At 40.8% G+C, this 72089-nt stretch overlaps 2 protein-coding genes across 8 annotated transcripts in view; both read right to left on the bottom strand.

Annotated features, from left to right (window-relative positions):
- Positions 1-15219, bottom strand: part of adck1 (aarF domain containing kinase 1) — a 72425-nt gene extending 57206 nt beyond the window's left edge. For all 6 annotated transcript variants that reach the window (XR_015097132.1, XR_015097131.1, XM_086095312.1 and 3 more), the window contains exons 1-3: positions 15113-15219; positions 14204-14337; positions 11658-11741 (exon numbers count right to left, since the gene is read on the bottom strand). Coding sequence is in view for 4 of the 6 variants with exons in the window: in XM_086095312.1 (XP_085951438.1) it covers positions 11658-11741; positions 14204-14329 (210 nt within the window). In the remaining 2 variants the exon portion in view is untranslated. The remainder of the gene's footprint in view (positions 1-11657; positions 11742-14203; positions 14338-15112) is intronic.
- A 25101-nt stretch (positions 15220-40320) lies between these two features.
- Positions 40321-70032, bottom strand: gpr68 (G protein-coupled receptor 68). 2 transcript variants are annotated; one of them, XM_086094333.1, is made up of 7 exons: positions 69975-70032; positions 59355-59619; positions 51492-51641; positions 47992-48125; positions 44104-44326; positions 42397-42577; positions 40321-42311 (listed from the first exon to the last, which is right to left on the bottom strand). In XM_086094333.1, exons 2-7 carry the CDS (start codon positions 59439-59441, stop codon positions 41941-41943), a joined length of 1146 nt encoding a protein of 381 aa, XP_085950459.1. In that variant the 5' UTR covers positions 59442-59619; positions 69975-70032; the 3' UTR covers positions 40321-41940. The 2 variants fall into 2 exon arrangements, with proteins under 2 accessions (XP_085950459.1, XP_085950458.1); XM_086094332.1 differs by lacking the exons at positions 51492-51641; positions 69975-70032 and having other exon boundaries at positions 59355-59562.
- Positions 70033-72089: the final 2057 nt, after the last annotated feature.

Genomic DNA, 72089 nt, shown 5'->3' with positions numbered 1-72089 from the left:
ACACCAGGATTTAACGACTGGGATTAGTGGACTATGAACAAGGCCCATTTATTATTAGGATGCCCATGATTAGCTCGTTATTCGCTTCAGTGAGGCTCGTCGAGCGGCCAAGCACAAAAAAAGAGATTTTTGGGGGGGGGGGGGGGGTCATGGCTAGTATTTGTTGGCATGTTTCGCATCCGCATGTCTAAATCCTATAGCAATGCAAAAATATTAGATTAACTAAAATGCGGGTTTCATCGATGGTTAAAAAAAGTGTAGATATGAACCCTAATAATTAAAATAATACTAATAATGTAACTGTGACATTCTAATGGAATACTATGTACATGTGTGTATATCTCTCGTGCTTGTGTGGGTTATCTCCAGGTCGACATTAACGGTGGCCAATGGGCTCATGATTGAGCCACCAATGTCGGACCACCTGAAGTTCACTAATGGTGGCCCGTTCAATTTCTAGGGCCAACTTATTAATAAGCCAATTTGGCAATTTTACTTACCTTCACACTTTTTATTTACAGCAGCTGCAGTCTATGTTTAATTGCCTACATTTGTCATGAAGAGCAATCGAATACATGCATCAGCAATTATGATATCTGACATGTATCAATTGATTGGGTCAATCAATTGCCAAGTTATGCAAGACTGATACCACTATCTTTCACAATTTATTGCATTGCAACTGTGTTAAAGGATGTCCTAGATGTCATTATTTTACACAGAACCCTTAAGTCACGGTTTGTTAAAAAAATAAAAAGTAACACACAAAACTAACAAAACTGCAATATAAATGTGAGCGCTAAATATGACAACCAATTACTGCTAACAAACACGTGACAAGGATGACCCAAGATAACTTCATTAATTAAACACATTCCACCACGCAGTGCATTCTGGGACCCACAGATATGCAAAATAGGTCGATATGACACGTCCGTAACCGTGAAAGCTTGTATGGCTTCTGCGCTCCATGTACACGGTTGACTGGAAGTAAAAATAAAATAAATAAATGATCAGATGTGTGTTCTGTATTGATAGCAAACACTTTGGTGTTGAGAAAAAGGTAAGTGAAATTAAAATCAGTTCAGATACAAGCATGTCATTCTTAATTATTTCAAATCTCTCCTCAAAACCTACATGCAGTGTATTGTATACGGCAGGTGAAACGTGCATACTTTTAACCGCACAATAAGCTTGTGTTCACTGTGGCGATTTCTGTGCCGTTTGCATAGCATCCAGCTTCTTACATTCCAAACAAGGCAGAGCCGCAAAACGTTTTATGCGCCTGCAACGGACATTGGATTTGATGACATGTACTATTCTCAGCAATCAGTCCTAGGTGCTATTTATATTTATTAGTTTTATTAACAGCTCCCCAATCAGCACACAATGCTATCGTTTCAATCGATATCCACACTAGATGTCTCAAGGCGGAGTCAGCAGCGTCGTCATTCATGGTCAGCAATCTTATGACAGGGGGCTGCTCTAGTGTGCTGTGCTGTAGCTCTGGTGCGCTGTGCTGTAGTCGGCGGTAAGGTGGATGATTTACCCACTTAAATACTTGCAACTCGCTGAATTCTTGACGGATTTACAAACGGATTGTTTTTTGTTTTTACAAGTGTTATTACCAGGCTATGATTCAAGGCTGAATTTTTATCACAGATTTTTTTTTTTAACATGGCATAGTTGTTTGTGTCATCTCTGGTGTCATATCTAACAACAAGATTGAAAATCGGTTGAGAATTTGAGATAGTTAAACAATTTACAGTTATTTCAAAGTCCGTGCTCCACTGACTAATGTTATGAGGGATCGAGCAGCCCTGTCCCAAGATGGTTGCCCTGTGACAACATTACTTTGCCTTGGATGATCAATCACAGCGCACATGTGCCAACTAGCATTTGTATGTATGTATAAAAGTATCCATTCAACATTCTTCTCCATGGCTTTCTTCTTCTACTGTCTCGGTTGCACGTCATTATGTCGGTACATCCCAGTGTGCCACCCAGTTTTCAGATTGAGACACCACAGCTTGTGTTGAAACTCTAGTTAAATTGGAGATACTGCACTCCTAAATGTTACACTTTTGTATTGAATTTAATTATTTGCACTTGCCTTAAAAGAGCTTGTACAACCTCATATTTTGAATGGGAATTTTTATGGCCACTTGATATTTTATTTCATTTTATTTACGTATGTAGTTTTTAAAATTAATTTTATTGTGTGTTCTACAGGGTGTCCACATAGTGTGGACACAGAGGTAAAATACAAATAGCCCGGCAAATTGTATAAATAAATGTGATGAAATCAACACACGAGTTATCTTTTATTATGAATAACTTTTATTACTTATCATTATAGTTTTAGTTTTGCCATTGGCATTGTGCTTGCGATGATGAAGTGACGAGTTTTGTTGATTGCTCCATTGTCTTGTCATCATCCCCTTTCAGGAGACCTCCAAAACGGTATGTTTGTTCAATCATTTACATCTTCAAAGAAAGAAAGCCATTTTCAGCACTCAAGATTGGTGAATAATTTGTCAAAAATAAATATTAAAAAAGTATATATAAAATAAAAAAATAAAAAATAAAAAGAGTGGACCTACTAATTGTATACATTTTTGGAAAACACTAAATAGACCAAATTCTTACGTGAGGTATCGGTCCAACGCCAGCGATATACAGGGTCCGTGCTGGCATGGCCACCACAATTTGGCTCATGGTGGCCCGATAAGGTTTAATGTAAACCCTTCATATGTGAGTAGAGCATTTACATGATCAGTTAAGCTGTTATAAATATTTTGTGTTTGCATAATTGTTGCATTATAATTACACACAATTTGTGTAAGTGAACAGTAACAACATGACATCTTCCTAACGCAGTCTCCAGGATCATTAACTCCCGTTTGTATCACTCCTTCATACTTCTCTCCTTTTACTCTTGTTCTCCATGGTAAGTGTCCTAATGGCCAGAAAAATGTATGTGGTTTGCTTTCAAGTATTAAATGATTATGAACTACTTTAACTTATTACAGTCTTTTTAATCTATGTAGGGGTACTTTATATGACCAAATTTGACGTTTTTTTCTTCATCAGGTACGCCACGTGTCTGTTAATGTTTGCTGTAATATATAAAGAAACGTGCACTCTTTTACTGCTGTTCTCCTTGGTAGAAAGGCACTTTATAAGACCACATTTGACCAGTGGATACATTTTTTTGTCCAAACATCAAGTGGAAGTATTCAAATTAAACAGAGTCCCAACTAAAAATAAATCCTGGTGTGCATTCCTTCCTCAAATACAATGCATCAGAGTCAAACACCATCCTTTAATTTGCACATCCATGACACACCCAAAAATAAGTATTGCCATGTGCTGCTTTTGTTGCTGCCAGAATTCAGCATTTCAATAATGGATTTCCCTGCCTCAGACTGGTTTGGCTGTTAAACTGCAGCACATGACTGTCACCATTTACCAAGCACCTTTATATTTACATTTCCCCTCAAAGAAGCAAATAAGTTTATTTTATCTATGCTAAGTACCCTCTTGTGTCTGGTCGGAGAACTACAGTACTGAGCCTCTCAGAAATTGGTAAATGCTGGCATCTGCTGGTTGGAGTGTACCACATACACAGTGACTGAGCACAATCAAGCACAGTAGTATTATGCTTCTGCTCATTAGTCCAAGTTATTGGTAATTACCATAGGTTTAGTTCATGCCTTTTCTTACTATTGTCCCACCATTACAACATAATCTTTTCTTGGCAGGCACTAAACATTTATATGGTGACATCTCTGACAACTTCCTGGGGAAACAGTAGTAAATGTTAAACTTTATGTGATCACAACAAATGTTCCCTCTAATTTTTCCATCCATCGGCACATTCACACAAATTCAATAAGCATTACTTGGACTACAGTGAGCAACATCAAACATGCACACGTGTAGCCAAACCTGTATCACACCTGTCCAAAACCTAAAACCAAGATATTAACAAGTTACATGATGTTGGTATGTTACAACAAAATTCTAACCACTTATACATCATTATTACATGCCACATTTATGTGGTGAATTGGTCCAAACTGACTTATCCAGAAATCAACGTAAATGAGAAATCTGTAATAATTTTTAACACATTTACGCTCAGTCATTTTCACTGAAGCAATCCCTTTCGCTCCCGGCTGTTTTACTGCATTTTGACTGATTTTGCAAGGCCCACAGAATATTGTGTTCTATTAGGGTGATCGTATTCCCATTTCCAAAAAGAAGAGGACACATGCCCCGGCCTTGAAATTGTGGTACCAGTCGCAGTTACACAGTGTACTTCACCTCCTATTAGTCACGCAATGCCAACCGGACATTTTCATGAATTTAAAAAAACCCTGGACGCCCGAACAGGATATAAAAAAATGGTCTGTCTTCCTAAATGTACTCCCAAAAGAGGACGTTTGGTCACCCTAGTTCTATTGCTAAAAAAAAACAAAAAAAACATGGAACCTACCAAAAGAAAGATTAGAGTCTCTTCTTCTAGTCTGAAAACTATTGGCCAGAGGCTTGCAGAAGTACCCATTATGAACAGTTAAGATGTTAATCTGCTAATTATAATATGTTTGAGTCACAAATGGTCAGATAAAAAGGCACTTGTAAAGATATTTTTGGCCAAATGGCGACATAGAGCAGCTTCAATATTAAAAGTCTTTGGAGGTAAAACTTTAGTAGTCTAACTTAAGATGTCAGATCATTGCAACAGATTTAAAAAGCAGGACAAAATGGCCTATAACACATAACTCACATTTTGTGTTAAAAACACCAAGAAAACAAAGGGGCAAAAATATGCATGGTAGATTGAATGAGAGTGTGAATAGTGGTTCATCTATGTGTGCCTTGCGATTGGCTGCGACCAGTTCAGGGTGTAACCCGCCTACCGCCTGAATATGGCTCGGAAATGCTCCAGCATGCCCGCAACGTTCGCGCGTATACGTGTTGCGGAAAATGGATGGATGGGTGGAGTACACTGGGAGTGGAGGGCTCTGACTATGTTTGCCTTGGACCTCCAAATTGCTCGCTACATCCCTGGGATGAATCAGCCAAAATGTGCTCATTCTCCGCTCCTGCATTGATGGCGAAGGCAGCTCGGAGCTGCAAGAACTCATGTGAATCACACAATACATTGATCTTCGATACGTCATATATATCATATATATATTTGTCAACTATTTTTGTTTGTTTTCAACATTTTCAACAACCATGATTGTTTTTTTAAATGTTCAGATAATTAAGTGGGATGTTTTTTTAAATGTTCAGATAAGTGGTAAGAGCGTAATGAGTTTGTGTATACATGACTTTTCACCATGAGCATAGTAAACAAGCCACAAATTAACGCAGACTCAGCCCTCTACAGGGATAATGTTACATTAGTAAGGTACATTAACATTAATATCACTGAAAAGTGTATAGTACCCAAGACTAAGTAAAATTAACCTAGCGGGAATCTTCAGAGGAAAGCATGATCTGAGTGACAATGATTACATGACTCGATGCGCATTTTAGTCTGAAATGCTCCCACTCTTTCACCATTTTTTGTCTTTAAAAAATATATATATATACACAAGATCCAAAAATGTCATCAATGGAAACAAATATCTAGGTCTAGATACCCAAACCCCTAACCAAGTTAACACTAAAATATACCTACTTTACTAAACAATTATATTGTGGAAACACTGACACTTTTTATGAAACTAGAAAAGCGAATTCAGAGTTCTGTCTTAATTTTTTCACCAGTGACGGACATGCAAAGGTGTGAGACGTGACAAACCTAAGGATGGACACACACAACAAAGGTTTGAGCAATCATAAAGTGTCTGCAAAAGAAAGGTAGGACCACCAAGGAAATCACTGAGAACATTTGCTGAAAAAAGGACTGTTGAGTTCAAGCAAGGCAGGGTTGGCACAGAAACTGACCCACTGTCAAGTTGTCCAAAATCTCAACCACTGATGAACAAGCTGATGCCATTCACCGAATGGTCTTGAATGACAGATGTCTTCCTGTCCAGCATCAGTTCTGGTTCAGTCCACAGTGTTTTAAATGAGACCTTTAAGTGATGACCAAGCTGGCTGCAAGAATGTTGACGGCATAGTAGAAACTCACATTTCCAAAAACTTCTGACTCATTTTCCAGGCGGATCCTGAGAACTTCCGTTGCTGATTGGTAACTCAAGACGAAACATGGGTTCATCACTTTGAACCTGAGTCAAAACTTCAAAGCAAGCAGTGAAAACACTTCGATTCTCCACCCCCAAAGAACTTCAAGCAGACAGTGTCTGTTGGCAAGGTTATGACTTCTGTGTTTTAGGATTCTGAAGACGTGATCATGAAAGACTACCTGGAAAAGGGAAAAAACTATTACTTGACAGTGCTACGCTACCTGAAGCAGCCAGTTGTAGATTTGAATTTCTACCCCACCCACCTTACTTGCCAGACTTGGCTGTATCTGACTTCTACCCGTTTCCTTAACGTACTTGTCATTTTGGAAACAATGATGAGGTTATGTGGAGTTTTTAGGGGATCAGGACACCACCTTCTTGTGTGATCGGATAGCATTGCTTCAGCATCATTGGGGATTACACAGAAAAATACTGAAAAACTGTCTCCTTCCTGTGAGTCCTTCAGGGTGAGGGTTAGAACTTTTTGATCAACCCTCGTATTTTATTTAAAATAGCACCAATGTATGTATGTATCAGCTGATGCTGTGAAGATTGTACCAAAAGAGAAGTAACACTAATCACCATCCCCACGGCCTTTAATATATTTTCCCACCATGCCTTTATATCACTATTTTATTCAGTACAATTTCAACATATGTGAACATCCCAGATGAAGATGACTTATCTGTATTCAGTCTTGGGAGGCAGTGAAAATATGCATGATGCTGTGCAAATGAACAGAGTGAATCGGCATTTTGTTCTCCCTTTTATCTCAGTCATGAAAAAAAAAATTTTTTTTTAAATGGCCGCTTCCCCTCAACTGCCTGTGCGCTCATGCTCGCTGTTTTCTCATGCAGCTGAGGAACCAAAGGGTTCATTAGACATCAGTATCTATTTGTCCTCACTGCCGCCGAGTCACCCTCTCACCCACCCGCTCAAAATAGGCATATGCTTTGAAGAAAAAGTGGATCGTGTCTCTCTTCATAAAGATTGAGATATGCCCGTGTGTGTGTGTCCCACGTGGCTAATAACGTTCATGTGACAAAGAGAGAGAGAGAGAGAGAGAGAGAGAGAGAGAGAAAGAGAGAGCTACGTCGGGTGTATGCGCGCACTCTGCACATATTCCCCCTCCCGACACATTTAATCGTGCATATTTTCTAAAAGATTGAGTCAACATTGACCTGTCAGTAAACTGTTTAAAAAAAAAAAAAAAAAAAAAAAGAACCTTCCAAAGGGCACTTTTTTTGCGAAAGAGCAGAGGGGCAAGGGTGTCAGCACCACTAGGGGGTCTGCCTCTGCACGCCAGTGTCTGTATGCATAAATTAGTTCTGGTTTCCTGGAATGTATGTGGCGCTCGCTCACAGGCCAAAAGAATAACAATTTTAGACCATCTCTTAAAATTAAAAACAGATATTTGTCTCCTACAAGAAACATACCTACAAAAATCTGAAGATTTTTTTTTTATTGACAGAAATTTCAGCCAGGTGTACTCTGCCTCTTATAACAGTAGACAAAGAGGAGTCTGTATACTCATAAATAAGAATTTTGTCTTTATACTCATACATAATAATTTATTCTTTACTTACTTTATATTGGAGAATACTTTGACACAGTCTTAAATCCATTAATAGATCGTTCTAATAATACGACACGTACAAGGCAATTAAAATCTGCCAAAATAATAGAGGAATATATGAACGATTTTGGCCTCATCGACAGCTGGAGACTTAAAAACCCGACTAAAAAGGAATTTACCTTCTTTTCCGCGGGGCACCAATAATTTTTCAAGAATTGATTTTTTTCCTTACAAATAATTCTATTGCTGATAAAATTGGTACAAAAATACATCATATTATTATTAGCAACCATGCACTAGTCTCCCTCACCCTACAAGATGATTACACCTTTAAACCTCCCCCGACATACCGTTTTTAACTCACTGCTAAATGATAGAGTTGGACAAAATTATAAGAAGAGAGTGGGGCAGACTTTCTGGAAATAAATTACTCAAACTTATCTCCATCTCTTTTCTGGGAAGCTGGAAAAGTGGTAATTAGAGGTAAAATTATATATATATATATCTATATTCATCTTATAAAAAGAAACTGGATCAAAAATTTGAAAAAGGCCTGGAAGATAAAATTAAACAACTGACAGATGAATACGCAATAAACCCAAATAACCAAATATGGACTGAATTACAAAAATAGTTACACGATATGTTTTATTTATTTATTTTTTCTCTCTTTTTTTTTAAGAGCTCAGTATTGTTCATTCGGTAATGTCATCATCATTGCTCTTTTTTTTTTTTTTATATATATATACATACATATATATATATATATATATATATATATATATATATTACACGATATGTTATCCAAAAAGACAATTGACAACAATTGAGATACAACAACTTTGAATATAATAACAAATCAGGTAAATTTCTTGCAAACCAACTTCAACGCAATCGGGAAAAATCTCTTATAACGGCTATTAAAAGGGACAACTGGTGAGTGCACACAATCACCAGAAGAAATTAATAATATTTTTCATAACTATTATCGCAACCTATACTCAGAAACTAACAAGCGTAACCCTGAGCATATTGAGGCATTCCTCAGTAACTGAAATATGCCTGAGTTATCTACTGAACATAAACATATTTTAGATGCGCGACTGACTATAAATGAGCTGTACAGTGCTCTAGATAGTATGCCTAATGGCAGAGCACCTGGCCCAGATGGTTATCTGGCCATATTTTTTTCGAGCACTTTTGGTTAATGCTTGCTCCATTATTCTTAAGAGTAGTAACAGAAATTAAAACTAATGGTTACATACGTCCACACATGAATACAGCAGCAATTAAACTTTTATTAAAGCCAGAAAAAGACCCCACCCTTCCATCAAATTACCGTCAAATATCACAAATTAATACTGACATTAAAATTCGCGCTAAAGTCTTCGCATCTAGCCTAGAAACAGTCATCTCGACAATTATGCATCGCAATCAAACAGGCTTTATTAAAGGTTGTCATTCTACTAACAATACTCGGAGGCTCTTTAACTTAACGGGGAGGTCCCCGGGATTTGGGGGTCGGCGTTCGGGGGGCTGGTGTGCCTTGGGGTTGGGTCAGGAATGGGGGGGGGGGGGGGTTTAATGAATGCCAGATCCCCCACACCAGCATCTACCGAAATTCAAACACAATATGCTTATTCCTCTAGTCGCTGAATCGGTGGAGACTGATGTCTGTGGATCTCACTCTGCTTCATCTATCCTTCCTTCCTTTCTTCAGTCTTTCCTTTTATCTCTTGAGGTCTCTCTAATTTGATGGAATTTAGATGTTTCTGGGAATGGTGAAAGATTCTGGTTTATAACCCTGTGGGTAGTAGGTGGTGTCTGGTCGGTATGGATTAAACTTTTCTTTATTTTCTTTGATCCTTCCTCGGGTCTCCTGACAACTTCACGACTCTAGCGGGATTCTAAAGTCTTCGGTTTAGGTGAAGGGTATGGGATTTTTAATAGGTTTCAGGTGAGTTGATGAGCACAAACTTTCACGCATGCGCACAAACACACACAAACGAGAGCAATGATGATGACATATTCAAATCAGTAAGATTACCTAATGAACAACACTGAGCTCTCTCTAAAAATAAAAATAAAAATGTTAAAACAAAGTTAGCGATTGTTTAGGCAGTGGTTATTTTGCCATATCCGGCAACTCTCTTGCGAGCGTTATTTTGCCATGAATGTCTCTGATTTGCCGTGAATGCTTATAGACATTTACAAGCAGTTATCAATAAGCACTGAATATGAATAACACCACTGCGCGGTCGCAACGTGCAAGCTGTCTCGTCGAGACCACTTAGCGGCCTGTTACCATCACAAAGTCACATCAACTAGGTGGCGAGTTGCTAGTCGTGGCAAAATAACCACCGCGGATTGTATCTTGGCAAAACAATACGGGAATAATAGAAATAAAAGGGGGAGAACCATCGGCAGCCAGGTAGATTTTTAGGATTTTCGCCACCCATATCTCCGTAATGCCAAGTCCTACCAGAGACATAAACTGGGCCCGACGAGAGCTTTCCAACGGTGTTCGTGTCGTCTGTCCACGACTTTCTATTCAGGAGATAAAGGGCCAACAAATGCCCAGATTTTACCCGAGGTACGCTCCAGCAGCCCTGGGATGCTCGGCCAGTGCTTTATTATCCAACCACCGTCTGCCTTATCATATCTGACCTCTTGTAACCAAACAACCTCCACACGACAAATGTAGCTCCCACTTTAGACACTATATTCCAAATAAAACTGTTAAACTTACATATTTCACATTTGCAGTCGTGTCACACACCACTGGGACCGATCCATTATGTTTGCAAATCCAGCTTTGAACAGGCTTTTCATTAAGAAAATTAAGAAAAATTGAGCAGCCAGCTTCTCGAACTTCTGTGGGTGTGACAAGCCGTGTCTTATTGACGTCACCATGTCACAGAAATTGAATCTGCCCTTTTGAAGCACACAATTTAGAAAGGAGGAGAAAGCTAAAGAAGTCGTGGACTGACTTTTTTCATACCTGGTTGGATTGTAGACAGGCCGGGGATGCATATTATTGATAGAAAACCCCTCTAAAGTGCATTTTGACTGTGTGGGAGCATTTCCGCGGACACGTTGCTTATATACAGGAAATGTTTGAGGACTGGCAGGCATGATAAGAACCCAAAAGACTCAACTGAAAGATGACGTCTTGGTGCTTTCGCTTTAAGAAACTCCCACCTAAGGTGATTCAAATGGCAGACAGCGCCGAGCGAGTTACGCCACAATTTGTGAATGGATTGTGCATGCTTGGGCTAACGTGTCTGCTTGCACTGTTGTTTAAACTCAAAAAGCTTTTTTTATTTTTTATTTTATCATTTGAAGATGCCAGAATTTGCACATAATTTTATATATTTGTCTGTCTGATGACATAGTTTTTAAAAATAAATCAGACTTTATGTTTAAGCAGTTACTCAGTACTTGAGTATTATTTTCAGCGAATACTTTTGTACTTATATTTGAGTGATTTTTTTTATGACTCCTATTATTTTGAAGTAATGCTACTCTTACTCGAGTACAATTTTTGGCTTCTCTACCCACCTCTGAGGGGGATAAACCGGCTGTTGAATTGAGCCTTCACCCACTTTCAAGCTAGTGGGTTGACTTTCCCGAAGGTAAGCGGATAGCTGATCACAATATAGCTCAATGGACCAGCATTGCTCGTCCTCGGTGAGTTTTTGTTGGCCATTCAAGCAAATGACATACCACTCAATGTGTTCAACGTGTTGGAGATTGTATTCAATGAAGGACTAACTAGTTTTCACCCCCCAAAAAATACATCATTCATCACCTCTCACATTTGTATGCTTACGTTAGTTAACTTGACTCTTTTCATGTTCACACTTCATTCCTACCTTGGATTTAAGGGCCCAATATTCCTTTGTGCCATACTCCACATTATTGAAAGCAGTCAGATAGTCATAGCTGATGACAGCTGTCTACAGAAGAAAAACAAAATAAAAACATGTAAAGAACTGAGCATCAAATACAATTTTAATAGAACTACAGTAGGATAAATACAAACATGAAACACATTGTAATTTGTCATCTGCTACAAAGTGTACAGCGCTATTTATTTTTTCAGAAAAGAAAGAGTACGTTTTCAAACTTTAGTAGGGAAAAAAGTTTACTGTATTTTTGCACTAATACAGGTAACTTCCTGTTTCGCTCTACACCTCATTGTGTGTATGCGTGCGGCAAGCAACGTGACAAACAGGAGCAGGAAGAAGTAGCGCAAATGAATATTGATGGCATATGTAAACAAACACGCATGTAAATTTATCAAGTCTGGAAAATAACTATTGTGTCCATTTCTTTTTTTCTCTCCTTTGACTCGCGAGTCGCGACTACGCACAGTGCTGCGTTTATGAACTTGGACATAGCAAGACTCAACAAAACATGACAGCTTTGCCACAAGCCCTCAACGGCAACACATTACAATAAAGCACAAAATAGTTCGTTATAATATGCAGTACAGTTGCAGTTCATCATAATCTTTAAGGATTTCTTTCTCTTTTTTTCCAATTCAGGTGCATACCACATTTTGTTTGTGTAGATCAATTTACTGCTTTTAAAATACACATAATAGTGAAGCAAAAAAAAGCATATTGGATAAATGTTAAATAAAACAAAATAAAAAAACAATACAAGTATTTATTTTAGTTATGTTTAGCACAGTGTATTTTCAAAATTTTACTCATCTGATTTCACTACCTTCTAGACCTACATTACAAAAGGGCTTAGTACCCAAGAAGAGTGAAATATTATAGTTTCTAGGGGTGTGAATTGCCTAGTACCTGGCGATTCGATTCGTATCACGATTCATGGGTCACGATTCGATTCGATAACGATTAATCCCGATAAGAATCTAAAATTTGATTATTGCGATTTTTTTATTTTTTTACTCAAATTTAGAAAACACTAATCAGTAAACTGTGTATGTACACTTTAAGATTTGTATTAAAATGTATTTATTTATCTGAAAATTCAGGCTTATAATTGAGCCACTGCATTTAACAAATAGGTTGCAGTCTGTTTCATGTTTGAACAGCACCAAAATAAAAATATTAAGGCTTAATGATCCATTAATATAACATTCTTCCATGCTTAATGTGTGAATCCTAACCCTAAGTAAGACGTTTTGTTGAATATTCCCATATAAAATTGATGTTTAAAAATCGATTTGGCCACATATCAAATCAATTCGAGAATTGTGTGCTGTAATATTGGGATATATTGCCGAATCGATTTTTTCTAACACCCCTAATAGTTTCATATTATTAATACTACTCTGCATAGTTTGTGGTTCAATTTTAAAATACACTAAAGATTTACAGCGAAAGAAATTCTAAAGCCACAGTATCACCATCAATTTATAAACATGTCAGAAATTATGGTACAAGCTGCAAAATGTAATCAAAGTTCAATGTACTATAATCTTAATTGTCTTCATTACATACTTTTAAAGAATTCAAAATGTAAACTAATGATGGTTTTAAAAAGAGCAGCCGCTTGTTGGGGCAATATGCTACTATTTACATCGTCAGTGTCCTGTGAAAAACATGTCCATTTTTTACATTTTTACATTTATGAGATGAAACTAAATGCAGACATTTGAGGGGCAATCACAGAAGAGTTCAACTTTTCTGATTTTTTTAATCGTAATTTATTTTATTTTTTTATTTAAAATAATGGACATAAAGCGACATGATGTTCCGATTAGTCGACTAATTGCAACTACTGTTGGTGATTAGTCGATGAGCAAAATAATCGATCCAATTAGTTTTTGTCACTTTAAAGGTTCTTAATAACGTGGATGTAATTTGATACTGACATCTTTAGGCTTCTGTTCATGTGACAAAAAAACATACCGGCACATGTCAACCATGGCAACACCCCGCCTGTGCTAGGGCATCTTATGTTATACAAAGCAAAGTTGAGAATATATTATATAGTTTGGGTTTATGGATTGGATCTGACTGGTTCTATAATAAAAACAATCCAGTCATTTTGGCCTCGATACCAATTCTGTGGATCGGATCGGACCATCCCTAACAAAAATACAGTACAGTTCACATATATTGTATTTTAGAACAACACTTACTAACCATAATGTATGAGATAGTGAAGCTTGCAGTAAAAAAAAATCGCAAGTGGCGGGTACGTCGCCAGGTCCAAGTATTCTTGACGTGCTGACTGACGAGCTCTGGTTTACAGCGTTCTTGAATTATATTTCCGAAGTCAGTAAACCCTTAAATGTCTGTAGACCACATTTCAGGCTAAGTAAGTATCAAGTTTAAACAACGTGCCAACTTGATTACAATATGAATACAATTAAAACGTTTTCACTGAGCAGTTGCGATTAATCACGTGTTTCCAAAATACAAATGCAGTATCTTACAGTGGCAGCAGCTCGTCCAAAGCGGATAAAACTCAGGTCATTGAAATCAAGTCGTCTATTGTAGAGGTAAAATCCAGAAGATGCAAACACTGCCAGAGTAGGGACTTTGAGCAACCGGAGAGCCATTAGTGGTACTGTGTAAGAATGACAAAAAGAATATGTTTTACATTATGACTATAATAGAAACCATATGTTTCATTTTACATCGGGGCTATAATGTTCCCAGATTTCAGTATAACATCCTGATAGTACCCCCAAAATAAATAAATAAACGTTACATTTACCGAAAGCATTGCAACAAGTTTTCTTTTCAATACAACAAAACATCAACCCTTACAATTACATTACTTTTTTTTTCTTTTTACCACTTATGGAATACCATAGCTCAGGCTCATGACAGGTTTAGGCAAAACATAATTCTGATATCCTGTGTGCTCCAGTGTGCTCCAGATCTTTACGGAGGGAACAGTCTGGTGCTTGCAGAATAGAATGAAAATTTCATATTTCATTAGCATTCAAATAATACTAATAACTAGGCCGATATTTACCAAATAGATTATTTATCGAAAATGAATTATTTTTAAATTACAGCGACTAATGTCAATACCTTCAAACCTTTATCATAATGCATGCCCATGTATCCCTTTACGGGCACTGACATGCAAAGAAGAGCCCATTTAGTTGATTGAGAATTACGACAGATTCACCTCAAATTGGAGTTTGTGTTCTGAGTTTACTCACTTGGAGTACGTAATTCACTGGTTGTTATTTAAGAACAGCAGAACGTGTGCTAGGGTTATGCAACGACTGGCTGAATTTTGTCATAAAACACAATAGGAGACCAACAACCGAGATTCTGCAAGAGCTATTCAACCCCAAAAACTGTCAGTAAAACCAATAAACTTTTACCTTCACGATGTCTCCACGAGTTGACTCTCTTCCACTTGCCGGCCGGTTTTGTTTTTGACCTCCTCGCCAGCTTCCGACATGCGTGCGCAAAGAACGCTGGTTATTGTAGTTCTTCTTTATCTTTTCTTCTTCTTTTACTTCTTTCGGTAGTTTTTGAGCCATTTCCGCCATCATCTGGTTGCAAATTGTCAATTGGGATTTTACCAACTTTAATAATAACGGGGAAATAAAATATATATATAATAAAAATGGGTTCGGAAATAAATAAATAAATGAATAAATAACAATATTACAAAAAGCACACACATACTTACAGTCATTATAACATTAAGGTAAATTCAGTATCAAGAAGTGAACGCAGTTCAAGGCCTTTCTTCAAAACAACCTACAGTATCGCGGCATGCTTTAAATTGTAACGAATCAAGCTCACAATCGCCGTATTGGCTATACAGTACACGTATAAATTGCCATCTAGCGGCTACTTTAAACCACAACCGTAATCTCAAAGCAGTTCTCGTTTGAGAATTCAATACCTGCCTCAAACCACCCATCCATTCATGATTTGAACCGCTTCCTCACGGGGGTCGCGGGCGTGCTGGAGCCTATCCCAGTCGTCTTTGGGCAGTCGGCAGGGTACAACCTGAACTGGATAAACACTCGTTCACACTCACAATCACATCTAGGGACAATTCAGAGTGTTCAATTCACATTAAAATAGTCCATAGGGATAAAATATCACTTGTCAATAGATCTAAACTGTACTTTTATATGGGTTACAAACGTGATACAATTTTTAACTTAAGTCTAGTATGACGAGTCTTTTCAAAAATGGATTTTCTCTGCTGAACCTGTCATTTGAGGGGCAATCACAGAAGAGTTCAACTTTTCTGATCAATCATACAAAATGTATATTGCAACAAATCTTGAAATATACAAGTTAGTCGTTACAACATAAAATAATAAAAGGCACACGCCATATTTTATGCCAATGTGTTGAATTAATTGATCAATTAAGAGTTCCTGTCTCTCCTGAACAATTGCCCACGAGGAATTATTTTTCTTGCTATGATTAACAAAGAAACTTCTAATATGAATTGTATCCACGGACGTTGGACTCCGTCCATATACGTCGTCCGTGCTTGTAACCCTCATTGCTTTAAACTTTATTCTTGTATCACCTGCAGTACCAATTTTTGTCCAACAGGGAGCAGCAATAAATAACATACTTAAAAGGATTGGGGCAGTACGTGGAAAAAAGGTTGGCAGGATTCTCACTTTTATCTCAGAATTCCAACTTTTTCCTTCTATGATTAACAAAGAAACTTCTAATATGACTTTTATCCACGCGACGTTGGACTCCGTCCATATACGTCTGCGCTTGTAACACTCATTGCTTTTAATTTTATTCTTGTACCGCCTGCAGTAGCAATTTTTGTCGAACAGAAAGCAGCTATAAATAACATACGGAAAAGGATTAGGGCAGTCCAGGGGCTGGGAGTTAGCTGGATTCTCACTTATCTCAGAATTCCAATTTAAGTCTTTATTAAATTGTTACTTTAAAGTGACAATTCTGACTTTAATCTCATTTAAACATTTTTTTTTACTTAAATGGTGTTGCAAATGACGCTGTTTAAACTAACGGCGTTAGGTAACGTAACGTTTTCCTCTCTCTCTATAAACGGAGTTATGGATCTACACTTAATTCCCTTTAAAATGATCTATAATACATGGACGTAGCTATAAAAAAAATGGACAAAGTTACAGCAATTTTAATGTTAGCAGGTTGAAATGCCTAGTTTTGAGAAAAACGGGTTCAAAGTTTTGGTGTAAGCTACTTGCATCTTTCAATTGTCCATAGCAACTAGCACCTTAGGAAAAATATATTAACCAGAAATTTTCAGGAACTGTTATAATATCAGTGGAAAGTCAATTCTAATCGCAGGTAAGGCCATCGTCAGAGATTTGAACCCTTTATAACTTTAGGAAGTTTGACCTCTCAACAGATTACATCAGTCGCAACTTTGAAGATCACATTAAGCTTACAAGTGCGGTATCAGACAAACTTTGGTTATTTTATTGTTGCTCCTTGTGGTATTTTCTTGCTTAAATTAGGTCATGTTACCACAGAGGAAAATTGGATTTAATAATTTTATGTGAAATAAAATATTATTTGGCATTTGGTGTGGCATGTGAGCTGTGACAAGTTTATGGATGTCTCAAATGCATTTGGTTACATAAAGAAAATGAAAATGTTTTGATGGTTCAACAGTTTTGTTTTTTCTCAACGTAATACATAGGAACACAAGTCACTCCAAATATCGCTGCGTGCATTTTGGGGCGGGCCGCGGGGAGACTCACTTTGGATTCCAAAGCGATCACAGCTTCCAAAGTTTGAAAGGACCATTGCGTTCATTTTTCATTTTCAAATTTTATATTTTATTGATCATATTTGATTGTAATTTCATCCCACTTAAAAGAGCATAAAATGAACATTTGTGGTGATATTCTGCGACTTGATGCAAACGATTCATTCGTGATGTGTTGAAGTGGTCTTTCGACATCGAGGAGTGATCAAAACATTTCATTATGTAGTAAATTTACAATACATTAATAGATTGGCTGACATTATCACATACAGAGCATTTCACAACTTTTACACTTATCTAAGTCGCTGTCGCGTCACTTTGGGGAGCAGGTGCAGCAGGGCAGGCTGCTCCTAGCTGTCGAGTCTCTCCCTGTCTCCCTGGTGAAATGTGGATAGTTCATTTACATTAAAGTAGAAATAGACTCGTCAAAGAAAGAGATTCCGAAATTGAAGATGATCTGTCTGATTACAAACCTTTACCACGGTGTTGTGTACCGATGGCGGTGCGCTTCTACTATACAACAAGGTAGGATGCTGTGTTATGTCATGCGTCTTCTGTTTACTTTCGTGCCCAATGGTCACATTATGGTGTATTTAGACTTTTATTGGTTGTTATGCCCATTTATATCAATCATTTGTGGAGTGACGTTCGAGGCGAGGAATTCAGGGTTATTCGAGGAAGGGTTCCGAGACACGTTGCATGCTAAAGTCGGCTAATAAACATGTTGGCTAACGACGCACTTGTCCTAATAATTGTATGAAATAATTTTCTACTACAATAACTACTACTACTACTACAATTTTAACTTTTGGGCTGCTGGGAAATGAAAATAGAGACCTCAAGGAGCCTATTTTTGGAGACATCTCAAAATCGACATTTTTGAACTCCTGCTCTATTATACTCAAATACGCGAGTTGTTACTTAGCGACATCTGGACCATTTTGCCAAAGTGCGTCACAATTATTTTCCTCATATTTGAAACGCCGTTATCGTTATTGTACATTAAATGTGTTACGTTACAATTGATTTATTCGTTTTTTAGGCTCGAAATAGCTCAAGTTTATGTTGTGAAGATTGATATTAAAGATTAAAGACCTCTGTAATTCTGTCATGTAAAAAATAAATAAATAAATTAAAATATATAGTTTTTTAAAAAAGTCCTTTCATGAAAATGTCATTTGCACACAGTTAGATGCACTGTTGTCGCACCTTGTCACAATAAAGGTGTCTTGACAGCTGGAATGTGTTTTACTTTTATTTTGTATGTACTTCCCATTCCAAAAATTGTGTGGGAAGTCAGTGTGTAAACCAAATCTGATAAAAGTTATGCAAAGGAGAAAAGGACTGTAATAGTAAAATATAAACATATCCTAACAATAATTTCTTGGGGAAGGGTACTCTTTTTGACACAACAACATACACATTGACAGTATGCATGTTAATGGTGTAAAGCAGCCACCGGCCCCACATGTTACAGTGAGTATAAAAATGGATCTGGGATTTGTCCACTTTTCATTTAAATGAAACACACAGAATGTAAAGCATATTGACAGACATTAACTGAATACAGAATGTTTGTTTTCTGACTTTATATTGCTTGTCTTTCCCTGCTCTCTGTGTACCACCAATCATCCAATCATCTCCAGCCAACAAAAGGGTAGCGAACCAAGCAAGCAAAGTCGTTTTAGCTAACGAGACAAACTGATACATTGATCCAACTTAGGCTTCATCATTCTCTAAGAACACAGCTAACACTCTTATCTGAACCTGGCTTGTTTGCTGAAAAACGCACACACACACACACACACACACGCACACACACACACAGGTTTGTTTTACTATCTTTGTGGGGCATCTCATTGACATAATGCATTTCAGTCGACTCTCAAAAAGAGGTCTGAACTTATGGGGACCAACAAAATGGTCCCACAACTCTGTGAAATCCCTGTTGTCCCCACTATGTAACAAAAACAAGACCACACACACACATATATATAGAGAGAGAGAGAGAGATTTTTTTTCCCGCACCATGCTGAGTACAAGAAAATGATGAAGAACATAAAACAAGCAACATGCAGAATGGGCTGAAGTGTGTTTCACAGTTTGGTTATTTGTGGTCCACATAATAGCACATAACAGAATGGATGGAGGGCTTAATGGCCCCTAGTGTGTTTTTGCTGATCAGAGGAAGTGGACTTGGTGAGCACTGAGATACGTCCTTCATCTACTGTGTTTATAACTATTCACAACTCATACTCAATGTATCATTGTGGGCTTGTTGCTTAAAAAACAAAAACATGTATAGTAGTAGTTGATCAGTCTGTCGCTGAGTGTGGTTGAGTAGTGTGTCCAACAAATGACACCCACATGATTCAAAAGTCAGTTTTTAACTTTTCTCAACATACATTTAGAAAAGGGCAAATGCTGAATTGTGATTGATATTGAAAATATATGTGGTTTACTGTACTATATGTACTTGTAGCATTCCGTGACTCATAAGAAAATGCAGAAAATGGTTGGCAAGACAAAACCCAAAGATCATGAGAAATGTAATTCGTTGCTATCTTTATTTTCTATATTTGATTTATTAACATAAAATTTGAAAATCTCATGTGGGATGTGAATGGTTGAGGGATGGTGGCCCCAAATGCAGGGAAGTAAGGCAGTGAGACAGGAATCAAGTGCAAGTCCAGGACTTGGCTGTGGCTATGGCTTGGCTAGACTAAGGCTCCAAAGCTGGCTTCGTTCCTCAAACAAATCTCGTACACACAGAAGCATTTCAAGACCTGCGTGTGTCCAAAAGAATACGCTGACAACGTTTAACGGCTGTAATGTATATGCCAAATCTGGAGTGGCGCTGTAGCACAGCCACAGGGAGTTAACGGAAAGTGTAGAAGTAGAATCAGCGAAGAAGACAGACACAGGAGGAGTGATAATGGCGGGTGATTCAAGTACAACACCACTTGTTGAACGTGGGAATAAAGAAGCAAAATATTTTGCTGCAAAAGCATAAGCAAGCAAAGGAGGCTGCGCAAAACGACTACGACACGGTTATCCGCCATTGTTGTCGACAGACTGACGGTTCGCGCGCAGTCACACGAGAATTGGCGCATACGTCATCAATCTGTGACAATGCATCGTCATCGAGCGGCGACCATTACGTCATCGCTGGAGGAGTATCCTGCATATGGTGTCCAGACGGACGCTTACGAGGTGGTTTCAAAAGTGATTGGTTTCAAGCTCCGAAAACCGCGCCGTCATGTGGACGAACGGCTTAAACGGTAAGAAACTTGTGAGGATACATTGAAACTGGCTTTTCGGTGGACGGGGCCTAAATACACCAACACTAATGAGACACACCTGGGGAGGGGAAGACACACAGGTGGACGTGGTTAGACATAAGAAGACAAGGGAAGAAACCAGGAACACAAGACAAAAAACACCAACCACAGACAAAAACAACAAGAACACCCATAACAAACAAAAACCCAAACCCCACATAACCAAAACGTGACAGAAAATTATAACATTCTCATGTCTGTTTTGAAACTGAACATAGCTTAAGTTCATCCATTCATATACTGTTTGTCTTCATTACTCGCAGTGAACTGGATCTGTCATGATCTTTTTTCCGAGCCGAAACAAAAACCTTCAGAAAGAAACTACGTTCTAAAAATTATCTAAATAAAAAGCAGTGAACTGAATAATAATCCAGATCCAATATACTAAATTCTGCATTCATGAAAGCCCCAAAACAGAAATCGCATACAACACACACTGATCCTTCTGACTGGCTGCTCTTCTCTTTTCAGCTTTGACCCTGTCATGACCCAAATTTAATGAGACTTCCTGCAGAATGACAACAATATCTTCCAAGAGTAATACACACATGCACACCCCCACACACACTCCAATACTGATAACCCGTCCGTCCGGAGGCGAGATGCACCCTCACACACATTATAAGCATCATCACTGTTCAGCCCTTCATCTGTCTATTTACAAACACACACATTGGCAATTCTCCAGAGGAAGGATTCAGTTACACAAATAAATACAAGCAAAGAGGACATTCATTTTCCAAATTCACCTGCTCACTGTTTAATTAATCTTTCTAAAATAATAAACAATGACTTACTTTCAGCCAACTAAAACGCTGCAGAAATGTCCTCTCTTCAAACTGAACTGTGCTAAAGCATGGGAGTAATGAGTTATTATTGCTCACAAGAGTGAAAAGTCAAGAACGTGTTTAAGAAGGCTAATCAGGTCTGTGAACCTAACCTGATTCTCCATGATGATTTTTTTATATCCATATTTTCCTAAAACAGTTCCAATTTGGCCATGCATGGTGTTGAAACGTCTCGGCAGCGAACGGCCATCATGTGCATTACGTTGTAGCACCGCAGCAGCCCATATGCAACAAAGTCGTTGGTCAATAGTGCATGGCCCAGTGCTAAGAGCAGTGTGAAAAACTGTATTCATATTTGTCAAGAAGATAAGTCATAACGTCACACTTACGTATTGTTGTAACTTGGAGTCCATAACAATTTAACAATTTCATGAATATTTTATACTTCACATTATTGATTTTTTGACAAATACATGCTTTACATTTATTTAAAATTAATATTAATATCAAAGAATCTGATTTCTTCAAATTTAGTTTTTACCTATTGAATCTAAAAAGTTATTGTTCACTGTCGATGTAGTCACAGTCTGGTGTATGTGCCAAACATACCTTTTGAAATGACGCATTGTTAACAAATCAAAAGTTAACCATCATTTTCAAACATAGAATTACATTTGATATAATAAACAAACGATAGCAGAAGGTTGAAATAGCCACATGAAGCTCTGGAGCCGCAGGTTGCACACCCCTGTTAGTCTGGAAAATGGTCAATTTTAGGGCTGGGACGAAATATCGTTTGTCAATACATCTCGATACTGTCTGTCCCGATCCGCAGTATCGATCCATTAAGTGAGTATCGATACTTTTGGATACCTTATATTCAGGCTTGGGGAGTAACGGAATACATGTACCGCCGTTACGTAACCAGATTGCAAAAAAAATGTAACTGTATTCCATTACAGTTACAGGAAAAAACATGTTATCAGATTACAGGTACATTTATTAAAAATGGGGATTACTTCGAGGGATTACAATTACAATGAGAGAGAGAGAGTGCGAAAGAGGGCGAGAGAGACAGACAGCGAGAGATAGAGAGAGAGAGAGAGAGAGAGAGAGAGAGAGAGAGAGTAGGATAGAGCGAGAGCGAGCGCGTGCACGCCCGCACGGGACAGTTGCTACTTGTCGGGGAGGTGGGAACGAACAAACTGAATAGTAGTGTCCTCGTCACGCGGGCCGTTTGAAAAAGCTTCACAGACGGGAGGAGGAAATGACAACCATTATTCACTGGAACTTACTCGGAGCGAAAGTTTGAGCTGAGTGTCCAGCGGCATGTAACGCGCTGTAGCTTCTTGCTAGCTAGCCCGCTAGCCTACAACCATAATGTGAGTTACACCTTCCAAACAAATTTTCCTCCCACCAATTCACTATTTAAACATCATACACAACATATACACGGCTAAACTTGTGACTGGGACAAAAGTTCATTTTGCAGTTGATGTCACACATCGTCATCCTCATTGGGTGACTATCCATCCATCCATCTATCTATCTATCTATCTATCTATCAATCAATCAATCGAACTTTCGAGGTGTGGTTGCTTTCACTGACAGTTCGAAAAACAGCATATTGCCATCAATCAATCAATCAATAGCCTACATGCTTTTTAATTGCACAATGATTTTTGCTATTTTTAGGCTGCCCGGGTCTGTAATACCCCAGTAAATAGCAGGGGCACATTATATAGAATATATATTGTGGTGATATTTATTTTTATTTTATCTTCATGAGTTTACTCAATATTGGAGTAATCCAAAAGTAATCCAGTTACATTATTTTAATATTATGGTACTTGGATTATGTTACTAACAACATTTTTTAGCAGGTAACTTGTAACTCTAATGGATTACATTTTAAAAGTAACCCTCCCAACCCTGCTTATATTGCCGTGCAGCGCCTGCACCACCGGCTGCTTACAAGGAGCCTGTCATATTTTAATCTACCAAGCCGATAGATGGCAGCACTGCATCACTGCAGCTTAGAGGCAACTCAATAAAATACATGAACTAAAGTGTAGCCTACTATATGCCTAGGGCTGCAGCAACCAAACGCAAACGCCACCGCAGCCGATGCAGCAATCGCGGAGCAAACCTCTGTCTTTCTGCCAGAAAAATTTAAGGCCACAAGTGTATAGAAGTGCAGGCTTGCAGCTCAACGTCGTTCGTGTGGCTGGCGCTTGCCGCGGCCGCTTCGACAGCGTCAACTGTTGGCTAGAGCGCTCCACAAAAGCACTCAAACGAAGTGCGCGCTGTCGAAAAGTTGGACTTTTGAAATAATTCAGCACGCCAGTCAGAATAGTTTGTCCAATGTCTGGACATTGGAGCACCGGAACAGGGGAGCTCTTGCTTGGTGTGGACCATCTGGGGAGAAGCGGTTCGGAAAATGGATGAATGACTATGAGACGTGTTTAAAAAGTAAGTCCCAACTTTTATAGATTAAATGTAATATATAAAAAAACGGCCAACAATTCAGTTTAAGAAAAGCTTCTCGGAAAGCATTAATTAAGTTCATTCATATCTTGAGGATTTATTATAGAAAAAAACATAAGGGCTGCGCTTTTCCGTATTTTTTCCTCTTTTAAATCAGATATGGAGAAGCTAATCATTTGATGTTTGGTCAAAGTGGGCATAAGGTGGAGATGGCCACAGTAATGTTGATCCGGATTATGAGACGTGTTTTGTAAATTCTTAGCAGATAATAACAGTATGTGCAATAATTTTGAGTGAAAAACTTTTGTGTGATCCCCACTTTTACTGATATTATTTATGGATTTACCAAAACACTTGGTTGATATTGAATGATAATAATAATAATAATTCGTGATAATATCGTATCGTGATGTTTGGATATCGTTACATCCCTACTAGTCAGCAATATTAACTCAGCTCAATGAGCTCATTGGCAGAATCTTATATGGGTCACCATGGGTTGGATTGTGGCGTTCCTCAACGCTCAGTTTTAGATCCAACTAATTTTGATTTGTATAGGCTGGCACGTGGCGGGTTCATCAGAAGGCAGAAGATTTTTTCCGTTATGTAGTTTTCACAACTATAATGATGAGTCACACCCTTCAAACCCCAAAACGCATAAATAAGATTTTTAAAACTTAATGCTTTGTAATAGTAGACAACTAGTTCAACCCCAACTGGTGTGCAAACATGCTGGCAAATCTTTGAAGTACTGTAATATTTGGCAAATTCAGCAAATCCTGCTACAGACCACACAGAGCCTTTAAAGAGAATGTCATCTAGGCCGACCGTAATAATCCATCCATCTATCCATGGACGCTATGCACAAAGCGCTGTGAAGTATTTCCGGGAAAATATCATATTGCACCACCTTTTCCGGTATTGGCCATCGGCATTTGTTTTCCTTCAGAGAACCATCGACCAGTTGTCAGCGTTTTAGAGTACTTTTTCTTAATTTTTTTACGAGTGTGGTTGCATGTATTTGTCAAGGCATTGAAGAAGAGGAGAGACGACGGTACACCGAGCGATCACTGTTGTGTGCCCACATAGACAGGTTATAATTCTGCCTTGTTTTTTTCCTCTTATGCTAACCACCGGAGACAGTTTGTTGTAACTTGTTAACATTCGCAGGGATAACTCTGTAGTTGTCGACCACACAAGGGCGCCGTTTGTTAACAGTAGAACCAGAGCTTTATAGAAGCTTAAACTTTGACGTGTTGTTACTCTGTTTACAAAATTATTATTAATTAGGGACCACAATAATTTGTATATATTTTTATCCATGCCCTGTGATTGGCTGGCAACCAATTGAGGGTGTACCCCGCCTACTGCCCGAAGCCAGCTGGGATAGGCTCCAGCACCCCTGCGACCCTAGTGAGGAATAGACGGTTAAGAAAATGGATGGATTTGTTATCCAATAACGTATCATTCTAATCAAAAATAAAAATAAAAAAGGAAAATGAACAAGTAATAAACAGTTAGCTGGCAGCTCCCATCTGAAAGATCCAACACCTCAACCTTACTGTATGACTGATAGGGGGCACTGTATAGACTCCGGTAGTCCTGGGAGAGGAGATACAATACATAATTTACATTTACATAAAAAAATTAATAAACAAAATAGCTTTAGTAGCTACTCAAACGGCTTGTATTTATGTGTAATAATAATTTTAAGCAATGACATCATTACGGCTCTGGGTGGACTAATTAGTAGTTTTAAAATTCTGATTGACATAGTTGTGGTGTTGTCTTGCATGTCTCACTACTCAACTATGTGGCAGTAGTATACACCGTATATGGATGTGCGGAGGCTGAAGAGAAGAAGAGAATAAAGTGTGGAAGCTAACTACGATGAGAGTGCCTCCCGTTCTTCTGTGCCTGCTTGCATTACTACACAACATATTAGCGACGAAGGGAAATGGCTCTACTTGCTATTTTGCCACCTCCTGCATTTTTACACAGCTTGGGTGTGCCTACTGTCCATTTTGATAGTGAATGAGGATGTTCGACAACTATGTGCTAGCCCTAGCTGATGACATTGAGGAGAACAGGAAGCGCGCGCAGCTAATCTATTCAATCGGCGCGGAGGCTCAACATATTTTCTATACGCTGCCAGTGGCTAGTGATTCATATGCGGATGCTGTGAGAGCATTGAAAGCGTACTTTGTGCCGAAGTTGAACGTTGTGGTGGAGAGGAATACATTTCATCAGAGAGCTCAGAAGACTGGTGAGTCTGCCGCGGAGTTTGCTGCTACTCTGCGTGAACTCGTTGCTACATACAAGTTTGGCGCCCTTGCTGAAGATATGATGAAAGATCAGATTGTTGAAAAGACGTGCAATTCCAGGATAAGAGAACGTCTGCTGCTGGAGGACAATTTGACTTTTGAGAAAGTCATTGCAATTGCGTGCCAGATCAAACAGGCAGTTTTTGGAGCTAAAGCTATGACTACACACCATGCGGCTGCAGAAATTGGCTTGGTGCGTGGATCTACGTCCAGAGGTGCGTAACACAAACGTCACTCAAATGCTTCATCCTCTGCTTCCTGCCCTGCTGCTGGTAAGACTTGCTACCGGTGTGGCTCCTCAAACCACATTGCTAACGACGTAAAGTGCCCTGCTAAATCAGCTGTTTGAAGACAATGCAACAAGAATGGACAGAGTCTGTAAAAGCAAGACCTTGTCACGAGAGATGGGGGAGGTGTCCACTAATGCCACTGAGAGTGTTGACACTGTTACAGTACTACAAATTGATGAAGTGCGATAAGATGATGTGCTGTGTCTCCCTGGAGGCGTCTGACGGCCCCACAATTACTGCTGATCTGATCCTTCCTGAGCAAATATACAGAAATCACTTCAGTCATGTGACACTCTCCAAGCCAAAAAAGAGACTTGTCACTTACACACGGAAACCTTTACGGGTACTTGGTTGCATGGAGCTGAAGGTGACCTACGAGACAAACAGTCATGTGGTGCCAGTGGCAACGGCCATATTGGGCATGGACCTCTTCAAGGCGCTATGGCTACAGATTTCGGATGGAAACTGAGTGAAACTCCACCTGTTACAAATCCTATTATGCCTGTGCACTACACTACTGTCATTATGGAGTCAACTGCCAATGTAGAGTGTACTGGGACAGTTAAAGGCTTTGTCCACAAAGTTAAGGTGAGGCCCGACGTGCAGCCTGTGCAGATGAAGCTACGCCGTCTTCCCTTCGCTGTACGTGACCAAGTCTCTGAGGAGCTGCAGAGATTGTAGAAGGATGGAGTGATTGAGCGCATCGAGTCCTCACCATGGATTTCGCCTATAGTGGTGGTGAAACGCAAGTCCGGCCAGCTCAGAATATGTCCAGATCTTTGTGAGCCCAACAAGGCAGTGATCATCGATAGCCACCCCTTGCCCCACACTGAGGAGATGTTCCATGAGTTGAGAGGGGCACAGATGTTTTCATCTATCGACTTGCAGAATGCATATTACCAGGCACCACTTCAACCTGACAGCAGAGACCTTACCAGTTGTTGTTTTTTTACACACGATAGACTTTTCCGGTTCACAAAGGTCCCATTCGGTCTTGCCTCATCTCAGAGTGTTTCAGCACATGATGTCACAGGTCATGTCAGGCGTGGATGGCGTACAATGTTACTTGGACGACATTGTGGTGTTTGCCGACACCCCATCGCTACACGAGAGTAGTACTGAAGCTGAATATGGACAAGTGCCTTTTCAGGCAGACTGAACTGTTCTACCTGGGACACGTTATTTCTGCCTCAGGTATCCGCCCCAACCCAGACCAAGTTGCTGCTATTGAGAAAGCTCCTGCCCCTGATAATGCTACAGCCCTCCGATCCTTCCTGGGCCTCACGGGATGATATTCTAAGTTCATCCCTGGCTACGTATCTGTGGTGGAGCCCCTCCGTGCTCTCCTGAGAGGGGACACACAGTTTCAATAGACTGATGATGCACAACAAGCTTTACCGCGTCTGAAAGAACTGATTGCTACAAGCCCAGCACTGTTTGACCCTACTCTTCCGACGGTGGTCACTACAGATGCCTGTGACTACGGCATAGGTGTCGTGCTCACCCAAATGCACAGGTGATGCCGCAGAAAGGCCGTGCAACGTAGGAACTGTCTGACGGCAGGATTTGGAATGGTGTACACCTGTCTCCTGCATCTGCCCTGGCCCCTGCTGCATGCCCCCTCCTGCTGTCCTGGTCCCTCGTTCATCTCCTGTTCCCCAGCGAGGCCGCAGGCAGGTTTCCCCTCCTGCTTGGTTGGAGGACTATGTTCCCTGATACACTTCACGCATTTCTGTAACACTTCATAGTGACACAACAAGGAAGAGAGGATCCAGGCGCAGGGAGTAGGTTGGCCTCAACGGCAGTTTATTTACAAAACTCAAAATCACCTCTAGCAGAGGGAAAAAACGCTGAACACAAATTGCTCAAAACTGGATAAAAAAAACAGGGCACTCGAGAAAAAAAAAAAAGGGACAACTAAAGGTGCTCCACTCAGGAGGGAAAAAGGCACAAGAGCAAGGCAAGGCCTGTGGATCAAGAGCTGTGAGAATGCTTCCATGCACCGCGTGTGACACTTCAGCACTGGGGGGTGGCTAATGCCGTCTATTTATTAGATGGGTAATTGGAGACAGGTGGAAGCAATCAGGAACTTGAATTGAGCATGGCAGGAGGAAGGGCAAGTGACCTGGAGTGAGAGTGGTGGTTAGTTCTTTCAAAATAAAATCAGAAATGGATGGACCAAAATAAGAGCAACACCGGCCCGCTTACTGCGGCGTGACATCACCACCCCCCTCCCTGCCAGTTCCCGACGGCCCAGGCAGGTCGGGATGATCCCGGTAAAAATCCTCGATGAGCGACGGGGCCACTCTAAATCGGGAGGGAACCCATTGCCGTTCTTCGGGGCCGTAACCCTCCCGGTTACGAACATCCAGCAACTTCCTGACCTTGTAAACAGGTGGGTAATGCCTTGGGTGGAATGCCTTCCACCATTTCTTGGGGAGGCGGTGCTGGTTCCGTTGGGACCATGGGGCTGTCCCGGACAGGCTTCACCTGACTGACGTGGGGTGGATGTGGAGGGATGGAGGCAGACGAAGACGTGCGGCTGCAGGACCTATGGATTTGGAGATCGGGTAGGGCCCCACGAATCTTGGGGCCAGTTTCGGGCAGGGTATCTTAAGATGTAGGTTCTTTGCGGAAAGCCAGACTCGCTGACCCGGCCGGTAGTGGGGCGCAGGTCTAATTTTCCGGTCCGCTTTACTCTGGCGCTGGAGAGCCAGTCGGGCCGCCGACCAAATTCGGCAACATCGGCGGATCATGACGTGGGCGCCTCCTCTTCTAAATCGGCGAAGAATGGAGAGTCGTAACCGTGGGTGAAAAGGGTGAAAAACCTGTTACGGATGTGGGAAGAGAATTATGAGCGAGTACGACTCATAACAGGCATTTGCTCCAGGTTACCAGGTTTTGGGACACCGGGTATCGAAGTCCGGTCTCAAGCTGCTGGTTGAGGCATTCAGCTTGTCCATTTGCTTCTCGATGGTAACCTGAGGTCAGATTGGCCTTGGCTCCTAGTGCCCTACAGAACTCCCTCCAGAATCGTGAAACAAACTGAGTTCCACGGTCTGATACGATGTGGCGAGGAAAACCATGGACCCGGAATACATGGTCTATCATGATCTCAGAGGTTTTCTTGGCTGATGGTAGTTTGGCTAGGGGGATGAATCGTGACATTTTCGAGAATCGGTCTACAACTGTAAGTATTGTGGTTTTACCATGGGAGGCTGGGAGTACAGTAACAAAGTCCAGGGAAACGTCGGCCCAGGGTCTGGAAGGAATGGAGAGAGGCTGGAGGAGACCCATCCGCGGTCAGGTGGATGCTTTGTTCCGGGCACATACTGGGCAAGCTTCCACGTAGTCACGTACCGATGCCTCCATGGCCGGCCACCAGAATCTCTGGGAAATGAAGAACAAAGTCCTGCGGACTCCGGGATAACATGACAGACGTGAGGTATGTGCCCAGTGGATTACCTGCGGCCGCAGACCCTCCGGTACATAGAGACGACGTGGTGGGCAATTCACGGGAGGGTTCGAGTTCTCGAGAGCCTCCTTAACGTCGTCCTCAACTTGCCATCCTACGGCTCCCTCCACACAGTTCCGGGGAAGGATGAGTTCTGCTTCAGTCTCAGCGGGCTCAGGGTCATGGATACGTGACAGGGCGTCTGCCTTAGTGTTCTGGCTTCCCGGCATGTAGGTCAGAGAGAACGAAAATTGGTTAAAAAACAGGGACCACCTGGCCTGTCGGAGGTTGAGTCGTTTGGCCTTGCGTAGGTACTCCAAGTTTTGGTGATCGGTCCAAATCATGAAGGGTTGTTCTGCCCCCTCGAGCCCGTGCCTCCACTCCTCGAGTGCTACTTTTACCGCCAGGAGTTCACGTTCGCCGACGCTGTAGTTGCGCTCGGCCTTGGAGAGCCGCCTGGACAGAAATGCACAGGGATGGACCTTGCCATCCTCCTGGCAGTGTTTGGATAAGACAGCCCCAATTCCTTTTTTTCCCTTTTCTTTTCTGAGAGCTCAGTATTGTTCATTCAGTAATCTTACCGATTCGACATGTCGTCATCATCATTGCTCTCTCTTTCTCTCTCTTTCTCTCTCTCTCTCTCACACTTTTTTTTGTATGTGCGTGAGTGATTGTGTACTCATTAACTCACCTAAAACCTATTAAAAATCCCATACCGTTCACCTAAACCGAATACTTCAGAATCCAGCTAGAGTCGTGAGGTTATCAGGAGACCCGAGGAAGGATCAAAGAAAATAAAGAAAAGTGAAATCCAGCACCGACCAGACATCACCTACTACCCACCAGGTTACCAACCAGACTCTTTCACCAACCCCAGAAACATCTAAATTCCAACAAATTAGGGAGACCTCAAGAGACCAAAGGAAAGACTGAGGAAAGGAAGGAAGGATAGATGAAGCAGAGTGAGATCCACAGACATCAGCCTCCACCGATTCAACGACCAGAGGAACAAGCAGATTGTGTTTGAATTTCGATAGATGCTGGTGTGGTGGAATTGGCATGCATGAAAACCTCCACCAAAGATGGGAGTCGTCGACCCAGCCAGGACAGAGGAAGCACAACCCACCAGGGCCCCCCATGCCACAGCAGCGCCAAGGCACAACCCCCGGGTCCTGCAGAGGCCACCGGCCGGAGAGCTAACCCAGGAGCCAGGAGCGCCCCCCACCACAACACGGTCTTGTTAAGTGTAATCATTTTCCTCCCGTCATGCTACCAGTTTTTGCCTTGTTGTCCTCCCCACGTTTTGTTTTCACTTGCCATTTGGAGTTCGCTTTTGTTTTGAATAATTAAATTTCTTTTTGTCCATCACCTCTGCCTCCGTACCCTGCTTCCCTGCGTCTGGGTCCTCCACCAAACTTTGCCTTCCTGACAGAATGAACCGACCACAGAAGGACCCAGCGGGAGCTCTGTCATGTCAGGAACAAATACTTGCCTCCGGAGCTCTAGCATTTTTGGACGAAGCCCTGCGGCTCCTGGCTTTGGCTGGTGGCGCTCTGGGTAGCATGCCTCAAGTCCCCAAACCACGTCTGCCGCAGCTTCAAGTCCCCAAACCACATCTGCCGCAGCTTCAAGTCCCCGAACCACGTCTGCCGCAGCTTCAAGTCCCCGAACCACGTCTGCCGCAGCCTCAAGTCCCCGAACCACGTCTGCCGCAGCCTCAAGTCCCCGAACCACGTCTGCCGGATCCTCAAGTCCCCGAACCACGTCTGCCGGATCCTCAAGTCCCCGAACCACGTCTGCCGCAGCCTCAAGTCCCCGAACCACTCTGCCGCAGCCTCAAGTCCCCGAACCACGTCTGCCGGAGCCTCAAGTCCCCGAACCACGTCTGCCGCAGCCTCAAGTCCCTGAACCACGTCTGCCACAGCCTCAAGTCCCCGAACCACGTCTGCCGCAGCCTCAAGTCCCCGTCCCGGCTCCACGGCAGCCTCAGGTCCCCGTGCCGGCTCCACGGCAGCCTCAGATCCCCGTGCCGGCTCCACGGCAGCCTCAGTCTCGAGCCTTTTCGCCTGTGCCGCTGCCACCCCGAGCATCCTTGCCTGTGCCGCTTCCGCTGCCGCCCCGTGCATCCTCGCCGGTGCCGCTGCCACCCCGGGCATCCTCGCCGCCCCGGGCATCCTCGCCGCTGCCGCCCCGTGCATCCTCGCCGGTGCCGCTGCCGCCCCGTGCATCCTCGCCTGTGCCGCTGCCGCCCCGGGCATCCTCGCTTGTGCCGCTGCAGCCCCTGGCCTCCTTGCCTCGGCTGCTCTCGTGCAAAGTCTCTTCGCCTCTTCCATGGCGGCTTCAAGCCCACGAGTGTGGACAGGAGGCGCACGTCCCGCTGCCGTCCTCTTCTCCTCGTCTGGCGGCGCATGTCCTGCGGCCGCCTTCTGCTCCAGTGTGGCGTCCGGGACGCCCTCCGGACCGCCGCCGCCGGGCTCCCCTCGTCTAGCGTCCGAGACGTCCTCCGGACGACACCGGACTGGCCTTGATGGGTGAGTATGTTCCTGCCTCCGTGCCCCCCTCCACCGCCCTGTTTTTGGACTCTTTTGTTTTAGGGACGTCTGGGAGCCGTCCCTTGAGGGAGGGGTACTGTCATGTTTGGGTTCTGTTTTTCCTTGGGTGTCTCCCTTGGTCTTGTTAAGTGTAATCCTGCCTTTCCTCGTGTCAACCAATCAGTGCCCTCAGCCACTTGTGTCTTGCCCCAGGTATGTCTTGTTGTGTCATTAGCGTGTGTGTATTTAGTCTCCTGTCTCCCCTTTGTCTGTGTCGGTTCATTGTCATTTTCCTCCCGTCATGCTACCAGTTTTTGCCTTGTTGTCCTCCACACGTTTTGTTTTCACTTGCCATTTGGAGTTCGCTTTTGTTTTGAATAATTACTTCTTTTTTTTTGTCCATCACCTCTGCCTCCTTGCCCTGCTTCCCTGCGTCTGGGTCCTCCACCAAACTTTGCCTTCCTCACAAATACATTTTATGTCAATAAGCAATCGCCACTGCTCATCAATCATGAATGACATGTTGTAATTGCACCTCCCCAAAAGTGTTTCAGCGTTGTGGTTAAATGTGTAGCTACCCTCTAAGGACTGTGTCCAAAACACACAAAAACAGTATAAAAGGGTTATTTGCCTTTGCCCTCATTGACTATGAGTAAGTTGTGTGTGTGTGGGTGGGTTATCAATGTTAACTGGTAATTGAAAATTCGTAAGGCAAAGTGGGATTTTTTTTTATAATGGTACTATTAAAAAATTGTGTGTGGGTGGGGGGGTTTAACCTTATAATACCTAACCTAAATGACTAAATATGCAACTAGAACCTAGTGAAATAAGGTGGAACAGCTGCAAGCATTAGTGGGATAGTCTTGTACAGTACAATTAGATAACAATAATATAGTAGACTAATTCTAAATCATTAAACAACTATAGTACAAGTAGTACTATGACTTGGAATGTTTAACAATTTTTCCATGTACTTCAAAATATTTAGTATTCATTTACTAATTAAGTTGTCAATTTACAATTTATTTTTAAATGTGATCTCTCGCTCTCTTTCTGTCTAGTTGGAAGAAATGGATTACTTTTCCCGTCCTTCATCTGCCACTATGCAAGCATTTTTATAGTTTCACCCAAAACAAGATGCTACATATCCTATACTACCTGTAGTGAAGAGGTTGTTTTCAAACAAAGATGGCATAAGCAGGAAGTGGCTGACATACTGCAACCAAAGGCATGCATATAGAGGCGTTCATGTCATTGACAGAGTTGCAGAGAAAAGTGAACTCCTTAAGAGGCTCTTGTTACAGTAAGGTCAGAGGATATTTTTAGTATTGACACCAGTCATAATATTCAATCAAATATATTCAAACTATTTTTTTCCCTCTTAGGAAGCCCTTGTTGCTCAGGTTTTGTTGCATGTTCGTTTTCACAAAGTAAGCAATGTGTGAAAATGTACATCTATTTAGTTGTTTTATTATAAACTAATTTTTATTACTTATTTTTAATTCATATGGTAGCATACTATTATGCTAAAACATATGGACAGGGGGGGCTGGAGAACTCGCCACCAAGTTGACTCTTCCGTGCTCTCATGTCAGTCCTCAGTCAGGTCCATCTTTCTTGTATATAAGCAATGTGTGCGGGAAGTCCTCTCACACAGCTCAGTTAATGACCAATCATGGCTCACCTGTTTTCTGGGTTTGGTCAGCAAACTGAGCCATGATTGGTCGTTACCCACTTCCTCAGCACAAGTTATGTCATCTTCAGTCGACAGCAAGTGGAAAAAGAAAATGAGGTTGAGCTTCAGCCCGCCCTCTTCTCTACGAGTACAAATCACGGCTCTCTACAAGTACGAATCAGCTTTGCACAATCTGTAGTGAGAAATTGGGTTCAAAAGTCACGTGACTGGAGAACAGCAGAAAAAACACTTGTGACTCCTAGTGGCGACTTCTTTGACTACAAGTTGTCATTTCTACAGGTACAAATCACGACTTTTACAGATACAAATTTACACTTTTTTGTAAAGGTACACATTTTTTTTGTACAGGTACAAAAAACATTTTACAGGCACAATTTTTTTTTTACAGGTACAAATCACGACTTCTACAGATACAAATATATACTTTTTTCTATAGGTAAAATTTTTATTTTTTACTACAACTAAATGTTTTTTTTTTACAGGTACAAGTTACTTTTGCACCATATTTACCTCCATAGTTACAAGTTACTTTTGCACCATATTTACCTCCATAGTACAGCCCTCTATTTTGTAAATACAAGTTATCACCTGATATGGGTTTACCTGTCAAAATGTAAACCAAGCCCAACGGCCGCGCAGCCGCGCTCACGGACCAGCACTTGCAAGAAGGACACATGGCTGGCGCCTGGCGGAGTGACTCGCCCAAGTCAGCGTCAAACACAAACTCGGAGCAACGAGTGAACAACTGACCGTTTATGCTTCTTCAGATTGTCATTTTGTGACCAACAATAAGCAACGCTGCAGTATACTTCTGTATATATGAATGAAACCAAAAAGAGTTGCGGTAGTATTGAATTACAAAAGCAGAGCATGTGACCAGAGTCCGGGAGCAATGCGTGGCAGGCAGCGAATAGGTGACAGGCATGTGATTTTTCCGCTAATTCGCGGAATTCCGCTTTTTTTATCTCCCCCCAAAAAAAAAAATCCGATTTCGTCTCTCTACAGCATTCCGTTTTAGTGTTTCCGCAACTGAAATGAAACCGATCTTGCGATTGGCGGAAGTCTCCGTGTTGACCAATAAGAGCGCTTGTTATAAAGGCATAGGAGTATGCCATTGTTTGTAGACCAATAAACGCGCTTGTTATAAAGGCATAGAGTATGCCATTGTTTGTTGAGCAATAAACGCGCTTGTTATAAAGGCATAGAGTATGCCATTGTTTGTTGACCAATAAACGCGCTTGTTATAAAGGTATAAGAGTATGCCGTTGTTCATTTCGCACACGTTTTTGCCAAGTGTTTAAAGAAAGATGTCCGTGATCGAACGCAAAGATGCTCCGCGAGTTAAGGAAATTGACAAACTCGTAAAAAACAAGTTTCGCTGGGACTGGTTAGAGAAGGATATATCGACAAATGTTGGAAAGAAGACTGACGAATTTGTTCAGTGACTTCATTCGGAAGATCGATCGTGCCGGGAAAGCGCTTTGCATTTGGTGCCGTGATACCATTGACTATGGCGGGAGAGGTTTCAAAGCTCTTGAAAGTCACGCAAAGAGCAAAAAACACGTAAAAGAACTCCAGTCAAGAACAACAAATTATTCCATCGCTGGAAGTTTTGGTGCCCAAACGAAAACTCCAAAACTTTATGGCCTCCATCCCTTATTGACATCACAATCGGGAGCGGTAATGGAGAGACGTGATCCACCCCAACAACCTGCACCAGTTGCTGATAGAGTCGTGAATTTTGAGGTAGGTGGTAAACTTTTCAAATTAATCGGAATCAAATTTTCGAAAATATTATAACGTAATAAAAATGGCCTTAACTATTTAACATGGTTAATCCACAAACTCAAATGAATGCTGCATGTTAGCACTTTCAGTTTTCAATATGTTGACTGTCTACAGTATGCAGTTAGTACAGAGATGATCGAAATGATTGTGTTTTTACCAGAGCTTGCTGCATGAGGTATTTTATGTTTTTGTTATGCATTATGTATTAAATTAAGAATGATTGATTAAATGATTTATTGCATGGTAAATATTATTTCCAATGGTTAAAGATAATTTATTATTTTGTAGCTAATTTGCAACGTTTTTTGTTACCATAATAAATACTCTGACATGTGAATGTGCATGCAAGTTTAGACTAAATCCTTTTTTATTTACTTTGGTCGCATGACATTTAGGATTATAATTCAAATAATTATTTAAATTATTTAATTGTTTACTGATTATTGTTGAATTTCTTTTATTCTTCAGGCAATGCTGTTGGGAGTGCTGGAAAATTCTCTTCCGTTCACCATGGCCCCAAAGCTCATCACACTGTCAAAGGAACTGGCAAGGGATCCAAAAGCTCTGAATGGACTGTCCATGGATAGAACCAGTGCATCATACAAAATGAAGTATGGCCTTGCTCGCACTATGCTTGATGAGACTTTAACAAACTTAAGATCCTCCCACTTTTCAATGAACATTGACGAGTCCACCAGCAACAATCTACACCGTGTCCTGTGTGTACTCGTCAGCTATTTCTCCCCGTTGACAAAGTCTGTTGTGGTGGAACATTTAGCATCTTTGAGTGTTGTTAAAGTTGACAGCAAATCTCTCTTTGATGAACTCTCAGCCCTCATGACCAAGAACAATATTCCCTGGAGCAATTTGGTGTCTGTGTTGATGGACTCATGTGCAGTGATGCGGGGTTCCAAATCTGGAGTTGAGACGCGTTTGCGAGGGGGACCAGCACCACATCTCCTTGACATAGATGGGGATACCTGCCACCACATCCACAACGCCTCCAAGCATTTTTGCAAGCCATTTGAGTACAAGATTGAAGGACTCCATAATGATCTCTTCAATGATTTCAAGTGGTCAACCGATCTGAAGGAAGCTCTTCAAGAAATTTGCTTTCTTACAGGCATCACCTTCACCATGCCAGAGAGATTTGTCAGCCATCGATGGCTTTCAAACTATGATGTTTCAATGTCCACCTTACGCCTCATGGATGTCTTTACCATCTTCTACCATGCATTTCTTGGCAGAGAAGATAAAGAACTCTATCTCCCCACCATCATGGCCATCTACCACAAGAAGGATATTCCAAGAGAAGTCAAAGCCAAACTCAAAGACATACAATCAGCTTTAGGCAAAAAGCACATGACTGAGGAAGGAAGGAGGAGGAAGCAGAGGATCTATGAGAAGATAGTCTTCACAAGATTGGATACGCTTCTCACCCTCAACCTGTACACAGCAGTTCTGCCCTTGCTGAAGAACTATGTGATCACCTTTGAGACGAAAACACCAATGATCCACAAGCTGAACGACAAGCAAGTGGCCTTCTTCAAGAAGTTCTTGTCCTGTTTCCTGAAGCCAGAGTCCATTCAAGGCTGTAAACTGACAGAAATTGAGCTGAACAACAAAGCCAACCAACTCAGAGAAAAGGATATTTTCTATGGTGGTGTCACCAGCAAATTGATGGATTCTTCCAACAAGTCGTCAGTTGTGTTCAAGTTCAAAGCCAAAGCCAAGGCAGCATATCTGGCATGTGGACTGTACCTTCAGAAAAAGTTGCCCATGAACAGCAAGCTTCTGAAAGCAGCCTCTGCCATTGACCCACTTGCCAGAGGACACAGCTTAACTTTAAACCTACTGAAGAAGCTGTCATCGTTGGTCACCAATGTCCTTGATGAGTCAGAGCTGGGGAACTATGATCTCGAGGTGAGAGAATACCAGTTGGACAGTGAGTTGCCAACACCTTTGGACTCAGAGGGGAAGGCAATTGCACTGGATCGTTGGTGGGCTCAAGTCTTTGCTGTTGGAAGATACCCAACCTTGGCCAAGATGGTGAAGGCTCTCATGAGTTGCTTCCATGGGCCTCAAGTAGAGGGGGCTTTCAGTGTCATGGGTGATGTCCTGAACCCCAGAGCATGCAGAATGGACATAGCCACATACAGTTCTATTCAGACTGTGAAATATGCCCTAAGAGCAAGAAAGACCACCTCTGTCAGCCATTTTGGCAGGAAAGACATTCTGATGGATCCTGTGCAGTCCAAACTGTGCCTAAATCTGAGGACATCCTCCAAAAGGTACAGGGAGGAGAAGGATGCAGAAGCAGCTATGTTGTCTGCAAAACGAACAGAACTTGCTGTGAAACAGGACACTCAAATGAGCAAGGCTGCCTCAAGAAGAACCATCAAAGCTGCACAGAAGCAGGCTAGAAAGACCCATTCCAAAGCAATGAAGTCTAGGAGGAAGTAGTGTTTGTGTCATGTGAATGGATTGTGCTCAAGAATGAACACTTGTATATTCCTGTAAATATGTTGAATGTTTTAATGAGCAAAAAATAGAAAAACATTATTTATGACATAAATAATTTTTGAATGTGACTGATTTTGAGTTGACTAAAACTGCAATTTTATATGGGATAGTTCAATATACATTGGAAATTTATGCTGTTGTTTTGTCTATTTCTTTGTCATCTGAGTGCATTGAAAGTACTTAAAATCACGGAAAACCCATGAGCTGCGGGGGGGTTCGCCCCCCTGGCCCCCCCCCCCCCCCCCACCAGGGCGCTGCCCTGGACCTAGCTGGGTGCCTGCGGCCCCCAGACCCCCGGCTAAATTTTCAGATAATTTCACTTTGGTCAAATCACATGCCTGAGGTGAGTTTCTGGGTGAAGCTGACGGCAAGGACATCCTTTGGCTCTACTGGGGAATGGAGGGACTTAGGGAACGAGGCTGAACAAGGAGCATGGCAGCTAGCCGTATGGGACAGGGACTACATTCTCGTGTACGTTCTTAGGAAGACCGTACTTGGCGAGTTTATGAGACCATAGTCTGCATTCTTGATATTGACAAACAGCTTCTTAGCAACATCAGGCATGCACACGGGAGCCAAACCACTGTCACACCTGTCCAAAACATTAGATTGTAACAAGTTGCATGATGTAGGTATTTTACAAAAAGTTCAAACCACCTACAGTATGTTTATATCAAAATAGAGCATATTGAATAGAGATTTGTGACATGAATAAAATGAACCCTAGTTTGTAAGAATTAGCTGAGGACTAAGGATTTTATGACATGTTTTATGTTGTGAATCAGCCCCAATTAACTTGTCCAGAAATCATTGTAAGTAAAAGGGAAATTTGCCAAAACGATAATTAATCATAATTGTTAATACATTCTTGCTTCAATATTTGCTATTTTATCATTTCATAACTGTGATCAAGAGGAGAATGACACGAGTGATGATTTTCATCACAATATGTGAGTATAAAAGTGGTAATTTATAATAATAATAATGTTATTACTAATTACAGTAAACATGTTGGGATGCTTCACTTGTTAGCAGGCCCGGACTGGGACTCATTTTCAGCCTTGGAGTTTCAGGGCTTAGACCGGCCCGCTTTAATTCACGTTTTAATGAACACATAATTTTACAGTTAGGGTATCAATGTAAAATAGATGAACATTCCCTCCAACGATATTCATATTGCATTTAATCAAAACGTAATTTACAATTGAATGCTCTGACAAGAGCATGATCAGTGTTTATTTGAAAAAGTATGGAAACATAAAATTGAAGAAAAGAAAAGGAACCAATAACGAAATGTACATTAAATGGGATAAGACATTTCACACTTCTGAGCGATTTTAAATACACGGCCCGAAATAAATAGCGCCCTCTGGCTGCCCACCGGGAATTGTCCCGCCCCTCCAGATGGCTCAGACCGGGCCTGCTTGTTAGATAATAATCCTCAAACCGTCAAAGGTTTTTTAAGGACCCAACTACAGGAAGAGAGAAGCAGGATGTACTGAAAAACAAAACATATTTATTTTTCAAAATAACAAAACAAACAAGGTACTTGCATGATCAAAAACACTAAATTAACAAAATTAAAAAAGAATAAATAACAAGGGTCAAAACATTAGAAATTCCCATTGACGCTGATTTTAAGGAATCTAATTAAGTTCTAAACATTTTAAGACTTAAATAAAATTAATTAAATGGAATTATTTTTAAATATACTGTACAGTAGATCGCTGCCTACGCTCATGATAGTTAGCATTAGCCAACGTGGCAAGGCTTGCTGGAACAAGTGTCACCTTTTACTCAATCCTATATTGTAGTGATTTGCAAGTGATGGATTTGGACCCCAAAGTAGGTTGTGGACAACCAGTAAAAACGAAAATACAGTGCATATATTTGTTGTCAGATTTTTTCAAAACGGTACTAAGACAAACCAAGTTCCCAAGTAGGACAACATACAATATTCGGTAAGCGTCAGGAAGTGTTTCTCACAACTCTATAAACAAATACAGTGCAGCTCAGCCTTTTTTGCCGGTGTGTCAAGCTAATTTAAAACTGCGTTCAAAAACGCAACATACTGTACACAAATTGTCAGAGGTGTTTTCTTTTTAAACAAAAAAAAAAAGCTTTATTGTTCTTAACTTCTCTAAAATGGGTTGTGAATTTGCAGCAATAGGAAGATGCAGGTCCTAAGGTGACAACAGTGGAGCACCACTGCTCTATAGAGATCCTAACATCACGTGACTTTCTCTGAACACGCCCCCCTGTGGCAGGAAAGTATTGACGCAGCGTTAATAAGATACAATGGCGTGAAGGGCGAAAACTAGCGTTTATCCGTCAACTTTCCGTCCAAGAGCATTGACAGTCACTTTGATGAAAAGGACATGACATACATGCACAAAATGGACATGTTGGATTGCCGATGAAGTGTCAGGAGGTTGTTGTTTTTTTCAACTTGGCGACGCTGCTAACCTCCTCTGTTGCCGGTGAGTGCTTTCAAATCTGGTCATACAAAGGCTTTACAAATTTGTATAATCTGGATTTATTTCCCCTTTATGCGTGGTCAAACTGCCATCGAAGTTTTGATAGTGTTAATTATGTACGTTAGCAGCTGCTAAATCGTCTGTGGTCGCCGTCATTTGTACCGTGAAAAGTCTTCTTTATGGTGTTGGTCAGTTATTAAATTCAACTGTGTGATATCTATTAAACCGCAGCAGCACAAATGAACGAAACAGATTATTTCCCTCACATTTTGCGTGTGGTAACAGTTAGCATCTGCTGATTTAGCCACCATGTACAAAGTGCAACATTGGCTACGCATTGGTTCCTCTTTTGGTAGCCTGGAGCATGCTTGATCCTTTTTTTTTTTTTTTTTGCCTCTTCTCGTTGTGGCAGCTGTATCCACAACAGCTGTCAATCATTGTTCAAGTGTGGCGTTTGCCGTTTACTCAAATTGGCAGACATGTTTTCTATGCTGCAAAAATGGTTGCGTTAACGGCCGTTTTGGGACGCGTGACGTCAAAGTACAAACAGAAACTCTTTTGTCGTGCGCAGATTTGATCAAGATGTTTGAGTATTTTAACGTACAAAATTTACTAAATACTGTGTCTGAAACTTCAATGCCAAAACAACAACAAAAAACAGCAGCATCAGCAGTGGTCACTCCCATGCTGTGGCAAAAAAAAACGTCCTGAGGTTGGCACCCTCCTACTTCGGATCCATTTTGCCCATTCACATCACAGGGTCTTATATCCTTTCTGTAATCTGGTTCGCCTCCATTGCAGTCTTTCCATGATTGCTATTTTGTAAAGTTAATGGTATGATTATTTTTTGATCATCCACTGTGATTAAAATTGTATTTCTGCAGTTCTTGTCAATGTGATCGAGCATAATCACAGGCCTGTGAACGTTGGGAACATCGTGGGAATCTGTGGCGGAGATGGTGGGATTGGCATTGCAGTTGCCAAGGCAGCAACAGAGAACTCTTATCGCAGGTCGAAAAATAGCCCGGGAAAGACCTCGGCGGGCGCTTTCACTGACAAAGCAGTAGAGAGCGGGATCAGCCACACAATTCAAAGAGGTCAACAACAGCGCTAGGTGGTAATAGTTGAAAATCCCTTTGGAAATAAGAACACAGGACAGATTATGTGATTTGGCAATTTTACACTGTCCAAATGTCACTTCATTGAAATGAAAGCATACCTGTAATAAAGTTGCAGTCTCGCTCCAGCAAAGTGCGTACTAACAGGAAGACGTGGTAAGGAGAGAAGCATATGAGGAAGATGAGGATGGTACTGCTAACTAACTGTCGGACTCTGGTCTTCTGATCTGGCTGTGTGCCTGCACTCTGGCCCACTGCACGAAGCACGCACAGGTAGCTGATCTGCAAAACAAACATTTATAACAGAATATTTGTAGTCATTGCATTTGTACTTCTAAAACTGTAGGGAACATTTCTTTCTATCGCCCATTATCCTTCTTGCTTGGGACCCTTGAGGGTCTAGAAACACACCCCGACGATGGTGATAGTTTTGTAGAATGTAATAACTTTATCTCCATCATTTTCAAACTTCAGTGTATGACATTTTCACACATGGCAGGCTTCTGATCGGTTAAAATGGCCTCATGATTTGTGATTATAGTGCCACCTGATGCATTTGAGAGCCTGCAAATCAAGTTCCAAGTGAAGAAACTGGAGTGTAGACACTAGATAGTCTCAAATTTTGCAACATGGCATCTTTTTGATAATAAAAATCAATAACAAAACACTACTTGCATCACCATTGAAGGCAGGAGCAGTGTCACGAATAAACTGCATCATGAGCACAAAGAAAAGAGGCACAATTCATGAATTCACATACTCTTGTGCTTATATATATATATATATATATATATATATATATATATATACCACGGTTCCCCCGCTCTCTCGGCGCGGTTGGTGCGTTCCCCGGGTCTGCGTGTTTGTTAACATGGTCTTCCCATCTAGAGAGTTTTCGCCACTAGAACCGACTGTTACGCTAGCCGGTTTTGATGCCCCAGGATGGCTTGGGAGGTGTGCCAAGTCTCCCCAATAAGATCATTTTAATTTCAGAGGGGACCGATCCATATATATATATATATATATATATATATATATATATATATATATATATATATATATATATATATCCATCCATTTTTTTAACCGCTAGTCGCTCTGGCTAGGCACTGGAGCCTATCCCAACTGGCTTTGAGCAGTAGGCGGGGTACACCCTGAAATGGTTGCCAGCCAATCCAGGGCACACGGAGACAAACAACCACACCCAGGGAAAACCCACGAAAGCACAGAGGGAACACATGCAAACTTCACCCAGGAAGGTCGAAGCCCGGACTCGATCTCACGGCCTGTGCACTGCTAACCACAACGTCAACCACCGTGCCGCCCAATAGAGAATTTGTGATTTATCATGAGTTAACTATTGAAGTCATGCAATCACCTGACACCCCTAATATATATATATATATATATATATATATATATATATATATATATATATATATATATATATATATATATATATATATATATATATATATAGCTAGCCTTCCTGGGTGGGGTTTGCATGTTCTCTCCGTGCTTGTGTGGGTTTTCTCTAAAATACAGCTTGACCCCAGTCTCCACAAATACATGCATTATTATTATCTATTACTGCTAAATTTTGACGTGGACGTGTCTGCTGCTTTGCGACTGGAATTCCCTCATTACAGGCTGTCCAAGTAAGGGGCGGCCATTAATCACGCGTTAAAAAAATTTGTGGCGTGAAAGGAACTTTAAATGAACTCAAATTAACATCATTAACATCTCCCAGAAAGTAATCATAAAGTGCTTGTTACATATCCAAATAATTCTCGAAACAGCGTTCCTACCAGCAGGATGGCCAGCGGGAACATGAAACCAACAGTGAAGCGGTAGTAGTTGATTGGATACTCCCAAGGCTGCATGGGGTAGTGCTCAAAGCACACTGATTGGTTGTTGGGATTTTTGCTCAGCTCTTTGTGACGGAAGAAAACTACGCCAACTGCAATCTCCTTAAGCCAGATGATGGCACTAAAAAGACAAGCTGCACTTACAGAGCGGAGGGAGGTGAACCTGAAGAGGAATGAAAAAGCAATGTTAAATGTTATAACACTGATAGAAATTGTCTAGTGTTCAGGTATCTTCATCAAGAAAAAAATCAAAAATGCTGAAAAATGCTAGCAGACAGCTGGAAAGCCTGCAGTTTGATCACTTTTATGTTATGTTTGTTTTATGTTATGTGTTTCTGTAAAGCACTTTGTGACTGTGACAGCTACAACTGTTTGAAAGCGCTGTATAAGTAAAGATGACTTGACTTCATCAGGGGTGTCCAAACTTTTTCCTTCGAGCGCCACATACAGAAAAATTTAAGGATGCAAGGGCCACTTTGACATTGTCCAACTTTATTAAACACAAAAACCAATTAATCAATCAAGCAATTATGTATTATAGTTATTGCCATTTTTAAATGTGTTTGTTTGTTGTTATTTTTAACACCTGTTAAACGTGATAAGGCAGTTTGTGATTTTTCATGAATTTGGTAGCCCGCAACCTTGTACCAAAGTAAGCGTAATCAGTAGTAAAATGACAATTTTTAAAGTAGTCTTTACTTGAGGATCTTAGTTAATCATTAATGTGATGTTCACAAATTAGATCTTAACACGGAGCAGAAAGTAAAGGAAAACATTTTTGTTGCTGAAACAGAAATATTCTTAGAGATTTGTCTACATATTTAAAAACAGTACTGAACCATAATAATCCTGGTCACCTCAGTCAGTAAAGCATTAGACTCTTAATCTCAGGGTTGTGGGTTCGAGCCCCACATTGAGAGGGCGTTTGTTTTGTGGGATATTTGACTAGTCTTTGTCATTGTTCTCAATTTAATAAATCTTTTGATTAAAAAGTTTTTCTTTTCACATGCATTCTCTATCCCCTTCGTAATCCATGCTTTATTAGACCTTTTCTTGCGTTTTAAATACGTACTTCAATGGTTCAACATTCCATTATGTTGTCAATGTGGTAGTCATATGTTCAATTTTACTTCTTCTTAGAGATTTGTCTACATACTTAAAAACAGTACTGCACCAGTAAATGCCTCGTTAGGTCAATCGTTAGAGCATTAGACTCTTAATCTCAGGGTCGTGGTTTCGAGCCCAACATTGGGAGGTTGTTTGTTTTGTGGGATATTTTGTCTAGTCTTTGTCATAGCTTTGTCTACATATTTAAAAACAGTACTCAACCAGTAGAAGCCCAGTTAGACCAGTCGGTAGAGCATTAGACTCTTAATCTCAGGGTTGTGTGTTCGAGCCCCACATTCTGCTGTAGTTTGTTTTGTGGGATATTTTGTCTAATCTTTTCCATAGTTCTCAATCTAATAAATCTTTTGTATATAATGTATTTCTTTTTACATACATTCTCTATCCCATTCGTCATCCATGTCTTATTTAGACCTTTATATTTTCTTGCATTTTTAATATTTACTTCAATGGTTAAACATTCCATTATGTTGTCAATGGTGGTAGTCAAATATTAGAATTTACTGCTTCTTAGAGCTTTGTCTACATTTTTATTTTGTCGTCTTTGACATAGCTTTGTCGACATTGTTAAAAACAGTACTGAACAAGTAGAAACCCGGTTAGCTCAGTCGGTAGGGCATTAAACTCTTAATCTCAGGGTCGTGGGTTCGAGCCCCACATTGGGTGGTAGTTTGTTTCGTGGGATATTTTGTTGAGTCATAGTTCTCAATTAAATGAATCTTTTTGTGGTGGTGGTGGTAGTCACTTGAACGATAATGAGACTTTGAGTACCATCTGGCCAAGCAAACAAGTAGCGGAGTTCAAGTTGGTGGATAGTATTAAGAGTTACACTGATGGATCAGAAAATGGGCAAGTGTAGGAGAGGGTTCTCAGCATAGATAAGCCAAAAAGCAAAATAAATTTTTGCCGGATGCAGGCACAGTCTCTCCCGACGGGAATGAGCCCTTGTTGCTCGCGGCTACAGCATCACTGTGGACGAAGGTAAAGACATTCAGATCTGGTGTGTATAATGCCCTGGACATCCATATATTAGAGGTTTTGTTAGAATAAATATACATAAATTATCCCATATTTGCTCTTATAGTATTGCGGAGCATTTGTTCAGCGGTGTGGCCTTGTTTTGAATCATGTGACTTGGTGGGGAGAGCAGAGCCCCGTGGGATGCTCCTGCAGCTGCAGGACAGGAACTGTGCCTTATCACAAGATAGCAGCTGAAACACTTTATAATCTACACAATGACTCATATCCCTGATGGTTGCTTCTGTGTGTTCTCCCTCCCCTTTAGAGCAGAATACGCTATGTAACTAGTGAATACCCAATAAAAAGAGGAGGCCCGGCGGAGTGACCTCAGAACGGGTAAGAGACTGTATTCTGGGCACATCTCTGTCTGTTCTCCTCGCGAGCAAAAAATGATCTAAGTTTGTCGTCTTCCTTCTTTGTCTGTTGTTTATTAAATGTTCTAGGTTGACTGAACCTGACAGGTTTCGACTACAATCAGGAGCATGATTTTGTCTTTAAAGAATTGAAACTTCAATCTTAGATATAAGAAAAGACTTGGCTAAACATGATAGTGCGAGGTGTAATAATATAGGAATGTTGGGGATACCGAAGGTACGGAGGGTACCAGAATGATGGAGTTCGTTTCAAGAATGTTGGCAGGGGTGCTCTCAGGGGGTAGTAGCTCATTGACCACGCCCACCAAGGTGAGTCGACAGCAGCCAACGCAGAATGTCAAGTAATCTCTATTTTATATAGCGCTTTCTATAAACATGATCCACCGCAACCTGTTATCCTGAGGGTGCATTACTACCAAATTAGGGAGGAACCTTGTGTACCAACATTTAAGAATCAACATATTTCAGTTCCCCCGCGTCCATCACAAGACATTTAAAGGTATGGTCCGTTTTTCCGTTGCTGTTTGTAAACACAACATTCAAAAGTGACGCTGGAGGAAGCAGCCAACCAGGAACAAGTGTGAAACCAGCCCACCAATCAGGAGGACCTTGCCTTGTGAATTTGGACACAGTGACAGTCACACCAAATTGTGTGACGGCAGGATTTCCCCCAATTTATATATATTTTTTATATTTATAAACAATGTACATTATAAAGGTTGAGTTTTGCCATTGCAACATTAATAATTAATGTGTCAAGTAATAAGACTGCCATTATTATAGAATGTATTTTTGTTAAGTGTGTTCTAGAAAGGCTGTTTTTAATGTGTGGGTTTTTTTAATTAAAAACTAGTCGCAAAATTTAAGTGAAATCCTGAAAAGACTCATTATTTTTTATAAATTAACAGTTATAATTCAAAAAGATTGCTGTCTATTTTATTTTTAATATAAAACAAACTTTGTTCTTAAACATCATTGTTAAAAACACACTTCCATTTAAGTGGAAAAACTGAATGGCTTTTTTTATATTACGCAGGGTGGTTGGTGCTAAATGTAACTATTGAATTAACTAGTAATCTAACTTAATTGCTTTTTAAAGCAAGTGATCAGTAAAGTAACTAAGTTAGCTCTTTTTCTGCAAAACCATGCATAAAATACCCCCCCCCCCACACACACACACACACACTCCAAGTTAGGATGATTTTGTAAAGCTGAAAAATATTATTTTTTCCTTATTATTCAGATTTTTAATTTTTTTTTATTCTCGAGAAATTATGGTAACTCTTCTATAAAACTTGTTAAAGAAAACCTCAAAGGGTGAACAACAGCCAGGTAGCGATCCAGACTTATACAGCATAGGAAGCCAATGCTGATGTAGATGTTCTCATATAGAAGAAAGCCACACAACTGACACAACCATTCTCTGTGACGCCAATCATCATCCTGCAACAACAAAGCACAAACATGAAACTAAAATGTAGGTAATACAAAACTGCATGTGAAATTGTACTTTAGGTGTTTGGTTAGAAAATGGATCGATGGATGCATGGTTAGATTCACATACAGTGCCTAAAAACAATGGGCTTCAGTTTTTTCACATCTTTATGTTTTCCCTACTACTTCTACTAATGACACTCAATAATGACAAAGTGCAAAAAGTATTGTTTGAAATGTTTGCAAGTTGTTAAAACTAAAACCTTAAATGTAACGTGCATAAATATACAGTGCATGTCCTTTGCCTCGATACCAAAAAATCGAGTTTAGGTGAATCCCATTTCCACTGATCATTCTTGATAGGTTTTGACACCTTGTTAGGAAGTACACCTGGGGTTTATTCCACTGATTACCAGTATTCTGTTTGTAGATGGTCCCCAAGTTTGCACATCATGGTAGACCACAAACCAAGCCATGGAGTCAAGAGAACTGTAAGACTTCAGAGATCAGATGTTATTGATCTTGGGAACAGTTACCAAAAAGGCTCCGTTTCCAATTCAATGTTTTTCATTACTGTATTTGTAATTGAAAGCGGCCATTATTATCACTCGTCCCCCAGACCAAGTGAGCAACTTGTAGAAAATGGCTTTGGTCAGGAAGGTTTGGTCACTTTGGTAGTACACCATCCCTTCACCATCTATTTTCAGTAAAAGGCACATGATAGCCCACTTACGCCACAAAATGCACCTAAGGCTCGATACACAACAGTCTTCATCTTTGGCAGATCACACACATAAAGATTTTTTAAAAATCAGGCATTGAACAATTATGGTCATATTGTGTGTTGGGTGCACCAGTAGTCTAAACACAGTTTCTCACACACATGAAGACTATTTTCCACCACTGGACAAGAATCCAGTCCTCCCAGGGGATAGCTCTCGCATGATCACTCCCTTGTGTAGACGAGAGCGGTCCTGAGGTGTTCAAAGTACTTAATGACCACAGTCGTCAGAGCGACAGACCTGGAGTCATTCAGTCCCGACATTACTTCACACAACTCCAAGGATCAGTTGAAGATCTGCGTGAAGACTGGATCAACCCTTACCAAAAATAAGTTTATTTAAGTATGAATATACTTCCAGTTTACTTTTCTTGTACTTTTTGGAAGTAAACTCCACCAAGTAAATGTTAAGTGTACTTGTTAGTATACTAAAACATAAACTAAAAGTTTACATACTGTAGTACATACTTAGAATGTGCTTGTACTTTTTGAAGTATACTCAAAATTAGGAGAGTATACATCCAGTTTTCTTTTCTTGAACTTATTGGAAGTATACTCCACCAAGTAAATGTTAAGTGTTCTTGTAAGTATACTAAAACATATACTAAAAGTTTCCAAGTCCGGTCCCCGAGAGCCCCTATCCAGCCTGTTTTCCATGTTTCCCTCCTGCAGTGCAGCTGAATCTAATGATCAGCTAATCAGCAAGCTTTGCAGAAGCCTGTTAATGATCCTGATCATGAATCAGGTGTGTTAGTGGAGAAATGGAAAACAGGCTGGATAGGGACTCTCGAGGACTGAACTTGGGCACCCCTGCTGTAGTATATACATAGAAGGCACTCGCTAAGGAAACAAAATAATAGGTTACATTTATTGATAAAGTCCTAAAGATCTTCTGGCTGGATGGCCTAGAGGTTAAGGTCACTACCTTTAGTACCAGTAATCACTGGTTTGATCCTTGTCAATTCATCACTGTGCTTTATGCTGTAAACTAAACTGTGGACATAAGTGTACCACAAAGTATACTTAATAGTGTACTTAAATATACTATAAAGTATACTTATTAATATTTTTAAGTGCACTAAAATGTTTCAATTTAGTCCCAAGGCGTTTACTTAAAGTTTACTTTTAGTACAAGAATAAGTACACTCGAAAAATAAACTTAGGTATGCTTAAGTATATTATGTACTTAAAGTATACTACTTTTTGGTAAGGCAAGCTAATCAGCGTAAACTTCAAGGAAGTCACTCCATCTGGCCCTGGCGCCTTTTTAATCTGTTGGTGCTTAAAATGCTATATCACATCCAGTTTGTGAATGGTTAAGGCAGAAGAGGGAGTCAGGGGTGTGATGGTGCTCATTGGTGGTGGGGCTGAGTAGGTGTTGGGGTGTGCATTAGAACATATTTAAATCGTCAGCTAGTCGCTTATTGTTCTGTGCTTAGTGGGGTGGACTCCGGTAGTTAGTGATTGATTGCAAACCTTTCCACACTGACGCAGAGTTTTTAGCAGTAAAATGTTTTTCATCTTCTCTGTACTGCTTCTCTTTCCTTTGTCAGCTGGTTTAAGGACTGCCTTTGCAGAGTTTTATCACCACTCTGATAGTTGTCCTCCTGAGCCTGACAAAGTTCCACAGTGGACCATGGCTTGTTGTTGAACACCCATGTCTTCACAAAAACGGATGATGTCACTGTGTCCATATATTCATCCAAGCTGCCATCTAAAGTTTCAAAGACTACAATCTCTGGAGCCCAGCAGTCCTGTAGTTTAAGCTTTGCTTTATTGAACCACTTCTTCACTATTTTTGCTACAAGTTTAACGATACACCCAATCATCACAGCCTCACCTGGCTCAGGGCTGCCCTGAAAAGACTAGGCTGAAACTCAACCGTTTGAGAACTTAGCCTTGGCCACTTCAACAGCCACTTGTTATGCTGGGGCCTTAACAAATCAATATCTTATGTGAACAACACTCAATGGAACCACAATCCAATGGCTGCAGTGCATGTTTGTAACAGTGTAAACCCTGCTGTTTCATACGCATTAAGAAGACTGCAGATTTGACACATTTAAGTTTGTGCCTACATGTTGGAATTAACTTGATTAGACTCTGATCAGACAAACTGATAGCTTCACGGGAAACAGAGCAGTATGAGCCTTTCAGCGTGGTATAGCAGTGATCCAAAATGTTGCCTTTCTTGGTAGGATAATCAGTGTGGTGCTTTTATTGATTTAGAAAGTTCATAGTTAAGTTTTGCTCTGTTAGTCACCTGAAGCCCGTATATCACTGAGCGGAGCAGGCTTGCTAGGGTATGCGCACGTAGTGAGTGTTGCTTTTTCGGCAAGCTTCCTTCGGTGTTGCAAAATGTTGCAAAGGCTGGTAAGGTGACTGAAAGACCCGGGACACGTTAGAAAGACTCGGCTAAGCAAAGTGACTGGACTCTGCTTCGGCGGCGGCCCCAACAATGATGATTGGATGGATGGGATGTGCAAAACATCATGCTTTCTTTGTGTAGAATTTTGAAAGATGTGTACAAATTAAGGGTAATGAATATTTACAGTATTCTAGGCACTGTATGCGACTGTGAATGATTGTTTTACCTGGAAAAAGTATTGGAGCCAGAGTGGTAATGATGCCAGGTATAATAGATCAGACACAGTGAGGTTTATCAAGTAAACCCCAAGCTCATTCTTTTGCTTTAGCTGCAGTGCTGCATGATACAGAGAGTACAGGTTGGAGGGAACACCCACCTAAAATAAGGAAAACACGTGTGATTCTCTCAATTCCTGATATGTCTTGATATACCACAATCTTCCACCAAACAAACAAATGTAGTGTAGATATTAGCGCACTGCTGTGCTAATATTTGGTTAGCCACCATAGCTACCATTAGATTTGCAACGTTCTAATGGTCATATACTGTTTAATCCATATGTATGTAGTAATTGATTAATAGATTCACTGTTTGCTCTATCTTTCCATTGAGGAAAATGCAGTCAAATGCCAGTCATCGGGTGATGGGCTTCTGGGGGACCTTTGTGCTGATGACATGCTCTGATCGGCATTCCTTGTCAGGATGATTAGCGGGTACTGGGGTCCATTTCACAAAGCATGTTCAACAAACACCGAGACTAACCCTGAACAGCAAGTTGGCATACACTGACCGAGGAAACTCTGCGTTTTCGGTTCCAGGACAGCAGATTTGAGGTAGTTATATCAACGGCGAGTAGTTTCACCTGGCATTGCCACTACACTAAAAAGTCCATATCCATGGAGCCCCGATTCGTCGAGTCACCATGGGAACAGGGAAGCGCAGGGCGCGGCGTTTTTTTTTTTTTTTACCCCTCTCAACTGAAAATCTTAATGCGATCATATGGCGAATTTGAACTTGTCTTTAGAAAAAAAGTGCAACGCCACAGCGGCTCCGCATAGAGGAAGGCGGCGTGGGAGTCAGGGTTCATTGAGCTCATTGCAGACATCCTTGGTTGATCAGAAAAGTCAAAAAGTCAATTAACGTTGCTGCTCGAGTCGGGTCAATGCGTAAAATTGAACGTAGTCCTTTGCAATCACAATTATATTACAGGGGAAACCTGTTGAATGCCAGCTCATTATTAATTTCTTTTAGGTGCTATCCTGCGGGGCAGAAGCGCACTTGACGTAAGATGAAATATAAAAACATTATTCAAACGATTATAAGAAAAAAGCAGAGCGCAACACGCAATATATGCTGTGATGTGAGCGCATATACGGCTGGTAATGTTGCAAAGGTAAGGACGGATTAAGTTGTGTATGTAGATGATGGACTGTGATGTGTAATGGTACCACTCAAAAAGGAAATGCCAGCATAAATATGCGCGGTCTGATAATCTCACGACGAATATTTAATTCCCTGCGCAATAAAGCGGCACCTTCATCAATAGGGTCGTTGTCAAAAAGACATGCCATGTTCGTGACAAAAGTGGACTTTATGCTATAGATTATAGGCATATTTACGCAAAAACTCGCCGCAACGGACTTTATGAATGAGGAAATGAATGCCGTGTGTGGCTGAAAGGAGGCGGGGACAGAGAAAACCTTGAGGTTCATTGTAAAAAACCTGCAACCGACCAGGTTTGGTTCATGGAACATGTTACTACGGTAACTGACCGAGAGCTTAAATTATCTCTTTTTATGAAACAGAGTTACCTCTTTTTCTCTGGTTTCAGTTACTTCCCTACGTTACTAACTAAATTTTTGAGCAGGTAACTTGTAACTGTAGCGGATTACATCTTAAAAGTAACCCTCCCAACCGTGTGTATATATATATATATATATATATATATATATATATATATATATATATATATATATATACATCTTCTTAACCGCTTAGTCCTCACAAGGGTTGTGGGGGTTGCTGGAGCCTATCCCAGCTGGCTTCGGGCAGTAGGCGGGGTACACCCTGAACAGGTTGCCAGCCAATCGCAGGGCACACAGAGACGAACAACCATCCACACTCACAATCACACCTATGGACAATTTGGAGTGTTCAATGAACCTGCCATGCATTTCTTTGGAATGTGGGAGGAAACCGGAGTACCCGGAGAAAACCCACGCAAGCACGGGGAGAACATGCAAACTCCACCCAGGAAGGCCGAAGCCCGGACTCGATCTCACGTCCTATACACTGGGAGGCGAACATGCTAACTAATAATATATATATATATATATATAGAAAACCGAAATGGTGAAAAAAATTATGCCAATTTTTACTATCATTGCATTTATTATAATTAATTGAAATGATCATATTCCATCCATCCATCCATTTGCTACCGCTTATCCGGGGTCGGGTTGCGGGGGCAACAGTTTAGGAGGGAAGCCCAGACTTCCCTCTCCCCAGCCACTTCGACCAGCTCTTCCGACGGCATCCCAAAGTGTTCCCATGCCAGTCGGGAGACATAGTCTCTCCAGCGTGTCCTGGGTCATCCCCGGTATCTCCCGCTGGTGGGACATGCCCGGAACACCTCTCCAGGGAGGCGTCCAGGAGGCATCCGAACCAGATGCCCAAGCCACCCCAACTGGCTCCTCTCAACGCGGAGGAGTAGCGGCTCGACCCTGAGTCCCTCCCGGATGACCGAGCTTCCCACCCTATCTCTAAGGGAGAGCCACAGCTCGTGACCATAGGTGAAGGTCGGAACGTAGATCGACCGGTAAATCGAGACCTTCGCCTTTTGGCTCAGCTCCTTCTTCACCACAACAGACCAATACAGAGTCCGCATCACTGCAGACGCTGCACTGATCCGCCTGTCGATCTCCCGCTCCAACCTGCCCTCACTCGTGAACAAGACCCCAAGATACTTGAACTCCTCCACTTGGGGCAGGACCTCATCCCCGACCCGGAGAGAGCACGCCACCCTTTTCCGACTGAGGACCATGGTCTCAGATTTGGAGGTGCTGATCCTCATCCCAACCGCTTCACATTCCTCCCACATTCCAAAGACATGCATGGCAGGTTAATTGAACACTCCAAGTTGTCCATAGGTGTGTGTGATTGTGAGTGTGGATGGTTGTTCGTCTCTGTGTGCCCTGCGATTGGCTGGCATACAGTTCAGGGTGTGCCCCGCCTACTACCCGAAGCCAGCTGGGATAGGCTCCAGTGCCCCCCGCGACCCTTGTATATATATATATATATATATATATATATTTATATACACACACACCTACTTATTAAAAAAAAGAAAGTGTACGTGTGAAATCTGTTTTAAAAATAGCCCCTCAGTGATTGGATACTGTGTCTGGCTAAGAAAAATTAAAATAGAGGAAGAATAAACATTTATTTACTTATAAACTAAATGTACCATTTTTTCCCATATTTTGTTTAAAAACAAACTAGAATGTATTACATGGAGAGAGAAAAAATATTTCCCCAAATATTTAAAATAAGCACATTTTAGAGCTGCAATTTTAATACTTTGATATTTTTACTCATATCATGCATGTTCATAAATTTTCGCGGTGTGTCTGTGAAAGCTGCTTCTTGCTCTGCAGTGCTTGCACACTTAGACCAGGCATGCCGCTTGGTGGCAAACCAGAAGAGCTGCTAACAAAAAATGTCTTGGTCATCCAGCATAATGGACATATCATTTAGGTATACTGTACATATGACTGTTACACTAAAAATGCAAGTAAATTAATGTAAAATATTGGGATATCTATTGCCTTGAAGATCATGTATTGGGATACATATGTATCGCGATACGTATCGTATCGTGACCCCTGTATCGTGATAGTGATACGTATCGTATTGTGAGGTTGTTGGCAATACCCAGCCCTACTCCCTTCTCCAACATGGCTGACTCAAATGATCAGCACATCAGCAGGCTCTGTAGAGGCCTGATAACGATCCTGTTCATCGAATCAGGTGTGTTGTTGGAGGAAGACATTGAAAACAGGCAGGACAATGGCTCTCCAGGACCAGGGTTTTCTACTTCTTTTCTAGTCCTACTGCTGGAGCAGGGTGGGCAAACTCGGTCCTCGAGGGCCGGAGTCCTGCAGGTTTTGGAGGTTTCGTTTCTGCAACGCAGCTGATTCCAATCAGCAGGATCATTACCAGGCTTATGCAAAGCGTGTTGATGAGCTGATCTTATATCAGCTGTGTTGGAGAAGGGAAACATCCAAAACCTGCGGGACTCCGGCCTTTAGGATCGCGTGTGCCAACCCCTGTGCTATAGTCTAGTGGCTGATTTTATTTTTGATGATCTATGACCCCAGACTGACTGTGATGACCCCTTCTCATTGGCTGCTGCTGAGGAGACTAACTTCAACTGTCCAGCTGCTGTAAGTGTCACCTGTTTCACAGCTGTCAATCTGTTAATGATCTGTGTATCTTTCCGGCGTTGTGATGGTTTATGAGTTATTTCTGTTTGTTTCGTTATTTGAACTTAAAAGTGTGTATCTCCCGTTGGTGAGCTTCTATCTTCACCATGCGGACCGCATCACAGAGCTATCGGGGAAATCAAAGGGTGGCGGTTTATGCTTGTGTATCACAGGAATAGTGCACTGATGTCATACAGCTCAACACACACTGAAACCTGGATTTGCTCTTTTTGAACTGTGACTCATTTTACTCACCACGTGAGTGATGAAGAAGTGGACCGATGAAGCATAGATGGCACTGCAGGACTGTTTGTACTGTACTGACTGGAGTGTCTTTGAGCAGCTTGTATGAAATGCAAACACTGTAACACACAACCAGTTAGCTCTGAGTTGTGTGTGTGGTCCCATTTTACTTCAAATGCTCCAGCTTCCTGACGGGTAGGACACAGCAGGTGAGGCTGGGAGGGGACAACATCATCAACATGCACCATCAGGACCAGAGCTTCCTCTACACAAATGACTGCACCTCAACACACCCAGCTGGCAAACTCTTGAAGTTTGCAGACGACACCACAATCATCAGCATTATCAACAATGGTGACAAGTCTACATATCGACAGGAAGCAGAGCGGCGGGTGCTCTGGGAGGCCAACACAACTTGGATCTGAACACACTCAAGACTGTGGCGATGATCGCAGACTTAAGGAAGCATCCTTCACCACAGCTGCCCCTCACACTGTCCAACTGCCTTGTGTCAACCGTCAAGACTTACAAGTTCCTGGGAATTAAAGTCTTCCAGGACCTGATGTGGGAGACCAACATCAACTCCATCCTGTAAAATGGCCAAGCAGGGAATGTACTACCTATGGCTACTCAGAAAGCCCGACCTGGCGCAGAAGCTGTTTGCGACAGTTCTATACAGCAGTCATTGAATCAGTCCTGTGTTCTTTCATCACAGTCTGGTTTGGTGCGGCCACAAAAAAAGAACAAAATACTGGGGGTGTCAGGCAATTCAAATTTGTAATCGTAATTAATCGCATGACTTCAATAGTTAACTCATGATTAATCGCAAATTTTAAATCTGTTCTAAATGCACAATGAAAAAAAATTCTAAAGTTTCATACTCTTGTTAAAAAAGTGGGAACAAATTAACTAATAGAAATATATGGCTGCATCTTTGAGTAATTGATACAGTAATTTCATAATAATTCACAAAATTTAGTTAAAATTAAAAAGATGTACTGTACTGTAAAAAACGAGTATGATATTGATTTGTGTTGAGGTCATTTTTCTTCCACTAGATGGCATAATAAAGCTCAGTGCATTTTTCTTTTCATATTAAGAGCTATCTAATCTTTAACATGAAGTAACTTGAGAAATTCTGCACATTTTTAAAATGGTAAAATAGACGCCAGTCTCCACAAATATATACATTATTATTAAATTTATTACTGCAAAATTTTGACATGGAGGTGTCTGCTGGATTGCGACTGGAATTCCCCCAGTACAGGCTTTCCAAGTAAGGGGCGGTCATTAATCGCACATTAAAAATATTAGTGGCGGTAAAGGAACTTGAAATTAACACACTCATTTTGACACCCCTACTAGGGAGGTTGTAAGCTTGTACCCAACGGTGTCCTTGAGTATCAGTATCAGTTTTGACTCCCTGACTCCAAGTCAAGTAATTAAAGTGGAAAAGGTAGAGCACCATGTGTATTAGTTTGTAGATTACTCATCCTCCCGTGCCACTGAAATTAACCATATTGTCTTGCATGCATTGTCTTGAGGCAGGGTAGGCTAGGGATGGAATGGATTAAATCAAATTTTGATGACTGGACTTTAGATTTGCTGTGTGCAATGACTCTTTAAGGGCAAGCAAAAGAAAATGTGTGAGGGAATGAGGAAGGCAGTCTGGGGTTTGTGGGATTGTGGGGTGGGCACTGAGCTAACAATGTGTGTGTGTGCCATGTGTCAAATAAGCAGTAAAGAAGATGGATCCATGGCGAATACCACAACAACATTCTCGTATCCAATCATTCCTTTACTGGAGGAAAAAACTGAATTATCATTCACATACTCCAGTCCTCGGGTAAGAGACTGTGCTCGACTTGACCTAAAGTCTATTAAATTTAAAGGCTTGAATATAGCCAGCCGGAATGCAGGAGAGAAAGGCTATTGATTAGTGTCAGCTCAAATCAAATCAGCTTGAAATCATACAATAGTTATAAAATAATATACTGTAATTGTTTTGCACTTTACCCCCGCCTACTGCCTGAAGACAACTGGGATAGGCTCCAGCTGCCTGCGACCCTCGTGAGGATAAGCAGTTCAGATAATGTATGGATGTTTTGCACTTAGAAATGCCACTAATCTTTGTATGTTGTAGTATGGGGGGTAATAATCTTTTTGGATTTATTTTGTTATGTTATCGCAGTAGCCCTCCTGTTGTGTTTGTTTCTTAACTAATTTGCAACCAAAAACATATAGATAGATTCTATTTTAAATATTACCATGCTCCCAAAGACGGGTTTATAAGTTTTTTATGTGTGTGTATTTATTATATTTTTTCATGCTAGAGCATACAGAAGTCTTTGATGCAGCCTCTGACCTGAAGAGGTCGCTTAAAGTAATGGTAGTTGCTAAAAAAACGGCCGGCAGGTGGCAGCAGAGTATAAGAGATCAACCAGGGCCATGTTGCAACAAGCTCTTTTCACCAGTGTTTTCAACAGGTTTGTGATTAATGATGAAACTTACCTATATTCTAATTCTAATTGCTGCAAAACAGAAACTGATACAAATGTATTTTTTTTCCTGATGAAAGAAGATACTCTAATCGTTTTTTGGGTTGGATCCATGTTTTTATAGCAATAGAACACAATATTCTGTGGCCATTGCAAAATCAATCAAAATCCAGTAAAACAGCTGCGAGCGAAGGGGGTTGCTTCAAATGGCAGTTAACAATGTTCAGGGTCAATGTGACCTGTTCCAATGTTTTATTATCAAAAAATATCTCATAACACAATGCAATGTTCTTAATATTGAAAAAAAAAATGTTTTTTTTTTTTTAATGAACGCTAGCACACCAAGTTGAACCCAATTTTTTTTTCTTTCCCTAGATTTTCCAAACGGGTCAATTTGACCCGCAACGTAACGGGAGGGTTAAGCTCGCAGACTAGTGGACTTATAAGATGTTTTACAGTAAATACATGTTTAATTAACTTAGGTTTAGATTCACTTCAATTTAGTGACCATAAACTGCTTGAAGCCTCTTTTCTATGTTGTGAAGTAAGTTAATTTGAATGCTACCACACAGCGCTATAATATCGCCTATCAAAGGAAATAAACAGTTCCTATTTCAAGGTATCACTGGATTTGTATTTGTGTTTTTCCATACTATTTCACCTATAGTGTTCCATTAGACTGATTTACATTTTTATTCAACAACCAGCCACACACACACACCAATACTATGCCAACTATAATTGAAGTGGCCCTTACGGTTGACAGGAACATGAATATCCATTCTGAAAACATTCCATTCTATTAACAGTGTAACTTCTGAAATATGTGAGTGCTCAGTAAATATTTATTAGACACACACTTACCAATAGTACGAAGATATACACAAAGCAGAAGAGGTACTGGTGGATTTCATGGCTGACGGTGCAGTTCATAATGCCTTCCTCAAGCATAATGAACCAGCACAGCCGTTTCTTTCTAGATCTGCTTCTCCAGAGGGTTACGATTTTTACACCCAGGCACCAATGAATATGCTTGTCGAGTAGAGCACTCAACAATGGCCTCAACTCATATAAGGTCTTTGTCGTGTTTTCTTCTTGAACAAGGTTGATACAGTTCCTTGCTGCTACCCTAGAGAAAAGAACAAAAATGTGTTTCAGGCATTACTCTACTAGTACTGACAGGACAGGGAAAAAAGTTATTATCCACACAACAGTGAAGCTGGAAGTTGCATTTATGGAATATATACAGGCATGTGCAAAACAGTATTGATCTGTTTTTCAAAGGAGCACCACAGGTGGTTGTTTGGTGCTTGTTTTTTTCCGACCCACCATCACTGTCACCGCGCACCGGTTTCACATAAAGACATATTTGGACAATCAACATGAATTGAATGAGAATGAGAGCTGCTCAGCAGAAAACCAATAATGTGACTAGATTAGTCAGGCCTAGTTAGGTGACGTACACAATAGAGTAGCAGCCACTCAAAAAAGGAATGAATGGGTGTACTGCTGCAGCTGTGTACCTCAGCAGTAGCAGACTGTAAAATAAAGTGAATATTTCCTTGGAATAAATGCTTGGGATTATAGAAAGTATTGCATTGAGCGTACAAAACATTTTAAGGGTTTTTAAAAGCTGTTCCGCCCCTCGTGTGAATGTACACGTGAGTGGCAACTGGCACAGAGGTGAGCAAGGTGAGGTGACTGACAGGAGAGTACAAATTACCGCAACTTACTGCTGATGACGTATGTAACCAAACACACATGTAAATGACCATTTATCGAGTCAGGGGAAAACTATCGTGTCCATTTTATTTATTGAGCGATAACGGTTCCACGCCCCTTATTTATTGCACTGGGCAGGGCCTGAGCATCTGAGCATATGTTCCTTATCAATAATATAATTACATGTAGCAAGCCATCAAAGTGATGTGCATTAAATTTTGGAGTATAGTTGCCTCTTTGTTGGAATTGCCCCCCACAACCCCCTCCACTCCACTAGTTGTTCCACCTCGAATATCCTTATGAGTGAGTAGTAGTCAGCAGAGGTGGCAAATCCAGGTCCAGAAACTAAATACCCTGCCACAGTTTGACTTTAGACCCTTGTGCTAGCTAGCTCCCTAGCATGTAAACGAGCACCATGGGAGCTAGCTAGCTAACAGTTGGGACTAAAGCCAAATGGTGGCAGGGTTTTTGTTTTTTTTTGCACCTGGATTTGCCACCTCAGGTAGTCAGTATATCGGGTATCACTATTAAGACAAAGATGATTGAGTTAGGTCATAGATCCATCTCTACTTAAGACACACAAAATATATCAAATTTCCCTCAGCTATTAAAAAAGTTTCATCAAAATAACAATTTCAACATGTTATAAATGGTGTGGTGTAATATGCAGTTGCTCCTCATATCAATAGATAATGCGAAAAAGCTTAACTAAGCAAATCAGCAGTTTACTGGATGTTGCTCTAAACAAATCTATTCCCGTCACGTCATGATGAGGCCTGTTTAGTGACACGGGGCTTGTCCTTTAATAAGACTCATGTCAAACACTTGCTACTTCACACATGATCTTTTAACAAGGTGACAATACTGTTTATACACATACACAACCCCGTTTCTTTTTAATTTGTGGATGTCAAAAGCCATGCCATTGTTGTGTTCAACAGGGCAGTGACAAATAAGGCCTGGTACACACAAAAGGACTTAAAAGTAAAGATCATAATCATAATCCCTGCCCAGAAAGACTTAAAGTGGAAGTCAATATTAAAACATTTCTTGACAATAATAATATGTTATATATGACTTCACTAGTCTAAATATGACATTCTGGTTAATATTACATTTGAGGAATAAAAGTTATGAAGTAAAATCCAGCCATTTTTATCCATCTCAGGTGGCGGAAATTTTGCCACTTGCTGTCCACTGAAGATGACATCAATGTTGCTCAGGTCTCTGGTAACGACCAGTCACAGCTCAGCTTCAGAAAACAGGTGAGCTGTGATTGGTCGTTGCCTGAGCCCTGAGCAACATTGATGTCATCTTCAGTGGACAGCAAGTGGGAAAATGGCCGCCTCCTGAGATGGATTAAAACAGCTGGATTTTGCTGCTTAACTCATTCCACTAACGCAATATTAACCAGAATACCATATTTAGACGAGTGTGGCTGCATAGAACATATGATTATTAAATCAATATGCTTTCAAAGGGCAACTCATCTTACTGTATATAGTCAAATTCATCTTTTAAATCAACTTAAGTATTTCTCCTTATAGTGTGAAAAGAATACAACTCTGCAATGATGAGCGATTCTCTGCAATGTTGTAGAAATAGGCAAGGCAACTTTATTTATATAGCACATTTCATACATAAGTCAATTCAATATGCCTCAGTCATGCAACCAAAAGCACAACATCTAAAAGCATTAACAAACAGGACAACTGAAGACATTAACAAAGCAAAGAGAACAACTCTCTCCCCGAACCATCACCTTTTAGTGGTGAAGGGATGTGTGATCCACAGGTACCAAAAAGAAAGTAAAAATAAAAATCGTTCCAGTTTGCTTTTAGCCTCATGTGCTCGTTAGCCAGCTCCCTAGCTAGCTCCCATGGTGCTCGTTTACCTGCTAGGGAGCTATCTAGCAAGCTAGCACTAGAGGCTAAAGCCAAACTGTGGCAGGGTTTTTTCTCGACCTGGATTTGCCAACTCTGGTGTGATCCTAGAAGTTATGTTGCCTGGAGCTTTATGCTATGACCATACAAATTACAGCTTCTATACCCCTATATGCTGTCATCATGTATAGACATCATTTTCCCTTGCCCAGATGTGGGTCACCGGGGGCCGAGCCAGGGGCTCGATGGCGGGCGTCTGGTGGCCTGCACAAACCGTTGGAAAATAAATGTGATTTAGTTGACGGAACCGCTAAAGGTGGATCTTATTGAATTTGATACGCCAGTCTTTGATCATTTCACCAGTCTCGCCTCAAACTTGTTTCGTTTTTTTTTGTCTATTTTCACAATTATTTCCTGTTCAAAGTTAGTCATTTACATAATAAAGATGCTTACAAACACATTTTTACAGTAACTCCATGCACACATTTAAATTCTGACGATGGCATCAGTTGTAGGTTGAGTAATTACAACCACACACTGATGGTGTAACAGCCCGCAAAAGGTTTTAGTTCCTTTATTTACCGTATGTCTCTCGAGCAATGAGATGGCCTTTTTGAGGATAAATGAGGTTAGTGTTCACAAAGAAACACTCTACTCTATCAAACTAATGCTCAATGTCTGGGCCAGGCCTAAGGAGTTGCTCTAAAGAGATGAGAAAGGTGCCTGAAAAATCCACAGAAAGTCAAGTTTTAAAGAAAGTACATGATCATTATTTGCTGTCAACGTTTGGAGATGAATTCTATGCTGTGACCATTCATGTGTTCCTCATTGTACAGTACTTATTTCCTGCATTGTCATTTATTCATGATTAGGCTCCAAACATTTCTTTTCCATTTCAGGTGTGTGGTATGTCCTTTACCTGTTTATTGATTTTTCTTTAGTAACCTATAATGTCCAAGATTTTATCATTGAAGTTATCATATTTCTTCACTTTTTTGCTTAAATGACTGACTATTGGTAAGTGCCTGTTCTGTCTCTATGCACTTCTCCAAATTAATGTTTTCAGACACTTGTAATAAGCTTTCTGAGGTTTCCAAAGTAAGGTAATGTATTTAATATTTGTGTGTTCCATTTGTTGATTGTTTATAACCACAAGTGAGGCAAACAGGATTCTGCCTCTACACTGTGGCAGGCATCCTCCTGATATACTACAATATGTTGGTCCTGCATGTCATTCAGATCCCCAATTTATTTAGCCTGGCCATAGACAGCGATTCGGGTCAGGCCAAAAATATTTGCGTGACATCGTCACTCTTCAATCTTCAAGTTTTTTCCGCAACGACGAGATAAGTCATTCACTACTGTCTCTCTTCGACTGGATGTTTGATTTTGACTCACTCCACTCTTCGCTGTCTGTGCTCTTTGGTTCATTCCATTGTCCGTTAGCTCAGGTTTGACCCGCCTCAGAAATGCGACCGATAGGGCGGTTGACCAGACTCACTCTCCGGCAAAGTCGCGAGAGTGGCATAACGTGTTACCGTAAGAAAAAGTAGCATAACGTTACAACAGAGACTATGTTGTAGCATATGTTTGTGATTGTTTAGGCAGTGGTCATTTTGCCGTAACTGGCAACTCTCCTGCGGGTGTTATTATATATTGCCGTGAATGTCTCTGGTTTGCCTTAAATGCTTGTAGACATTTACAAGCGGTTATGAATAACACACTGAATATGAATGACACCACTGCGCGGTCGCAACGTGCAAGCCCTCTCGTCGAGACCACTTAGCGGCCTTTTAGCATCACAAAGTCACGTCAACTAGGTGGCGAGTTGCCAGTCATGGCAAAATATCTACCGCAGATTATATATTGGCAAAACAATACACGAACGCTTCAGTACTATCCAACCACCGTCTGCTTTATCATATCTGACCTCTTGTAACCAAACAACCTATACGACAAATGTAGCTCCTACTTTCACAGGCTTTCATTAACAAAACAGTCCTTCGGGAAATGCTGTCGGTGCACATCCTTCAAAAATACAATTAATCCACTGTCTTCTCAAAGACTCAGACAAATGAAGCAATTAGTTCCTCCTTATCGTTGTGTCCCCATTGTTCTCCATGGAGCGTATTCGAGCAGGGAAAAAAAAGGAGCAACCAGCGAATCGAATTTCTGTGGGCGTGACAAACCTTTACCAGAGGCGGTGCCACTAACCTGAGGGGCGGGGTCGAGTGCACTTCCGTGTCTTGTTGACGTCACCAAGTCATGGAAGTTTAATCTGCCCGTCTGAAGCACATATTTTAGAAAGGAGGAGAAAGCTAAAGAAGTCTCAAACTTTTTCATAGCTGGTTGGATTGTAGACATGCCGGGGATGCATATTATTGATAGAAAACCCCACTAAAGTGCATTTTCATACTATGGGACCTTTAACACTAAATAAGTAAGGATGAGCGAGTACCGAAATACCAGGTAACTGTATCGGGCCAATACCCAGCCTTATTTCAAGGTATCGGTACTTGTGACGGTAGCCAATACCTCTTTTGATCAGGAACTAAAAATTAGAAATTTGAACAATAGAAAATTGCCATTAATTTCATGCAATTTTAAGGAAAACTCCTATATTGAGAAATATAGGCCTTTCTTTAAATGTTGCTGTCTGTTTTAGGGGAGGGAAATTTTATTAATCAAAAGTAATAGTGGTATCAGCGTTTGGTATCAGTATCTGTGACTACTCAAGAGTAGCGTACCGTACTGGTATCGAGCTGGAAAAAAAGTGGTATTGAACATCCCTCCTATTAAGCGAACATATCCATGGATTTGGAGGACACAAATGTACTTCAAATTAACCGTCAAGGCTTTGAAAAAAATGCCTGTAGTGTACTTTTGGGATCGGTTTTGTAGTGTAACTTTGGCTGAAACCTTTCCTTGGTGACAGCGTCTCTAAGCAAACTAGACAGATAGATTTCTAATTAAATTTAAACTAATTCACTCCCAGCAATTTTTACTGAAGCAACCCCCTTCGCTCCCAGCTGTTTTACTGGATTTTGACAGATTTTGCAAGTTCCACAGACTATTGTGTGCTATTGCTATAAAAACATGAAACCTACCAAAAGAAAGATGAGAGTTCCTTCTTTTGTCAGGAAAAAAAGGTATATTTCTAACTGTTTAGCATTAGCATTAACATTAGAATACAGGTAAGTTTCATCATTATTCACAAATCTGTTTAAAACAGTGGGGAAATGAGCTTTTTGCAACATTGCCCTGGTTGATCTCTTATACTCTGCTGCCACCTGCTGGCCGTTTTGTAATTACTACCATTTCTTCACCCGTTCTCTGCAGTTGAAAGGCTGCATTAAAGCCTGATGTATGCTCTAGCATAAAAACTTATAAATATGTCTTTGGGACACTTAAAACATTTAAAATAGAACGTATTAAAATGTTTTTGGGAGCAAATGAATTAATGACCATACAATCTCCTTCCTATATTTTACCTGTAGGACGGCATTTTCTTAACCCAATGCAGGTCTTATTTTCTGCCCTTGGGTTCCATCCAAGAACGCATGGTATTGCCTTCCACTGCTATGTGGAAGACTGTCAAATTAATGTGTAATCTATGTCCTGCTGAGCAAAAAAGACGCTTTCTCATTGAGGCAATTTTTGTCCTGTCTGGAGGAAATGAAGGCCTGGGTGCCACTGTATTTCTTGAATTTCAATGAAAAGAAGACTGAAGTTCTGTTGTTTGACCCCAGTGGCATGTGGACATGCCACCGTGTTGACCTCTGCTCTGGTTTTGGTCAGGGATTGGGAATGTTCATTTTCTATTCTGCCAAGAACGAAAAATCATCAATCCCCAAATAATACTCTCTATTGTGTCCTGGGTCGTCCCTGGGGCCTCCTGCTGATGGGACATGCCCGGAACACCTCTCCAGGGAGGCGTTCAAGGAAGCATCCGAACTAGATGCCCGAGCCACCTCAGCAACGGCTCTCGTATGACCAAGCTTCTCTAAGGGAGAGCCCAGATACCCTGCGGCGGAAACTCATTTCGGCCGCTTGTATCTTGTAGCTTGATCTTGTTCTTTCAGTCACAACCCACACCTCATGACCATAGTTGAGGGTAGGAACGTAGATCGACCGGTAAATCGAGAGCTTCACTTTTCGGCAGCAGATGCTGCACCGATCAGCATCCTTCCCTCACTTGTGAACAAGACGGAAACCTGACTAGAATTTATCAAAAAGTCAGTTTGAGATTAAAAAACACTTTTTCGACAATCTTGGTTAAAGCTGCCCTATGTAACAATTTGCCCCAAAATATCTTTACAATAGCTTTTTTATTTGACCATTTATGTCTCAAACATCTTCTAATTAGTAGATTAACACTTTAGCTGTTGACAATGGGTACCCCTGCAAATTCTCAACAATTGTTTTCAGACTAGATTCTCGTTCAAATGTGCCACCTTCTGTGTGTGGCTGTGACGTCTTGTGTACATCGTGTACGTGAAGAAGTGTACAGTTTCATTTAAGCAGCTTTAAGAAGGGAAGGTTTGAGGTGGCTCTATAATTTGCAAATTTGGAGACATCAAGCAATCTCTTTTTTAAAAAGGGCTTGACAGCAGCTACTTTCAGGGGTTTAGGAAAGGTAAGATGAACCATGCCATAGATAAAATCATACATACACTTGCTACATTGGTTTTGTTTTTATCTTTTTAACTTACATGTTCATTAGTGCAAACAACCCATTTGCTCACTTTCTGTGACACTCCTAGTCAAAATGGATGGATGGATGGATGGACAAACAGCTGTCATCAAATCAGAATAAGTACATTTAAAATAAACGCTCCCGTATGGAATGATTTGACAAAGATAAAAACAAATACATTTTCATTCTAATTATAGTTATTTTTAGTTAGTTTTATCAAATTAAAAAAGTGGTTTCAGTTAGCTTTCATTTTATAAAAACTAGGGATGTTCGATACCACTTTTCTTTAGACCGATACCGATACTCAAATATTCAGTACTCACCGATACCAAGTGCCGACACCATTAGTACTTATGATACATACAATTTCCACACAAAAAACAATGACGCATCATTTTAAAAAAATGACATATACTAGAACATTTCAGTAAAATGTAATGAAATTAATGGCAATTGTATTTTTTCAATTTGCCCATAAAAGTCATTTTTCATTAAAAATAATAATAATCGATAAATAAGATGAAACAAATAATCCAGTGGCCAGAAAAAAAGTCCCAATCAAAAAATGTGGTTTTACAATTTATTTTTAAGGAATACAGTGAAATGCAAAGAAATCAATTCAATACAATAGGGCTTCAAGTAATTCAGTAATGTCTGCATGTTAAGAATTCCTCAAGCTGTTAAGTGTGTGATGTTTAATTATATCTTGTTATGAAACCCATGCTTTTAATTTGGAAGGCTGCTCTGTGTTTCCATTTCCTGTTTTACTTTCTCGTTCATCATTCATCTTATGCAGTGCAGTAGTCAATGATGATATACAATATACAAATATCTGTCTGCGTTTCAGAACTAAATTCAGAATTAAATTGTTGAGTACAACTGAAGACTTATGTGCTCTCTTACGGGAGCCCCCTGTGGCGGTCAATAAATGGAAAATAAGTTATAAATAACCATTTCAGCCTTTAGTTCCTGTAGTGTTGTCCACATTAACTTAGAAGAATTACGCTGGCTGAAGCGGCCATAAACAGCACCGTTCTATTTTTAGCACTGCAGCTTGGACGTTAACGAGGCAATTAAGCACGGCAAAGTTACGTGAGCTACAAACATATATGAATCACAGATATAGGTGATGTTACTCACAACAAAAGTACTTACTTATTCTCAGTAATGCACACAGAAAGTAATGAAATTAACAAGTGTTACCTCATAAGACACACAGGAAACCAACGAGACGGAACAAAGCGTTCCCCCCCGCCCGTCTTTCTGGCCACAAGAGCGGGTGTTGATACCAGTATCGATATAAGTCGTGACTACCGATACCATGAAATGTGCCTGGTATCGGCCCGATACTGATACCTGGTATCGGTACTTGCCCATCCCTAATAAATAAAAAACACTGATTTTATTTTGTAAATGTTTTTCCAGTTTTACTTTTGCTCACTTTGTTCATTTTCATTAACTGTAATAAATCTCGACCCTACTGCTAATATGGGGCAGATGACACGGACTTCAGACTTCCGAGCCACTGCTGGCCGTGTTCCAACACTCGCAACCCCACTCCTGCGCCCCCCAACCGTGCGCTCCCGCTTATCGTCGGGAGGGCGTCTCGGCTACCTGAAATGCTTCGGACACTGAGACAGACACTACACACTCGCAGCCTCGCACCCGTCGACGGGAACGCGAGGGGCACAAAGGCGGAAGCGCAAGTACTGGGACTCGGCCCACACGTCGTAAACCGGAAACGGAAACAAGGTTGATGGGTGAAAACCCAGAAGTCTGAAGTCCCGCCTCCTCCGTGGCAAATAGTCCATTGTGCTGGATGTAAGTAGGCAACTGGCCATAGGAGCTTTTCAGGTGTATTGCATTAGGTGTAAACAGGTTATGGGCCAAAGTGGAAACCGCAATCAATGACGGCACCTTTGCGAGTACACAAATCATTGTCGTGCCACTGCATGACATTTCAATCAAGGCCATAGATATTTCTGTGCGGTATCCATGGCTAGTCCTTTTTCATCTCGTCATGTCATCACAATTAGACCATCCTCATCCGTGCATGAGCCAAGAAGCAAACAAGCGAATGTATCATTGTGTCAAATACTTTATGCTGACATGGATGCTGAGATGGACTGTGGCAATCATAGCTGTCCTTTAGGAAGAACAAATGTCCTCTCAGTCCTCATCATATCATAACAATCTGATATGAACGTTCTCCAGTTTTATATTGTCTAATCCAGTTTAAGAACCCACCTTTAGCCTAAATTCCACAAGACGTAGAAGAAGTGACTTCTGTCAGGGGTCACCACAGCTGATCACTCGCATGATATGTTTGGCACACCGGATGCCCTTTCTGACGCAAGCCGCCCATTTTTATCCACGCTTGGGAATGTGGCTGGAGTGGGAATCAACATATAGCAGCCAGAAAGAGTCTTGCCACATTTTGGTGCACATTGAAAGAAGTTCAAGTCAAGTTTTCTTAATCTGAGTGTCATTGCTTGGAGCATCTTGCCCGAAAGGCAATTTCAAGTGGTCCGCTATCGACTGGAAAGCTGCAGGCAGTGTTGTTCAACGTTATTCATCCACTTTCTAACCCCTTGACGGCTATTTGTTTTCAAAAGCAAACAACACTCACATTGCTAATTACATCTCACTGTAATTTATGTAAATTAAGGTAAATCAACCCTAAGTATGTAACAGTAACTACTCCATGCAGCATCTGTAGTTTGAGGGAAACTGTGGGTAAATTAGACCAGAGTCTTGGGCTGAAAGATTGCTACCTGAATCCATTTAAAACTGAAGGAATGAGTATATTTGAAACAGTCCTAGTATTCGCTCTACTTAGATTGTTTTGGTCAAACTAATGGCGTGTCGAGATCGTGAGTATGCTAACCCCATTATAATGTTGTTACATGAAGCTTTCCATAGAGATTGCAATGTGCATTTAATGGAACGATGAGCTATCATAGGTTTCGTTTCCTTCTTAGCATGTCTTTTGTGCAACTGTTTTAAAAAACGCCTGAAAAAATAATAATAAAAAAATTAAAAATAAATCAAATTCATCCGTAATGACTCTTCAACTAAACAACAACAATATAACAAATTTGTAAGAAGCAGGAGTAGCCTATAGCCACGTGGGATTTAGCCAACATTGACTCACCAGAAGGAGAAAAGACGAATATTACTTACCGACGTGAAGACTTCGTAGAAATGATGTAGAGCTCTGCTTCTCCCTGTGTGCGCTCTCCTGGCTGACTGCATCGTGCACGCGCGCTCTTTCTGACGCGCGCACGCGCCTCCACTCCAAATACAAGTTCCTTTTTGTGCGCGTGCGTGTGTGTGTCAACCACAAGGCGCTGATTTCTCTAAACTAGGAATGGGTAAATTAAATGATGGAGGGGGGCACAATTTTTCATCAGTGCTATTGGGTGGCCACAAAATTCACAAATTCCTAATCAGATGACGAAAATAAATGTAATTTTAAATATGTACAAAATACGTAAATATCTGTTTTTAAACCAATGTACATCACAGATATATTTCATGCTCAATGTGCTGTATGTATTACGTACTGTAAAAGATCCAGCTTTCAACAACAAATGCTTTGAACAATCAAAAAAAATAACCCCAAACTGTGATTTGGAATTAAGAGCAAGAAATTATTTTGTGCATTTTTTTTTCAAAAATCATTGCACTCAAATTTTTTATATTATTCAGGTTAATATGCACGTCATTCCAAGACTGCAAGAAATCATTAGGACAACTGTATTTATGGTGTATAAATAACTTAAGCAAGTGCAACTAAACAATGTATTCCATCGAGTGGTGAATTGTGATCTTACCACTTAAAACCATACCAAGGCAACATGTTTTGAATAAGCGAAGTGCGCATCTCGACTGCACAGTGCATTATTATGGGTAGCGGCGTGGTGCATCGTGGGTAGGCTAAACTAGGGTCATTGAAAATGAATTGGATCCAATGGAATGAGTTCTGATTTCTAAAATTTCAACTGCTGGGAAGTTGTTGTTTTTTATTTAATGTATTTTAAACATGCATAGCATGGGGGGGACTCAGAGTGTAAACTGAAACTGCCAGTTGCCCATCCCTGCCATAGCCCAGTTTTTTTCTATGATGTATCCACTGTGAAACATTTTTTTCAGCCAAGTACCCCCTAACCAGCGCTGGTTGATCAGTGTCTAATTTAATCAACGTTGGAACTCCATTTAAAGGTTTTACCTTTTTACAGGTATAACTACAATAAATCAATAAATAAAGAATTGACTTAGGTATACATAAATAAAGATTTGTGCATATAAAAATAATGATCAACATAATCATCCTATGAGATCAGATCTGTTCAAAAAGGAAACCATTAACTTCATTTTAAACTGCTTAAAAAAAAGTATCATCTTAAAATATCAGTTTAATAATCCATAAGAAGACTAACAGCATTAACAATTGCCAATGAGTGTTTTTGCATATATATTAATGAAACATTTTAGTGAGATGCTTGGGCTTGTGCTTAACTGTTGATCTGTCATCCTTGCTGGCAAGGAGGCAACTGCTGTAATATACCTCTTTTTCCCCCTTTTTGCATGGATGCTACTTTTTAAATATGTTAAAAAATCTCATGTACCACCTAAAGTGCACGTATGACCATTTGAGAACCTCTGCCATAGAACATAGAGTCTCATGCTTTGTCATGCACAGTCGGTTATCATGCAATACAAACAATACACGCACACACGTCTGTATGTATGCATACAGACAGTATGTCACATTTCTGAAAATATTGAACTTTTCATGTGTCAACACTGACAAAATGAGACTGACACAATGAGAAGAAGTCAGTGGACAGTTTATATAACAGTGTAAATGTATTATTCCCTCAAAATACAGCCATTAACAGCAAAGTGATCACACCAGAGTGAAAACGTCAAAATTGAGCACAGCTAGTCATTTTCCCTGGATCTGTAATGTCATGTCACTTGTTAGTGTTACAAGGTCTCACTCTGAAGTGTTAAATTTGGTATTACAGCTCCCATTACACTCTCTCATACTGTCAACTGACAGGAGTGTACTTCCTGGTTTACATGGAGCCATGTATTCCGATTAGAATGATTCAGAACGGCCAAACGGAATGAAAATGCTCCATATAAAGATCTCAACCAGAATAAAAAAGCTGAATCCGAATGGAATTTCATTCGGAACCACAGGGGTGGTATAACTTTCGTCAATCCATGGCTAGGGTGCGTGCGGCATGCGCATGCTGTCTTTACGTAAATGCGTCATGACGTCGTTGT

The sequence above is a fragment of the Leptonotus elevatus genome, chromosome 14, assembly GCF_054856555.1.
Source record: "Leptonotus elevatus isolate MCC_2025b chromosome 14, RoL_Lele_1.0, whole genome shotgun sequence".
NCBI classification, from domain to species: Eukaryota; Metazoa; Chordata; class Actinopteri; order Syngnathiformes; family Syngnathidae; genus Leptonotus; species Leptonotus elevatus.
The sequence above is the reverse complement of the archived record's forward strand: the minus strand, read 5'-3'. Positions and strand labels throughout refer to the sequence as shown.

Excerpts from the sequence above, each read along its gene's own strand:
- gpr68 (XM_086094333.1), bottom strand. The coding sequence starts at position 59,441 with ATGCTTGAGGAAGGCATTATGAACTGCACCGTCAGCCATGAAATCCAC. Across the intron at positions 51,642-59,354 it reads TGTATATCTTCGTACTATTG|GTGGGTGTTCCCTCCAACCT; the intron begins GTAAGTGTGTGT and ends TCCTTATTTTAG. Across the intron at positions 44,327-47,991 it reads GCTGTTGTTCACCCTTTGAG|GTTCACCTCCCTCCGCTCTG; the intron begins GTTTTCTTTAAC and ends ATTCCTCTTCAG.